The 72089-nt window shown below is 37.8% G+C and overlaps 6 protein-coding genes and 2 long non-coding RNA genes across 10 annotated transcripts in view; 3 read left to right on the top strand and 5 right to left on the bottom strand.

Moving 5' to 3' along the window:
• The window catches only part of LOC139820097 (SIN3-HDAC complex-associated factor), a 22246-nt gene extending 21513 nt beyond the window's left edge, over positions 1–733 (bottom strand). The window contains exon 1 of one of the 2 annotated variants that reach the window (XM_071790073.1): positions 644–733. The gene's annotated coding sequence lies outside the window, so the exon portion shown is untranslated. The remainder of the gene's footprint in view (positions 1–643) is intronic. The other variant, XM_071790074.1, reaches the window with a different exon arrangement.
• Positions 734–5933: 5200 nt separating this feature from the next.
• Positions 5934–8139, bottom strand: LOC139820002 (uncharacterized). The gene is made up of 2 exons (XR_011733868.1): positions 6596–8139; positions 5934–6457 (listed from the first exon to the last, which is right to left on the bottom strand). It is a non-coding gene; the product is annotated as an uncharacterized lncRNA (long non-coding RNA).
• A 7167-nt stretch (positions 8140–15306) lies between these two features.
• On the bottom strand, positions 15307–17187 carry LOC139820528 (BRISC and BRCA1-A complex member 2-like). Its single transcript, XM_071790897.1, is given in 6 exon segments — positions 15307–15783; positions 15865–16245; positions 16378–16499; positions 16502–16624; positions 16627–16677; positions 16769–17187. Coding segments are annotated over 6 exon segments (1137 nt in total). The 5' UTR covers positions 16854–17187; the 3' UTR covers positions 15307–15408.
• Positions 17188–17529: 342 nt separating this feature from the next.
• LOC139820529 (uncharacterized) lies at positions 17530–20314 on the bottom strand. The gene is made up of 2 exons (XR_011733993.1): positions 19414–20314; positions 17530–17719 (listed from the first exon to the last, which is right to left on the bottom strand). It is a non-coding gene; the product is annotated as an uncharacterized lncRNA (long non-coding RNA).
• A 2662-nt stretch (positions 20315–22976) lies between these two features.
• Positions 22977–32964, top strand: Mtpbeta (mitochondrial trifunctional protein beta subunit). The gene is made up of 7 exons (XM_071789653.1): positions 22977–23137; positions 23446–23614; positions 23759–24134; positions 30853–31027; positions 31820–32100; positions 32295–32600; positions 32735–32964. Exons 1-7 carry the CDS (start codon positions 23083–23085, stop codon positions 32774–32776), a joined length of 1404 nt encoding a protein of 467 aa, XP_071645754.1. The 5' UTR covers positions 22977–23082; the 3' UTR covers positions 32777–32964.
• Ski6 (exosome complex component Ski6) lies at positions 32637–34655 on the bottom strand. 2 transcript variants are annotated; one of them, XM_071789654.1, is made up of 4 exons: positions 34522–34655; positions 34000–34163; positions 33434–33727; positions 32637–33350 (listed from the first exon to the last, which is right to left on the bottom strand). In XM_071789654.1, exons 1-4 carry the CDS (start codon positions 34640–34642, stop codon positions 32997–32999), a joined length of 933 nt encoding a protein of 310 aa, XP_071645755.1. In that variant the 5' UTR covers positions 34643–34655; the 3' UTR covers positions 32637–32996. The 2 variants fall into 2 exon arrangements, with proteins under 2 accessions (XP_071645755.1, XP_071645756.1); XM_071789655.1 differs by lacking the exon at positions 34522–34655 and adding an exon at positions 34370–34396.
• Positions 34656–38739: 4084 nt separating this feature from the next.
• Mus81 (mus81 structure-specific endonuclease subunit) lies at positions 38740–54316 on the top strand. The gene is made up of 11 exons (XM_071789656.1): positions 38740–40007; positions 41038–41251; positions 41342–41554; positions 41629–41739; positions 41801–42002; positions 43860–44121; positions 45631–45747; positions 51970–52060; positions 52197–52333; positions 52445–52577; positions 52661–54316. The coding sequence occupies exons 1-11, from the start codon at positions 39487–39489 to the stop codon at positions 52706–52708; spliced, it is 2049 nt and encodes a 682-aa protein (XP_071645757.1). The 5' UTR covers positions 38740–39486; the 3' UTR covers positions 52709–54316.
• Positions 54317–64640: 10324 nt separating this feature from the next.
• On the top strand, positions 64641–67871 carry LOC139820328 (uncharacterized). Its single transcript, XM_071790494.1, has 6 exons — positions 64641–64879; positions 65616–65672; positions 65993–66548; positions 66674–66994; positions 67295–67496; positions 67600–67871. The coding sequence occupies exons 1-6, from the start codon at positions 64641–64643 to the stop codon at positions 67869–67871; spliced, it is 1647 nt and encodes a 548-aa protein (XP_071646595.1).
• Positions 67872–72089: the final 4218 nt, after the last annotated feature.

The raw sequence follows: 72089 nt of genomic DNA, 5'->3' as shown, positions 1-72089 counted from the left end.
AGGAAAAGTAGATTTAGGAAAGGTACGGTCGAAGAGCGGTTCAAGTGAACAGCTGCGAAACTGCCATGACGAGAGCTCAGCCGTATGATAACGGCGGCAGTGACGGCGGCGCGCGCCATGACAGGTGATACCTGCGACGCTTAATGCGCGGCACGGCGTACATACAACATGACGTACGATTATATACCAAGCAACCGTAAAATCGGATATCCACGTGCGAGTCGTACACCAGACATCACGCGACACAATGAACGTGACAGTACCGTAGAAAAATCGACGCGACAGTCAGCGTAAGCGAGAGAAAGCTACGTTGCAGTGACCGCGAGAGAAAATACGGGAGACAGTTCATCTGCAGCGAACTTTGCATGATATGAGAAACGTAGTGTGCGCCGCCGTCGTAGAGCCGCGGCGATAGCGGCATATGAAGTCGCCGCGATCAGACAAGTAACACGAAGGCGGCTGCAGCGGTGGTCGCCGTCACGAACATATTTGCCAGTCGGCGCGGCGCGTATTGACATATGACACTTCTACGATCGATGACAATTTCACGCAATGCGTCACCGCGACCGTATATACTACATATACGCTGCAATTCCATAAACTTTCCCTTAATAAAACGGCGCGATGATGTATAAGCACTTACCTCAAGGCGTGAGACAGGTGACGGCAGCCGGACACTTTTGAGACGGTTTCGCTATGCGCACGCTCTTCGCGCTGCACACGTACGTAGTGCTGCCAATGAAGCGCGGGGAAAAAACTGATAGTTCCTACACACGGGACGCAGCAAGTGGGGCAAACCCAAGAAGACTAGAGACCACCTCTATGAAGAGCTCTGGTAAATTAGCCGGTCAACTTCGACTTTATTAATTTTCATATTTTTTATCGTTTGTTGGTCGTTTGTTGGTGATTGTTGGCTTAATTACAACGTTTGTTGGTTCTTAATTTTTTTTAAATTTAAAAAGAAAAATTAGCATTAAGTTAGCCGGAAAAATTTTATTTTTAATTTCAAAAAAGCCTAATCGATGCGTAATCGTTTGCTGATGATTGTTGGTCTAATTTTAGCGTTTGTTGGTTTATTATTAGTCTTAAAAACGAAAAAAAACTAAAAATTATCTCACATTAAAGTAATCGAAGATTGGTTTATTTGCCTACGACTTAAGCTTTATTTCTATCAATTTAAGGCTAACATCTATAAAACTGCCATATGAATACGGGCCTTAACATCGGCAGAAAATCGCAAAAAGATAAAGAAACATGGTGGTTCGTGGGAAGCACACACACACACACACACACACACACACACAACGGGGGGGTGCGAGGGGGGAGCCTTCGGCCCCCCCTTCCCCTGCACCCACCCCGCCGGTAGGCTGCGTGGACCTCGCTTTACAACATAAAGTACATGCTAAGTTGTAAAACAAAATTATAAGTACATGCATGGGGGAGGGTGCAGGGGAGAAAAGCCTTTCTGTTCACGTGCGTTCACGCATGTAAGTCCCCTTGCACCCCTTCATGCATGTGCTTTATAATTTCGTTTTACAAACTTAGCATGTACTTTATGTTGTAAAGCGAGGTCCACGCAGCCTACCGGCGGGGTGGGTGCGGGGGAGGGTGGGGCCGAAGGCCACCCCTCGCACCCTCCCGTTGTGTGTGTGTGTGTGTGTGTGTGTGTGTGTGTGTGTGTGTGTGTGTGTGTGGTGTGTGTGTGGGTGTGCTTCCCACGCGAACCACCATGTTTCTTTATCTTTTCGCGATTTTCTGCCGATGTTAAGGCCCATATTCATATGGCAGTTTTATAGATGTTAGCCTTAAATTGATAGAAATAAACCTTAAGTCGTAGGCAAATAAACCAATCTTCGATTACTTTAATATGAGATAATTTTTAGTTTTTAAGACTAATAATAAACCAACAAACGCTAAAATTAGACCAACAATCATCAGCAAACGATTACGCATCGATTAGGCTTTTTTTTAATTAAAAATAAAATTTTTCCGGCTAACTTAATGCTAATTTTTCTTTTTAAATTTAAAAAAAAATTAAAAACCAACAAACGTTGTAATTAGGCCAACAATCACCAACAAACGACCAACAAACGATAAAAAAATATGAAAATTAATAAAGTCGAAGTTGACCGGCTAAGTTACCGGAGCTGCTTCTCTATGAAGTTGGCCGGACAACTTCAACGTATTGAACTTTCATTAATTGGAATCGATTGGTGGTCGTTTGGTGGTCTTTGGTAGTCTAGTCCGATCGTTTGGTGGTTAGTCGTTTTCCTGTAAAATAAAAATAAAATTTCCGGTGTGAAGTTAGCCGGACAATTTTTATTTTTCAACCAATTTAACTTTTTTATAGCTCATTCGACGCGGAATCGTTTGGTGGTCACGAATATCACCGGTAAAACGTTTGGTGGTCAACCGTTTTCCCAGAAAATAGAAAAAACCGTATGCGCATAATGCCGTATTCGGAACAATTGTATTTATCACCCAAATTGACTTTGATAGGGCTCAATCGACGCGGAATCGTTTGGTGGTCACGAATATCGTCATTAAAACGTTTGGTGGTCAATGGTTTTCCTAAGAAATAGAAAAAACCGTACTCTCTCACGCCATTGGTCGCATGACTCCGTGACGTTAGCTCGGTAATTTGATGAATAAACATTAATTATCAATCAAATTGACTTCCATACGGCTCAATCGACGCGGAATCGTTTGGTGGTCACGAATATAATCAGTAAAACGTTTGGTGGTCAACCGTTTTCCCAGAAAAAAGGAAAAACTGTATGCTCACGCCATTGGTCGTATGACTCTGTGCTATTAGTCAGAAAAATTGTATTTGGCACCCAAATTGACTTTGATAGGGCTCAATCGACGCGGAATCGTTTGGTGGTCACGAATATTGTCATTAAAACGTTTGGTGGTCAACCGTTTTCCTAAGAAATAGAAAAAACCGTACTCTCACGCCATTGGTCGCATGCCTCCGTGACGTTAGCTCGGTAATTTGATGAATGAACATTATTTATCAATCAAATTGACTTCCATACGGCTCAATCGACGCGGAATCGTTTGGTGGTCACGAATATAATCAGTAAAACGTTTGGTGGTCAACCGTTTTCCCAGAAAAAAGGAAAAACCGTATGCTCACGCCATATTGGTCGTATGACTCTGTGCTATTAGTCAGAAAAATTGTATTTGTCACCCAAATTGACTTTGATAGGGCTCAATCGACGCGGAATCGTTTGGTGGTCACGAATATTGTCATTAAAACGTTTGGTGGTCAATGGTTTTCCTAAGAAATAGGTAAAACCGTACTCTCACGCCATTGGTCGCATGACTCCGTGACGTTGGCTCGGTAATTTGATGAATGAACATTATTTATCAATCAAATTGACTTCCATACGGCTCAATCGACGCGGAATCGTTTGGTGGTCACGAATATAATCAGTAAAACGTTTGGTGGTCAACCGTTTTCCCAGAAAAAAGGAAAAACCGTATGCTCACGCCATATTGGTCGTATGACTCTGTGGCTATTAGTCAGAAAAATTGTATTTGGCACCCAAATTGACTTTGATAGGGCTCAATCGATGCGGAATCGTTTGGTGGTCACGAATATTGTCATTAAAACGTTTGGTGGTCAACCGTTTTCCTAAGAAATAGATAAAACCGTACTCTCACGCCATTGGTCGCATGACTCCGTGACGTTAGCTCGGTAATTTGATGGATAAACATTATTTATCAATCAAATTGACTTTGATAGGGCTCAATCGACGCGGAATCGTTTGGTGGTCACGAATATTGTCATTAAAACGTTTGGTGGTCAATCGTTTTCTTAAGAAATAGTCAGAAACGTCACGGAGTCATGCGACCAATGGCGTGAGAGTACGGTTTTTCTATTTCTTAAGAAAACGGTTGACCACCAAACGTTTTAATGACAATATTCGTGACCACCAAACGATTCCGCGTCGATTGAGCCCTATCAAAGTCAATTTGGGTGCCAAATACAATTTTTCTGACTAATAGCACAGAGTCATACGACCAATGGCGTGAGCATACGGTTTTTCCTTTTTTCTGGGAAAACGGTTGACCACCAAACGTTTTACTGATTATATTCGTGACCACCAAACGATTCCGCGTCGATTGAGCCGTATGGAAGTCAATTTGATTGATAAATAATGTTTATCCATCAAATTACCGAGCTAACGTCACGGAGTCATGCGACCAATGGCGTGAGAGAGTACGGTTTTTTCTATTTCTTAGGAAAACGATTGACCACCAAACGTTTTAATGACGATATTCGTGACCACCAAACGATTCCGCGTCGATTGAGCCCTATCAAAGTCAATTTGGGTGATAAATACAATTGTTCCGAATACGGCATTATGCGCATACGGTTTTTTCTATTTTCTGGGAAAACGGTTGACCACCAAACGTTTTACCGGTGATATTCGTGACCACCAAACGATTCCGCGTCGAATGAGCTATAAAAAAGTTAAATTGGTTGAAAAATAAAAATTGTCCGGCTAACTTCACACCGGAAATTTTATTTTTATTTTACAGGAAAACGACTAACCACCAAACGATCGGACTAGACTACCAAAGACCACCAAAACGACCACCAATCGATTCCAATTAATGAAAGTTCAATACGTTGAAGTTGTCCGGCCAACTTCATAGAGGTCTAGAGACCAGGGTAGCGATCATGTAACTTTTTCCCTAGAGCGGAAACGTGAAAAGTGAAAAATTTCATGTAAACTATTTCTTTCTATTGGTATTGAATAGAAAGAAATAAACTTTTCACTTTTCACGTTCCGTCCTAGGGGAAAAGATACATGATCGATCCCCAGGAGACCGAACTCCAGTGGTGGGGGTGAGTCAAAATGTGGTCCGGCGCTGTTCGCAGTATGGTCGCCGGCCAATTCATGAACTACGCTACGTGCTGGATAAGTTCGAATCTTTACGTCGTTTGTTCTCTAGTCTTCTTGTTTGTTGCAAACCGTTTAAAACAAAGTGAAATCATGTCTAAAGTGTGTTGCATTGTGAATTGTGAGAGTAAATGTCCCAATTTGAATTCGAATAAAAGGACGCTATTTGGATTTCCGAAGGTAAGTGTATTTGATTGAAATAAAAATGAATAACAATCATTTTCTCAAGAACATACAATCAGTTTGATTTTTTCACTTTTCAGGATTCTCATGAAAATCAAATCTGGATAAATAAGATTTCTCCGTTTTTGAGTAAGGGAAACGCTACTCGAAAATATTTACGTATTTGCGATAAACATTTCAAGGACAACGATGTTGAGCGGACTTTTCGAACTGTCTTGAAAGATGGAACAATAAACGAAATACCACGTGAAAAATTTAAATTGAATCAAGGTAGTGTACCATGTATTTTCGATGTACATCAAGATAATTTGAAGAAGAGTCCATGGATGCAGGAGACGAAAGTTTATGTGTAAGTTGAAAATCGTTATAAATTATGCTTTGAAAATATATTTGAGATATTCTCTACAAAAACTCACCAACGGCTATTTAAAGTTCCCGTCGGACGCTTTATTCAATCTCTTGATCGCTATTGAAAGAGCAATTCTCAAGACAATTGGTGCCGAGGAGCTGAATTGTTATTCTTTCCAGCGCATAGCAGAGATATCCTCCTCGAGAGTTTCCCGTTCATTGGATGTCAAGAACATAAGGGAGCGTTGACAAAACGGGTGATTCATTATTATACATTAAGCAGAGCACATATTCTCAGTAAAACTTACAATAAAATATATGATGAGAAGAAAATGGAGATGCAAAAACATCGAAAACAATCGAAACTTGGTGGAAAATCTGCAAAAAAATAAAAACGAGTGTTCGATAAAAAAAGACTGAATAAAAGTTATGTTATTAAAGTTATAATATATATTTAAAGTTATGTAAAATATAAGGAGATAAATATAAAGGAAAAACCATAATTTTATTTAAAAAAAATTACATTGCATTTTACACATCCAATATCAATAAACATTTTTATGTACAATTTAGCTGTTCCGAGGAAGCTATTATCAATTTCATTACAAAAATTTATATGCTTTGAAAACCAAGAGTTTATCAATACAATTCAAACTTTCAACAATATCTCTCACTGATTCTGGCTCAGGTATTAGCCACTTTATATGGTTTTGTTTAAAATATATCTCTCCGTTCATGTTCGAATCAATGATCATATTTAATTTTATAGTATAATCATTCTCTGCTTTAGCAAATATTATGCGGTGATCTTGCACAACAAATCCCCAACTTTCATGTGGCAACTGAATGAGTTTTGCATTCTTTCGTAGATATTGAAATAGACAATTTTTGCATGTCTTTGCAATCCTGTAGTCGCCGTGTATTTCGCAACCTGCTTTTACGAATCTTTCCTCAATTTCTTCTCGATATTCGCCCATGGTTGCATCAATTACTTTTCCAGACTCAGTGCCCTATGCAAAAAAATTCAATTGATTATATTTCACAACACAGAATATCGTATTTTTTTTTATCACTTGTTTTATCCAAAAAAAGTTTCCTATGTGAACTTCGTCGTTCCTAAGTATCATATATTATTTATTAATACTTACGACATCAAAATTAAATTCAGTGTTTACATCTGCCAAGATGCCAAGCTGATGTTCTTGGTTATGTTGCACGAAGCTCTTGCACCATCTTGCACCGGAAATCCAGCACGCCGTAGTTCATGAATTGGCCGGCGACCATACTGCGAACAGCGCCGGACCACATTTTGACTCACCCCCACCACTGAAATTTTAAGGAGTTCGGTCTCCTGGTCTCTAGTCTTCTTGGGCAAACCACAATGGCCTAGGGGTCAATCATGAATCTTTTCCCCTAGGGTGGAAACGTGAAAAATGAAAAATCTCTCTTTTTATTGACGTTAAATAGAAAGAGATAGTCATATAAAACTTTTTACTTTCCACGTTCCACATTAATACATGATTGATCCCCTAGTTTACACCTGATACGCGTATTAAATAGTAAATAACTAGTAAATAAATCTGATTATTGGCTGATCAGTTTAAATATACTATTTGATACGCGTATCAAGAGATCGGTGTAAACTAGGCCAATGGGCGCGTTCAGCAGAGGAGGCTACCTCATAGAAGTTAGCCGGACAACTTCGACTTATGACATTTTTTTTTACGAATCGATTGTTAGTCGTTTGTTATTGATTGTTAGACTAATTAGAACGTTTGTTAGTTAATAGTTTTTACGTAATCACGAAAATAATTTTTAGTGTTAATTTAGCCGATAAATATAGAATTCTTTACAATTTTCGGTTCAAACCGGGGTCAATCGATGCGGAATCGTTTGTTAGTTCCGAATATACTAATTAAAACGTTTGTTAGATCACGGTTTCGCTTAAAAAAGCAAAAAATTGTATATCGATCGTTTAGCTGCCGGAGAGTGGGGGTGAGATGTAGAATATGTGGTGGTTTCGGAACGCATTTGTCCGACGACATGTAGCGACACTAGGCTTGTTCGCGTTGCTTGAAATCCCCAAACATTTTTGCACTTGAAATGAGATAAATATATATTCGGCCGTTGGAGAGAGAGAAAGAAAAGATGCTGAGTGCAAAAACTGCAAGCAACGCGAACAGACCCACTGAACATGCCTTGCGGCCACATGCGCATGCTCAGTGGCCGCACGCGCATGCAAAAGTGCGCGAATTTGAAACGTATGTATACTTATAATGCATATCACTTATTGTTAGCTTTCACTGATGAATAATTGAATATATCTATAATATATCAAAGTACATGCGTGGACGGAAGGGTTTTGCTCTTCTGCACCCCCCTTCATGCATGTACTTTATAATTTCGCTTTACAACTTAGCATACACACACTAGACGTGGATCAACATCGTGGAATCCACGTGGACATTCGAGTGGACAATCCGCTCAAGAACGGTACTGTAGTCCACGTGGATGAGATCATCGATTTGACGTGAAATTCACGTGTTTCACTGAATAATTATTCACCCGACATAAAAAAAAATTATTTATTTCGAAATTTTATTATTTTTTAACTAAATTTGTTTCGATGCAGTCTATGATTATAAATATTTTTTCGTATTTGAAAAACACACTTACCTTGATGGGATTTGAACTCGGGACCTCTGCATCGTGAGCCAACTGCCTTAATTACGTGGTAGACTACTTCTTAATTTGATGTAAACGTTATATATAGTTTACATATGTCATAGGCTACGGTCAACGTGATGCTACAAATGCTTCGAAGCATTCCTCTTCTCTTTTCTTTCAATGAAGAAAGAAGGAGAAGAAGAACGCTCCAAAGCATTTGTAGCGTCACGTTGACCGTAGCCATAATCAGCGCAAATATATAATTTTTCAAAAATCATCTTAAGAAACAAATTTAGTTTAAAAAGAGTAATAAAATTTTGAATTGGATATATGATATAATATTTCTTAATGTCGGGTGAATGTCAGAAACCAGTGCCGGCTCATTATGAAATTTTGTGTTCGTAAATATATTTATGAAAAAAGTATATTTATAAAGTTAAAACATTCTTATCAAATCCTTACAAGGACCTCACTAGACAAAAATAAGGAAACCTTTCGTTAATGAAACTTTAGAAATAATGCAGAAACATAAATTGCTGATGCACCGACTAGGGCTAAAATGTGTCAATCGACATGGCAATTGCATACAAAATCTTATTCAATACAAGTTCATTCCACCTGCAGTATACAAAGTATAATTTCAGCATCAAATTATAATTCACTATTGATTATCCATTAAAAGTTATGACATTGCCATATAAACGCAGTATAATAATACTTTCATTGATTAATTATAATCTTTAATAGAAATTACGTGGATGTAGATTTATCCACAAACTATCCACATGGATGCAACGTTCTTTTTTCATCACTAATCGAAGTCTTTTATTTTCGAAATGTCGATAAAAATTCCCTGTACATATCTCTTAATAGATATATCCACAGAGAATCTACATTGATATTTCGAGGATAAAAGACTTCGATGTAGTGATGAAAAAAGAACGTTGCATCTATGTGGATAGTTTGTGGATAAATCTGCATCCATGTAGTCCACGTAAATTACGTGGATTCGACGTGGATGTGTCGTGACTGTTTTTATCGGGTTATAAGATACCTTTTTGAAATTAATATGCTACCTGGGTTTTGCTAGCAAAGCTTGTGTACATGACTTGACACCAAATTGACGCCAAATATCGAGCAAAACAGGGCAGCAAAAGTTCAACGGCAAATTTGCGCCATATTATGAACAAGGCTTGCCAACAAAAGCTCGACAGCAAATTTGTGCCAAATTGCGAGCAAACCTTGACGAAAGAACTTGACGCCAAATTGACACCAAATACCGAGCAAAGCTTGCCAGCAATCTAATAGCAAATTGTTGAAAAAATGCTATCAAAGTTTGTTGACAAAACCCGACGCCAAATTGATATCAAATATCAAACAAGATTTGAGAACAATACTTAACAGCAAATTGGCACCAAATACAGAGCAAATCTTGATGACACAGGTTGACGCCAAATTGCAGCAAGCTTTGTTACGTAGCCATTAATAAATACTAAAATATATTTTTTAAGGGAAAATTAAAAGCATTAAATTATAAAAAAACATACCTATAATTTTTTATTGATTTACAATTTTATTGATTTATTGATAAATTATTTTATACATATGTTAAAAGAAATCTTTACATTTATAAAACATTATAAGACATTTATAAAATCTAACGGTGGCAATAAAATAATTAATTATATATTAATTACAGTAAATGTTATACAATGTGAATTTATAAATTTATAAAATATCTTTATGGGAAATTTTTTTCCTCATCGTTCTTTTGGTTCTCATTGTTCTTATCACTATTCTCACAATTTTCAGAGTTATCATCGTTGTTATCTGAATGAGCCTCGTTTGCCGGTGTGTCTGTTAATGTTAAATATATCTCTATAATTATCGTTATTCTCGAAATCAAAGTGTTCAGAGTAGAGGAAACCGGGGCTAACTCGACACTATTTTTTTAAAAGCAATTTTTAATATTTAATTAAAATTTTTAGGCAAATTCAATGATATATATTTAAAGAGTGTTCCTTCAGGTACAAAATTGATTCAGAAAGTTTTGCTGTACGTCGCTTTGTTTTGCCGCTAGGAAAAAAAAGTGACGCAAAGACAAATTTTCGAATTAAAAAATGCCGGGGTAAACTCGACACCCCGCAGGGGCAAACTCAACACTTTGTCTAATCGACACAATTTGATCTGGAACTTATTTTTTACTGTCTGAAAATAAAAATACTAATTGTTTATTGTGTACTTAAAAAGTACAAAAATTCGGAATAAAGTAGCTAGAACAATTATTTAAAATAATGAGATAAAAAATTGTTGAACTTTCAATTATCTTCATTTAAACTCATGTCTGAAAAACAATTAATGCAGGTAACCTCGCGATTGGACGTGCGCATACATTTGTCATGAGCCATACGGCTGCATGACAAGCATCGTTTGTTACTGGGAGCCAACGAAACGGCGCGGCGTGGTGTTGACTTTGCCCCGGATGTCGTTTTCACTTTTGTCACTTTAAAAACATGAAAATTTTGAAAATATCCAAAAACAATTATCGGATTCATATAGAGCATCAAATTTCCCATAAAAATCACTTACATATAAGTTTGCAAGAGTAAAGCTCGATGAAAGAGTAGAAATTTTCGAGAGATCAGAAAAATTACTTTTCACCATCAAAAACGCTTATGTCGCGCTAAAAATTACACCATAACTTAGAATGTCATCAAATCCCGTTGATAATGCCAGCACATAAAGACGCATTTACAGTAGGAAAAACAAGTTTCTGCGATAGATTTAAATTAGCAAAAAGTCTAGTGTCAATTTTGCCCCGATGTCGAGTTAGCCCCGGTCTCCCCTACTCAAAATGATGAGAATTATTAGAAAATTCAGAATGGTGAAAAAGTTCAGAATGATGAAAAAGTTAAGAATAATGAGAAAGTTCAGATTCTTCTTGATTATGAAGAAAATTTGGTATTACGGAATTTTGGCTTTTTTAACGGAAACATGTGCTTGCTGAATATACGATTGATCGAATTCAATTAAAGAATCTGTTGAATTGAGTTTTTCTACAACTTCAACATTCATTTTCTGCCTTTTAACTTTCTTAGAAAGCTTATGAAACGATGTTTTTTGGCATGTTCTAAAATAAACTGCAAATAAATTTAAATGTTATGTTTACATAAAATACATATATTTCGAAATATATACTATCTTTACTCTTTAAAAACATTTATTTTTTCAGATTTTCTACTGCACAATCACTATAACAAATGTGTTAATGGAAAAAAATATTAACTAAATTAAAAAAACTAACAGTACAAAATAAACTATAGGATAGAAGGCTGGCTGATTTTCGAGTTATAAAAAGGTCATCAACTTAAAGAGTGAGAACAAGTGTTCATAGGCAAATGGCTCCATTTTTTTCGCATTTGATTTTGGTCATAAAATAGGTACCAAACGAAAGGTCTCGTCAATCTGATTACAGATATGTCAGTCTCAGAGCGTACCTATTTACCGTTCCAGAGATATCGGGCTCCAAAAATTCCAAAACCGGCGACCAGTAGCGCAGAAACCACGAAAGCTATCGGTCTCCTCAAAAGACAATAAAGATTATTCTCTCTGACCCGAGTCCCGAGTCGTATATCCTACCCCGAGATTGACATTACCGAGAACGTTCATAACAGGCATCATCTATTGGTTTTGGAATTTTTGGAGTTCGATATCTCTGGAACGGTAAATAGGTATGTACACTCTGAGACTGACATATCCGTAATCAGATTGACGAGACCTTTTGTTTGGTACCTACTTCATGACCAAAATCGAATGCGAAAAAAATGGGGCCGATCTTGTTTTCACTCTTTAAAAACAAAATCTCGTTTAATTAAACAAATTTTAAATACAATTAACGTTTTACGTTTCGACTTTATATACTTACAATTAGTCTTCTTCAGAAACCTGATACATAAGAGATAATACATAAAAAAATAATTAAAAAATAAAAAAAAATAAAATTGCTATAGATAAAAAGAATAAAAAATAAAGCCGCATACTTTGGACTGACTTGTCAGAAACGTAGCTAAGATCTACACTATGACATAGTATAGACCTTAGCCACAATTAATGTATATACGAGTTGTCAAAAATAAAATAAAATAAGTCAAGTAATAAAATTGTTACTATTATCTATACTGTTGTTATTATTATCAAACAATATTATTTATTATTTGACAGTGTAAAATTGTAATGCATATATTAAAATTACATTAGGGCTAGAATATAAACCAGAGCCACAAGTATGAGAGCAATTCCAAGATCTCAAGACGAGAATTAACCAAATCTTACAGGACGGAATTAAGGAGTCTGGATTACTGATTGAAATTAAAGTAAGAAAAGAAAAGAAAAGAAAAGAGAGGGGGGCCTCTGCATTTGTCTACGAGATCAATTCTAGGACTAAAATATAAACCAAAGTCACAAGAATGAGATCAATTCCAAGATCTCAAGACGAGAATTAACCTTACAGCGCCCCTTGTACTACTACGATCAATGTCGATCTTCCAATATGGCGTCCCAAATGAGAATATCGGAAGAGCCCTGCTCGCTGGACCGGACTCCTTGCCTCAATCCTCCCTCTCGGACGCAAGCTGCCGCAGCTCTTTTTTTCCTGGCGGTGAGCTCTCCTTGGGAAGTCGAATCTCGCTCGGTTGGTCTCCAAAATACGTGCCGCTTAGCTCAATCAGTTACGAAAGAAAGAAAACGTACTCTTCTCGTCCGAAGAAACGCAGCAAGAGCGGCCATGACACTGAACGAGAGCGAGGAAGGAGGTGGGGGCGCTTTGAAAGTGGCGACTCATGCGTCGCGCCATCTGAATGAAACGATCGGGCGTTTGCAAAATGCGAAGGAATTCGAGCGCGTCAATTTGTTCTTAAGTTTTGTTACCAAAATTTGCTCAATATTTGGGGCTCTATTCTTGAATCGTTTTCATGAAACTTGCATGCGAAATTCAATGCTTTTCAAATAGAAAATCGCATACGAAAATCATTAAGGCAGGCTCGAAAATACGGTCCTTGGTATCAATTTGGTGTTAGGTTTAGTCAACAAACTTTAACAGCAATTTGGTGCCAATTTGTTATCAAGTAGTTGCTAAGGTTTGCTCGGTATTTGGCGTCAATTTGTTCTCAAGCTTTGTCACCAAAATTTGCTCAATGTTTGGCATTAATTTGGCGTTAGGTTTTGTCAACTAATTTTAGCGGCAATTTGATGCCAATTTGTTATCAGGTACTACTAAGCTTTGCTCGATATTTGGTATCAATTTGGCGTCAATTGTGTACGCATGTTTTGCTACGTATTTGCTAGCAGTTTGTCGACAACATTTGATAAAACAAATTTTAATGCAAATTTGTACCATTTCTGAAACCAAAATTTGTAGCAAGTATTTGGCATTATTTGTTTGAACAGACTTGGCTATCTGGGTATATTCATCATTGAAAACTAACAATAAGTGATATGCATTATATAAGTATCATACGTTTCAAATTTGCGCACTTTTTCATGCGCGTGCGGCCACTGAGCATGCGCATGTGGCCGCAGGGCATGTTCAGTGGCCTATAGTTTACACCGATCTCTTGATACTCGTATCACTTTAGTTATGCCCGTATCAGCCTACGGATTTGGATTGAGATTGGATTGAAATTTGACCAATTAGAGCAAAGTTTACTAAACTTGAGGTCAGTTTTCTCTGTTCTGATTGATTAATTTTTACCGGACCGTGACTTGACCGATAGTGATGCTAATGCTAAGACTCCATAGACGCGGAAACGCCGTGCGGTAGAGTGCGTTGACCAATCAGAAGGCTGCCGCAAGTCGCCTGCGGCAAAATCAAAATTTGTGATTGGTCAACGCACTCTACCGCACGACGTTTCCGCGTCTATGGAGTCTTAGCATTGGCCTAGTTTACACCGATCATTTGATACGCGTATTAAATAGTGAATAACTAGTAAATAAGTCTGATTATTGGCTGATCAGTTCAAATATACTATTTGATACGCGTATCAAGAGATCGGTGTAAACTAGGTCATAAAGATAAAATTTCATGGGCAGAGAAAAGCAGCAGCAGATTGTACTGATTGGCTACAAAATAGAGAAGTTTTAGAAACTCGAGAACTTTATGTAAAAATTGCAGGAGCCATGAGCAGAAAGCAAAAGCCATATGCGCATGCGCTATGGTATCCGTAGAGCTCTAACAGATACCATAGCGCATGCGCATATGGCTTCTGCATTCTGCTTATGGCTCCTGCAATTTTATGTGCTTCCACATTTAAGGTACATAAAATTACATAAAATTGCAGGAGCCATGAGCAAAACGCAGAAGCCATATGCGCATGCGCTATGGTATCTGCCTGTATTCTGCATGGCTGTGGCTTCTGAATTTTCAATCTACATAGGCTGCGTTCGGGAAGCGCGCTATTAGCGCTATTGCATCATTCTATCTTTATCGCTCATCAGGTGTAAAACAAGGATAAAATAAGCAAATAGCACTAATAGCGTCTTCCCGAACGCACCTATATAAACTATGCTTATGTATTTTTATGTAGATTGAAAATTCAGAAACCATGGGCAGAATGCAGATACCATAGCGCATGCGCATATGGCTTCTGCATTCGTGCTCATGGCTCCTGCAATTTTATGTGCTTCCACCTTTAGATTTGGGTTTTAAGCTGCATATGTGGGTCTATGGCGTCCGAGTCAAAGTGATATCTGCTCGAAACTGTAAAACTTGCAAGCCTGTCAGAAAATATTAAATAAACGAAGTTTATCAAAATGACTATAAAATCGTCAACTACAATATAGACAGATGTTTCATGAATTTTTTTAGATTTTTTAAAATACTTTAAAAATATAGCTTTGACATTTTAATTATTGAATGAATAATTCGACACGACCCGTTGAGAAATGTTAATAACGTCTATTATATTGTATTTCAACTTCATTCGGCTAATAAAATTCTTGGATTATATATATTATTCATAGACTTACTTTTACTTTAAATTTATTAAATAATGTTAATAACATTATATTTTTTCAAAAACGTTTGTAGAATTATTTATTATACAAATCTGTTTATTAACTCTATTAATTTCGTAAAAAGATTTTCTGGACCGAGAAACAAATTGATTCGACTTAAAAAAAATAACGCAAAAATATATTAGTGTTTATTACATTGGAACCAAATAGTTTTTATTTTAATTGCAACTATTAAATATACATTCTCTGTAATAAAATATAACTTTTTCTTCAGAATAAATTATTAAAAACGATTATTTCTGACAGAGTTCGCTTGAAACTTTTGAACAGCACTTTCTATTATGTATGTTAATAATTTGTCAACCATCAGCATTATTGACCATCTAGGACTGTATGGTACATCATCCAATACTTCTTTATACAAAGTACCCTGTGATGTCATATGATACACCGATTGCAATGTAATTTGCGGTTTCTCTTTCGGAAATATTGATGAAAGATTGAAATGTATAAGAAAATGGAAGTCTCGGTATTCCAACAATATAGTAATCCAATTAAACTGTATAGCATCATATTCCAGTATGCTGCCACGCTGTAATACAATTAGAATCGCAATAAATTCTTTTCTGCTATCAAAACATTGAACTACACTGCTTATCTGCAACAGAAAGTATGTAGGTATAAATATCTTTTGCCAATTAGATAATCTTATAAAATGTGAGTATAAGAAATTATATACTTTCTCTTCCATGAATTTTATCACTTCAGGAACATAATCCATTAGATATTTGTTGGGCGGTAATGGTGGAATACGCAAAGATTCTGACCCACCAAAAATATCTTCCAAAGTCTTGGATAAATAAAGTTGCGGCAAAATACGATTCCAATCTGGGCCATAAAATGTAACCAGAAGCATCGCCTCGTTATTCTGTGATTTATTGATACGCGGAGGCAATCGAGAATAATCCATAGATATGCGAATTAAAAATCTTGCTTCTATGGGCTTCGATCCTAGTGGTAACATCATTACTTCTATATCTTCTTTACATATTTCTGTTTCACCAACAAGTGTGCTGTATTCAAACTGCAATCGATCTCCTTGTTTTCCAAGTAACAGTATCTGGAAATGAATTAAATAATTATAATTAAATACAAACTTTTATAAAAATATAAAGAATGTATTATACATCAAATTTAAGATGTAAATGATAAATATACATCCATGAGCTATATAATGACAGTTACCACTTACCTGATGTTCTTTGTAATATACTAACAATTCGATTAGCACATTCAGCAGTGCATCGATATCATTAGGATTCCATTTAACAAGACTAGGCACCCAAGTAGATAAAATATCAATGTCAGGGTCCTTAAAAAATTCTGATCGTTGAATATGAAGTCTGGGCCCATTTCTGGACATTGTGAATCAAAGAATACATTCCATGCGAGATGTTCTCCAGCATAAGGAATTGACAACTTGAAACAATCATTTTGTTCTTGTTGCAACTTGATGACACCGAATCCAATTTTATCAAACCATAACAAATGCCTTAAGAAAATGCAATATATCCACAATAAAAAAATAATTTTTAATTATCAAATATAGATAAAATAAAGAATTAACAATAAACAAGTCTTACCTAATCTCCTAGTTTGTAAGACACGCTTCAAAAGCGGCTCTATGTATGAGTCTATGGTACTCAATAGAGGATGTTGATTTAGCATCTTATTGTCAAAGTTGGAACACTTGGAACTATAATCGCATAATCAAGATGAGTGAGAGAGAGATCAATATTTTTCACCACTTTACATCAATTTTTAAAATTAAGCAGCTTTTATCTGGCAGTATTCTGTATATGGTTAGAAACGGATATCTTGTCACATATCATCCCTTTTCGAAGAACTGACATTTAACTTCTGTAGTTTGATATTTCTCGAATGCTGTATAACAATGTTCCAGTCAATGACTATATACTGAAAACAGATAAATAAAGCGTGAAATGTAATATCTTTCCAATGATTCCAATAATGCTTATATATACATATGATACATATGTATATATAATCAGAGAGAAGCCTGAAAGAGGCCACGGGCGCGATTTCGCTGTAACTTTATTTTGAAGCGCCTCTATGTCCACAAAATGTGGACATTGAACTACGTGGCCAATGTCTATAAATATGTAGGTAATGTCCACGATTTTGTGGTGCTCTTCCGTGCTATGTCTACGACCTCGTGGTAACATAATCCTCGAGGATCCTCGAGGATCAACGATTAAATATAGAATAGATACGGCCAGTTTCACCGTCTTTCGATTCACGAGGCGAATAGACACGATTAGGAATAAGAATAGGAATAGGAATAGGAATAAGAATAGGAATTGTAAAAAATATTTTACATATATTACATCTATATTACTTTTTATTTTTTAATTATAAAAAATGACATTAATGCCCCTACCCCTACCTCTACCTCTGCCTCTACCTCTGACCCCACCCCTACCTCTTCCCCTGGCTGTTCCTCTTCCTCTTCCTCTTCCTCTTCCAAGTGTAGCCGCAAGGGCCGCATGTATAATGTTTTGTAAATCTCGTGTCTGAAACAGAAAATTTAAAAAACATGTTAATACATGCAAAATAAAAAAGTAAGGTAATTATTTACAAAAAGACCCCACCTGCCAATGACCTTGACCTTGACATATGTTGTCAAGGTCACCCTCCTGAGTGACCTTCAGAAGTTTTTAGCCGGCGGTCGTTATTCGTTAAAAAGTTATTAACAAAAAAGTTTCGAAAATATAGCAGCTATTTTGAGTATTGGAAAGCATAAATAACTAATATATATGTCGAAATAGTTCACGCATACACTTTTCACGCAAACCGAGGTTCACGCACACCCCCCCCTGCTTTCGGGGGAGGTGCGGTAGCCCCGAAATAGTTCACGCATACACTTTCCACGCGAACCGAGGTTCACGCACACCCCCCCCCCTGCTTTCGGGGGAGGTGCGGTAGCCCCGAAATAGTTCACGCATACACTTTTCACGCGAACCGAGGTTCACGCACACCCCCCCTGCTTTCGGGCCGGCCCGAAGCAGGGGGGGGGTGTGCGTGAACCTCGGTTCGCGTGGAAAGTGTATGCGTGAACTTTTCATGCGTGGAAAGTTAATATGCGAGATGCCACATAGGTTAGTTGACGCGCTTTAAAAGTATTTAAGTGTTTAAAGCGCGTCAACTAACCTATATATGCACTTATATATACTATATTTTCCAAACTTTTTTTGTTAATAACTTTTTAACGAATAGCGAGCGATGGCTAAAACCTTCTGAAGGTCACTCGGGGTCATGACCTTGACAACATATATCAAGGTCATTGAAATCGGTGAGGTCGCCAAACTTTTTTTGTTAATAACTTTTTAACGAATAACGACCGCCGGCTAAAAACTTCTGAAGGTCACTCAGGAGGGTGACCTTGACAACATATGTCAAGGTCAAGGTCATTGGCAGGTGGGGTCTTTTTGTAAATAATTACCAAAAGTAATAATAACTAATTAATTATAAAAATAATTATAACAATAATCTATATATCTATACTGTTAAATCGGGTTATTTCTATTTCCGGATACTCGAATATCTAACTTCATGGATATTATAAAAAAATCGGTTATCCGGAAATAGAAATAACCCGATTTAACAGTATAGATATATAGATTATTGTTATAATTATTTTTATAATTAATTAGTTATTATTACTTCTTTATTTTGCATGTATTAACATGTTTTTTAAATTTTCTGTTTCAGACACGAGATTTACAAAACATTATACATGCGGCCCTTGCGGCTACACTTGGAAGAGGAAGAGGAAGAGGAAGAGGAACAGCCAGGGGAAGAGGTAGGGGTGGGGTCAGAGGTAGAGGCAGAGGTAGAGGTAGGGGTAGGGGCATTAATGTCATTTTTTATAATTAAAAAATAAAAAGTAATATAGATGTAATATATGTAAAATATTTTTTACAATTCCTATTCTTATTCCTATTCCTATTCTTATTCCTAATCGTGTCTATTCGCCTCGTGAATCGAAAGACGGTGAAACTGGCCGTATCTATTCTATATTTAATCGTTGATCCTCGAGGATCCTCGAGGATTATGTTACCACGAGGTCGTAGACATAGCACGGAAGAGCACCACAAAATCGTGGACATTACCTACATATTTATAGACATTGGCCACGTAGTTCAATGTCCACATTTTGTGGACATAGAGGCGCTTCAAAGGTATTTATTTAGAATAGCTACTGCACCTCAAATATCGATGAAATTAGGCTTAATCGATTCGTTTTTGCATAAAACGAAAGAATCTGGCAGAAAAATGCGGCGGTCTGCCCTGCGAAGCGAGATATTTAGCGTTAAAGTTGACGACTCTCAGGTTATGAAACCTGTCATACCGACGAGATGTAGCGACTGTGGTAGCGACATGAACATGCCCCGCGGCCACATGCGCATGCTCTGTCAGCTCTGTGGCCACATGCGCATGCTCCGTGTCCGCACGCGCATGCAAAAGTGCGCGAATTTGAAACGTATGCATACTTATAATGCATAAATATAAATATGTACTTTTTATATACGAACTATTCTCTGCTTTAACAAATTATTTGTTAAATAATTTGTTAAAGCAGAGAATAGTTGGTATATGGAAAGTACATATTTATATTTACAATGAATAGTTGGTATATAAATATGTACTTTTCATATACCAACTATTCTCTGCTTTAACAAACTATTTGTTAAATAATTTGTTAAAGCAGAGAATAGTTGGGGTATGAAAAGTACATATTTATATGTACAATGAATAGTTGGTATATAAATATGTACTTTTCATATACCAACTATTCTCTGCTTTAACAAATTATTTCTGCTACAGATATTATGCGTCGAAGTTAACGAAACAGAAATAATTTGTTAAAGCAGAGAATAGTTGGTATATGAAAAGTACATATTTATATACCAACTATTCATTGTACATATAAATATGTACTTTTCATACCCCAACTATTCTCTGCTTTAACAAATTATTTAACAATAAGTATGCATACGTTTCAAATTCGCGCACTTTTGCATGCGCGTGCGGACACGGAGCATGCGCATGTGGCCACAGAGCTGACAGAGCATGCGCATGTGGCCGCGGGGCATGTTCATGTCGCTACCACAGTCGCTACATCTCGTCGGTATGACAGGTTTTATAACCTGAGAGTCGTCAACTTTAACGTTAAATATCTCGCTTCGTTGGGCAGACCGCCGCATTTTTCTGCCAGATTCTTTCGTTTTATGCAAAAACGAATCGATTAAGCCTAATTTCATCGATATTTGAGGTGCAGTAGCTATTCTAAATAAATACCAGAAAAACTTTAAGGCTCAGTCACAATGAGAGGAATAAGGAATAAGATAAAGGAATTAGAAATAAGGCATGTTGCATCTCACTTTAATGTACGTGTACTGAAGTGAGATGCGACATTCTTTTATTCCTTATTCCTTTATCTTATTCCTTATTTCTCTCATTGTGACTGAGCCCTTAGGCTTTCGCGAATTGCCATAGGCAGTAGAGTTCCTATAAATTGGACACCCCATTAACGATTCGTGATTGGTTCTTTGATCCGCCATATATTTCAGCCAAGAAGAGCAGAAGATATAAAAACATTTTTATAAGGATAAGTATATATACTATAAATAAGAGATTCAACTATACATTACATTATATTTATTTATTAAATAAGGTTAGATAAAATTAATGTAGAAATATGTAATATATATTGAAATTAATGTTTGAATTATCTAATTTTTTCTTGTAATTTTAATAGCAATGTAAAACTTAACCTAACCTTTGTTTATGCAGTTAAACTTTTAATACAATTACAGTTGTTATTAATATAAGTATAAAATGCCTGGCTGCGCAGCACCCAACTGCTATAATTCATTAGAAAAAAATTCAAAATGTGTACTTTTCCACTAAAAGTCGACCCAAAAAGGTGTGCAGTTTGGGTTAAAAATACGAAACGGAAAAATTGGATATCAAACAAACATTCGATGCTTATGTCAAGTAATTATTAAAATGGAATTCTTTATAATCTATTTACATTATATAATAATAATTATATTCAATTTTTAATTAAAGGTTCACTTTGCACCAGAATCTTGGAAACAAAACCGTAGCACATATTAGTTTCATATACGTTTTTTTGAACATATGTACTAGTTTCTGAACCGTAAACTAGCTGCCGTAAAGCGTCGTCTACAATGGCAGCAGGAGTATACAGTAAGACGTAAGCAGTAAATAATAAGTTATTGACTAATGGGATTTTTGCAATTTAAGAATAATCGACTATGGTTGGTCAATAGCTTACTGCTTACGTCTTACTGTATACTCCTGCTGCCATTGTAGACGACGCTTAAGCAGGGCACACACACTTTTCGTAGAACGTAACTGTAAGGTTTCGACCAATCGCGTTGCTCGATTCGGCCGTCTGTAACCTTAGAAGTAAGAATTGAGCAACGCGATTGGTCGAAACCTTACTGTTACGTTCTACGAAAAGTGTGTGTGCCCTGCCTTAAAGAACCATTAAGCTGGCCACACACACTTTTTCGTAACAGTAACAGTAGGATTTCGACCAATCGTGTTACTCGATTCGGGAACGTACGGCCGTACGTTTTCGAATCGAGCAACGCGATTGGTCGAAATCCTACTGTTACTGTTACGAAAAAGTGTGTGTCCGGGGCCTTAATGCGGGGTCTACAAATGCGAGTCGTGGGTCGTGGGTCGTGAGTCGTAGGAAATGGACCAATCACAATCGAATTTGAGGAGAATAATCGACTGTGATTGGTCAATTCTTACGACTCACGACTTTACGACTTGTATTGTAGACCTAACATCGAGCCTAGCATAGAAACGTTTGAACAAAAATGTTTTTAAAACCATGATTTAAGAAACGTATTTTTTACGTTTCTACAGTTAACAAAAATATCTATTTGTTAAATTTTTTCTTTCAAAATTATAATTTGCTTTATCTCTCTCTCTCTCTCTCTCTCTCTCTCTCTCTCTCTCTCTCTCTCTTTCTACTACTCCCAGCCAGAGAGTGAACATATTAAGGTGCCTTTTCATGCTGACGCTCGACGCTCGATTTGGGCGTCAAACTTGATCACGTGATAGGTCACGTGATAGTCTTTTTAATTCCAGCGTCAAATGCATAGAGATATAAGAATAGAGTGCGCGAGCGAGCTGAAAAAGCGATATAGGAATAGAAAGAGAAAGCTGCGCAGAATAGAAAGAGAAAGCTGCGCATGGGCCCCTTCTGTCTTTGTTTTGCATGCACGCGTAGACAAAGACAGAAAGGGCCTATATGCAGCGTTCTTTTTCTATTCCTATATCGCAGCCTCTTACGTGCTAGCATATGACTCGCGCACTCTATTCTTATATCTCTATGGTCAAATGGCAAAAGCTCAACTGTGTTCAGCTTTGACGCTTGACGCTCGTTTCAGTCAATTGCTTGTTTTGACGCTCGCATATCTGATGCTATTTCGCCTTCTTATCGATGAAGTTGGTCACGTGACCAGTTTTGACGCCCAAATCAAGCGTCGAGCGTCAGCATGAAAAGGCACCTTTAGGCTTGTTCGCGTTGCTTGAAATCCCCAAACATTTTTGCACTTGAAATGAGATAAATATATATTCGGCCGTTGGAAAGAGAGAAAGCGAAGATGCTGAGTGCAAAAAGTGCAAGCAACGCGAACAGACTCACTGGTTATACTGTGGTAATAGTGCAAACGCTCGGTCACGGTCGGTCTAGAGTCTAGATACACTATGTTTATGGCACTTCGTAGTTGACGTAGTTGCTGTTTTTCTAAAGAGGTGCTTGGTCCTTTGGTGACACATCAAACGTAATACTTGGAAAAAAAGAAATATCAATATCGTATCTCGCACAATGTTTCCTCTTTTGAAAAATTGTCTCATGGCGAGACAGGGAATTGTCAATTATGGTACGGAGAGTAATTTTCTTTTACAGTCAATTAAATATTAAATTGAAATTGTAAAGTGCAGATTTGCTGGTACAAAGTCCATGAGTGTCTACTAGGAATAGTGTATTTATACTCAACTTGATTTTTTTATTTTTGTAACACCTAATTGTGTACAATTATTTGTCATTTGTATATTGTACACTTTCACAGTCAATATAATATTTATAATATAGATCTGGTAAATTTTTAATAATATATGCTTGCATTTCGTAGTATTTGCTTTATCTCATTTATTATAGTATAAATATCTTGTTTTATTATTTTTGCAGAAACTTTTACTCGTTTTTCTGGAATTTCCATGAATAAGGCTTATTCTACAAAAAGTGACAATACCTCCAAAAATATTGTATTCATTGACGGAGTACGGACTCCATTTTTACAATCTGGAACTTACTATAAGAATCTTCTGGCTTATGATCTTGCAAGACATTCGCTAGTGTAAGTCAACCTTACTTTGATATGTCAACGTAAATAATCACAAAAGTAACTCTATAAATATTACTTACAAAATGGTTCTAGGGTCATTCTATGTATTTTCATTGCAAATGTTATTTGTAAAAGTAAGTTATTTTCTATTTCTAGGAGCTTGCAAAAAAAAATTGGGTTTCCTAAGGAAATAGTCGATTATATTGTCTATGGCACAGTGATGCAAGAAGTGCGAACTTCCAATATTGGGAGAGAGGCCGCTTTGGCCGCGGGATATAACGAACACACTCCTGCGCATACAGTAACGATGGCATGCATTAGCAGTAATCAGGCTATTACTACTGGTATGGGTTTAATCGCATGCGGTGTTTACGACGCTGTTGTGGCAGGAGGAGTAGAATTTATGTCAGATATTCCAATTCGACATAGTCGATCCATGAGGTCTCTAATGCTGCAAGCCAATAAGGCAAAAACTCTGCCAAACAAATTAGCTCTCTTGGCCAGTATCAGACCAAGTCATTTCATACCAGATGTAAGTTTACATAATCTTTCTACATCAATTTTTTAAAAGAAAATATATGAGAAAATTACATTTAATATATACATTAAATATATACATGTTTGTACAGGGTGTTTCCTAAGTAAGTACAAAAAATTGAAGGAAATATTCTTTGGTTTATTTTAGAAAGAAAAGGTTCTTTGAACATATGTCTTAAACTGCTTCGTTTTTAAAATAGTAAAAAAATTTTAGATGTACTTCTGGTACATCTAAAAATGTTTTATCGGTACAGGTATATGGTTTTTGATACCATACGTACGCACATCAAATTTGAATAAAATATCTAAGCGTTTTCCAGATTTTCGTAATTTTTATATTCTTTTTCTCAACTTTGACACCCGTATTTTGAAAACGGAGTAGTTTAGGATGTTTATAGGACCTTTTCTTCTTAAAATAAATTAAGGAATATCCCTTTCAAGTTGTGTACTTACTTAGGAAACACCTTGTATACAGGGTGGGCCATTTTAATCAATCCATTGGAATAGTTCATAGCCTTTATGTTTGAGACAAAAGTTGCATGGTTTGAAAGGGATTATATGATGAAAAGGTTTTCCTTTGACGAGATGTCCCCAGGGATATCAGGCTGATTTTCACATATAAGGTACCTCATGACCAACACTAAATTACCATTCATACCAGCTTCTAGAACAACGTGGTCCCGGAGTTATGACGTCAAATTAAAAAATCAAAAAGTTTTTTCTCCGGAACGGGAAAAGCTAGGACCTTGAAAAAAATATGGGTAGTAGAATACCTTAGGAGGGTTCAAACAAGTATGCATGGTTTAATTCGAGGGTTTAATTTGATTTCGACATCTATAGGGTGTAAAAAAAAAAAATTTAATTTTCAAAACAAGATTTTTTTAACACCCTGTAGAGATACCACCATCATATTTTACATGCAACATCATTACTTACACATGTATAATATATATTTTACTCGAGATAATCGTAGCGGTACAATATGGTTAAAAACAAAAAATAAAAAATATCCCTTCTTTTACACTTGAGTTACAATAAGTTAGGTCCTTTGATTTTTCTTTTTGATTTAATTTTACTATTTTTTGTTTTAATTTAGATTTTACGGTACTTTTAAAATTGTAAGTGGCACTTTCTTCAAAAAAAAAAATATTTTTGGTTTTTTTTTATGTTTTTAACCATGTACCGCCACGATCATCTTGAGTAAAATATAAATCCAAACATCCAACCTAAGTGGTAGTAGCTTTATTTCTTTTTAAGGGGGTTGTCTGGTCAAGAGGCTGTTTTTTTGGGGGGAATTTTTTGTAAGGAATCATAAGAATACACTTTGTTGAAACTTTTACATCATATTTATTGATATTTGAAGAGTATTTAGAAATTTTTCCAAGTTGATATATGGCCAAGAATCTGCTGTAGAACCCCGACGACAGCTGTGTAAAAAAAAAACGGTACCCACGATTCCGGATCTCCAGTTCATCCTAAAAAAAAAAATCTTAATCTGTGGATGTGTGGCTATCGTGTGAACTAGAACCAAATAAAAATATTGAAATTTCAATTTTTGCCAACGTTTTGAAAAAAAGTTTCATTATGAACCCCCTTAACAAAATTATTATATCAGAAAATTGTGTCACCTAACTGAACCCAAGTGATATGTATTTTTCAAAAAATGTATGAAATCTTTAAATTGCGCCAGTTACATAGGTATGTATTACCATAAAAATAACTTTTGCACTTTTAAAATATTAAGGGGAGGTTACCGTTCAGAGGCCCAAAAAATGCCTCAATTTCAGGAATTTTTTTTGATATAAAATAAGTACATTTAGAAAAAAATTTTCGCGGCTTTTATTTGTACACAAATGAAGATTAATTTAGAATTTTTTCGGAAGAAAATAATTAAAAATGGCGGCTCCAGCTCTCAGTCCACACGGCGTGGTTCTATGTGCGCGGGGCATTCCACAGCCTTGCCAGCTGATCGGAAACAAAAAACCAAAAAAATTATTAAAATAGATTAAATTTGGGGGGCCTTATCGTTTTCCGATTTTTAAAAAACCCTCTTATAACAAAATGGTGGCCGTTTGAAAAAAAAAAACCTCTTTTTTCCCTGTTTTTTTTTGCTTCAACGTTCAAAAAAAATTATTTGCAACCAATTTTTTGAAAAAAAAAAAACGCTTCCTGAAGGCCCCCTAAATTAAATTTCCTTTCTTTTGCACCGTCATTTATTAAAATCGGTTCATCCGTTGAAGCTGTAGAGCGCCCCGCGCGCCGAAAAATGCTGTTTCGAGAAAAACGCGTTTAAAGTTTTACGTAGTAAAAAATTAAGCAAAAAAAAAATTTGATTTTTTTAACGGTAACCTCCCCTTAAGCCTAAGTGGTACGTATCTTTGTTGTATTCCCATTTAAGGAATCTTCTTATTTCAACCCAAGTGATAGTAGCTTTAATTCTCCTTAGAAGAATAATATCATAACATTGTGTTACCTTACTCAACTCAAGTAATATATAAAAATTAATATAAAATTAAACATTTATTTAAAAGAAATAAAAATTAAAAATACAAAATTAAAAAAATGTTTAAAGTTTTAATTTAAAAAACTTGGCGCTTAACCTTCGGAGAACACCTATTTTTTCATTCACGGAGAACACTGGGTCAATCTGACCCTACACACACTTTGATCGTCTACCATTTTAAATTGACGAGTGCGATCAGCTTGAAAAAATTTCCAGATGTACTTGGAACATTGTTAAATCAATTGATATAAATAAAAAATGCCGTTGGAATTATTTACATATTTAAAAAAATTAAAAAAAAAAAAAAAAACTTTTTTTTGAAAAAAGACGTAATTTACAAAAAAATTGTATTTTTTATTTTTTTATTTTTAATATTTCTGGCTACAACTTTACGTGTATATTCTTAAAATGTAGTAAAAACTCGAGGTAAGGGTCAAATTGACCCTGGGTGTTCTCCGGGAGTTAAATATCTGAAAGGAATAAATAATTAATTAAAAATATGATATTAATAATTATAATGTAAATGTAGAAATACTTTAACACATTACTTTAAAGTATTTGATTTATAGAAATTGTTTTATTAATATACTATTTTATTTAACAGCGCCAAGTTTTTTAAATTAAAACATTAAATTTTTTAAATTTTGTATTTTTAATTCTTATTTCTTTTAAATAAATGTTTAATTTTGTATTAATTTTTATATATCATTTGGGTTGAATAAGGTAACACAATTTTATGATATTATTCTTCTAAGGAGAATTAAAGCTACTTTAAATGGGAATACAAAGATACGTACCACTTGGGTTTAATATTTTAAAAGTGCAAAAGTTATTTTTGTGGTAATACATACCTATGTAATTGGCGCAATTTAAAGATTTCATCCATTTTTTGAAAAATACATGTCATTTGGGTTTAGTTGGTGACGCAATTTCCTGATATAATAATTTTATTTAAAAAAATAAAGCTACTACCACTTAGGTTGGATTTTTGGACATTTTACTCAAGATGATCGTGGCGGTACATGGTTAAAAACATAAAAGAAAACCAAAAATATTCTTTTTTTGAAGAAAGTAAGTGCCACTCACAATTTTAAAAGTACCGTAAAATCTAAATTAAATAAAAAAATAGTAAAATTAAATCAAAAAGAAAAATCAAAGGACCTAACTCATTGTAACTCAAGTGTAAAAGAAGGGATATTTTTGATTTTTTGTGTTTTTAACCATGTTTTTAACCATCACAGTCGATTATTCTTCTCGCGCTTGAAGAATAATCGAGTGTGATTGGTCTATTTTCTTACGATTAAAACTAAAACTTTGTTACGTGCAATGGCCTTTAAGGGGATCCTGATCCGTATGATTTACCGACATTATCGTTTTTCGATGGATCTTTTAATTGGCTTTACAGAATTGCAAGTTTTTGGTCTAGAATTAAAGTACGCACAAAAATCTAGGGTAGAAAACGCGATTTTATATCAAAAACACCAAAAAATTAAAAATATTACTTATTTGGGCACATACGCAGCTGTCACCTGACGACAATATTTGCTTAAAACAAAAATTCTGCAGTTTATACATACATACATAATTTTTATCATCTGCCCTTGGGAAAACATGTAGGAAATCCTATATAGTGGCAGTAGTTACCGACATTTCTTAATTAAAAGAAATCTTTGAATTGGCTTTACATAATTGCAAAATTCTTGTACAGAATTAAGTACGCACAAAAATCTAGTGCAAGACACACGATTTCATATCAGAAATGAAAAAAAAATTAAAAATTTGGGCATATACAGCTGTCACCTGACGACAATATTTGCTTAAACAAAAATACTGCTGTTTATATATACAAAATGATACCCAATTGGACTAGGGACAACATGTAGGAACAATATCATGCAAATAGAACTAAGATTCAAAACCTAGAAAAAAATATTTTCACTAACGCAGTTTTATTAATGCAAAGGCACATGCAGGTTGATAGGATAAGTAGTATTGCGTGTAGCGAGAGATGGCGCAGCAATCGAACAAGGACAGATGCCTCTCGTTAGACAAGGACAGATATAGATATATAACATAGAAAACAGGATTAGAAATGTTGAGATTATCGACATCGAGGAAGTTCGGCCTTTACTATAGGATCCCCTTAAGGTATCCTCTAATATCCACATTTTTTTCAAGGTCCTAGCTTTTCCCGTTTCGGAGAAAAAAAAACTTTTTGATTTTTTAATTTGACGTTATAGCTCCGGAACCATGTTGTTCTAGAAGCTGGAATGAATGGTAATTTAATGTTGGGTCATAAGATACCTTATGTGTGAAAATCAACCTGATATTGCTGGGGGCATCTCGCCATTGGAAAACCCTTTGGACTTGACTTTGAGTGACCTTTTCAAAGCCAGGTCAATGTGATCGATGTTTTCTTAAACAGAACTCTCCATTTTTTATTGCATATTCTTGTAGCCCTTATCGAGACGTTTAAAAAACAATATAATAAAGCTCTTTTTCGTTAAGAATTTTCTGAATATATATATATATATATATATATATATATATATATATATATGTTACGGGCAAAGTCAGCATGGTGTGCAGTGTCGGCATTGCCCGGGCAATGTCAGCATTGCACAACGCGACTGGGCAAAGTAGTTTATTAGCGGACATTGCCCGGTTTGATGTGGGCAAAGTTAACACTGCCCATCCAGCGATGGCAATGTCAGCAACGATTATCACATTGCGGATTTTGCTCGGTTCCAAGTGGGCAATGTCGACAATGCTAAATCTCCGTGGGCTAAGCTGCGCTAAATAAGGGTAATTCTTCAGTTTAGCTACCTCAGCACAGAAATCGATGCAATTAGGCTTAATCGACGCATTTTTGCATGAAACGAACGAATCTGGCAGAAAAAAGTGTCGCTCTGCCCCGCGACGCGAGATATTAATCGTCAAAGTTGAACCGACGACATGTAGCAACATTGAACGTGCCCTGCGGCCATATGCGCATGCTCAGTGGTCGCACGCGCATGTAAAACTGCGCCAATTTTAAATGAATCAATCGTGCAGAATAATCAAGCATCTCGATTCAAGCAGTTAGGTCTCACGCTGTTAGTTTCATTAGTTTAATTATGCGTGGGAAGCACACACACACACACACACACGGGGGGTGCGAGGGGGGACCCTTCGGCCCCCCCTCCCCCGCACCCACCCCCGTCGGTAGGCAGCGTGGACCTCGCTTTACAACATAAAGTACATGCTAAGTTGTAAAACGAAATTATAAAGTACATGCATGGGGGAGAGTGCAGGGAAGAAAAGCCTTTCTGTTCATGTGCGCTCACGCATGTAAAGGCCTTCACACATAAAATCGCGTAAGAACGTAAAACGTAAGCGTAAGAAAATCGACCAATCCCAATCAAGTATTGTGCTGTCCGTAACCACAGTAGGGGGAAATACTTGATTGGGATTGATCGATTTTCTTACGCCTACGTTTTACGTCCTTACGACATTTTATGTGTGAAGGCCTTAAGCCCCCTTGCACCCCTCCATGCATGTGCTTTATAATTTCGCTTTACAACTTAGCATGTACTTTATGTTGTAAATGTAAAGCGAGGTCCACGCTGCCTACCGACGGGGTGGGTGCGAGGGAGGGGGGGGCCAAAGGCCAAAGGCCCCCCCCCCGTGTGTGTGTGTGTGCTTCCCACGCATAATTAAACTAATGAAACTCCCAGCGTGAGACCTAACTGCTTGAATCGAGATGCTTGGTTATTCTGCACGATGTAACTGTTTAATGATTTTCGTTAAAGCAGGGCACACACACGTGTGTATGCCCTGCTTTAACGAAAATCACAACTTAAGCCTAATTGCATCGATTTCTGTGCTGAGGTAGCTAAACTGAAGAATTACCATACATTTAGCGCAGCTTAACCCACGGAGATTTAGCATTGTCGACATTGCCCACTTTGAACCGAGCAAAGTCCGCAATGTGATAATCGTTGCTGACATTGCCATCGCTGGATGGGCAGTGTTAACTTTGCCCACATCAAACCGGGCAATGTCCGCTAATAAACTACTTTGCCCAGTCGCGTTGTGCAATGCTGACATTGCCCGGGCAATGCCGACACTGCACACCATGCTGACTTTGCCCGTAACATATATATATATATATATATATATATATATATACACATATATATATATACTACAAGAATTTACGTCTGCTTAGCTACCAGCTGTGGCAGAGTTTTCAAGTGGTGAAACTATGGGACATAGCGGGGACCGTTTAGCGGCAGCATTTGGTGTGACACGCAAGGAACAAGACGATTATGCGTTGCGTTCTCATACTCTAGCCGCACGAGCGCAGCAACGAGGATTGTTATCGGACGTAGCGCCTTATAAAGGTACATTAGATATAATATTTCAACATGTAATTCATGTATTATCGACTTAAGGGGGTATTTTCGTTTGAAAGGTTGTAAAAAATGGTAATGGTATTATTCAGAAATTTTTTGTAGGGAAACGGAAAAAGCGAATAACGTTTAACTTTGCGTGTTCTTTTAGCCTTATTTTAAGAATATATTTTTATTTTCTAAATAACAAAAATGCTCTTTTTTTCTATGTTATATCCTGATCATTAGGTGATGTAAATAATGGACGGTGTAAGAGCCTTCCCACAAGACTCTCGTATGGTACCGTAGCGTAATGTAACGTAGATCAACGCACAAGAAACGTATAATCAATACGTTTTTTGTGCGTTGACCCATGTTACGTTACTGCATACAAGAGTCTTGTGCGGAGGCTCTAAATGATTTTAGCTATTCCAGGTATCTGAAACGCGAAAACCAAAAATTTTCTTATTCAGGAGGATAGTCACACTTTTCCTGAATAAGAAAAATTTTGATTTTTTAGATACCTAGAATAGCTAGAATTATTTACACTGTCCATCATTTACATCCCCTAGTGACTAGGATATAACATAGAAAAAATAAGCATTTTTGTTACTTAAAAAATAAAAATATATTGTTAAAATAAGGGTAAAAAAACATGCTAAGTTTAACATTATTAGCTTTTTTCGTTTCGTTAGAAGAAATTCCTGAAAAATACTTTTTTTACGACCTTTCAAATCAGAATATTCCCTTAATCAATATTTAACATTGCACATTTATGTCTCGCTTTACTTTTCTGCATTGCAGTTCCAAACGTTGAAAATGTTGTCGATAAAGACAACGGTATTCGTGTATCTACAGAAGAACAATTGGCAAAGTTGAAACCTGCGTTTGTTAAGCCTTATGGAACGGTCACTGCGGCCAACGCCTCTTTCTTGACCGACGGTGCATCGGCAGCGTTAATAATGAGCGAGGAGAGAGCTCTCAAACTTGGTTTGAAACCCAAGGCATACCTGCGTAATTTCACGTATGTGTCTCAAGATCCAGTTGATCAACTGCTTCTGGGACCGTCATACGCAATACCGAAGGTATACAATTCCTATCATTACTTGTTATGAAACTAAAATATATAAAGGCTGCATTCTGATATTAACTGTCAACAACTGTCAGTACTGAAAATCTATAGTATACGTGAAATATAGAAAAATATAGATTTTCAGTACTGACAGTGAATATCGGAGTGCAGCTAAAAAATAAGACTTATATAAATAATCGCTTGCAGATTCTCGATAAAGCAAAATTAACCTTGAAAGATATAGGAGTATGGGAGATACACGAAGCGTTTGCCGGACAGATCTGCGCTAATTTGAAAGCAATGGATTCTGATTTGTTCGCACAGAAGTATTTAAAGAGAAGTTCAAAGGTCGGAATACCAGATCTGAACAAGTGGAATGCTTGGGGAGGATCCTTGTCGATTGGGCATCCATTTGCTGCCACTGGAGTACGATTGGCGACGCACACTGCTAATCGACTTATTAAAGAGGACCAACAATTTGGACTTATTGCGGCCTGTGCTGCTGGTGGCCAAGTAAAATAAACATTATATTATTACACATAACGCAAATAGCTTTTATAATATCTAATGATCTTTATTTCAAATATTATAAATTATATAATTATAAGTTTTCTTCTTAGATTTATAATTTTGATTTTTTTAAATAGGGAGTTGGAATGATCATGGAAAGATATCCTGGCGCAATATAATCCCGTTTTTTCGAGGAGTACATGCATCTGATATCTCCAAATAAAACGGACTGTTATTTAACAGAAATAATATACAAAGTAATATTTTTCTACTTATGAGAAACATTTGGAATTGTGATTTTTTTAAAGAAACCAACTTTTCTATTAGATTGTTTATGTACAGTTACCATTAAATTGTATAAAATCTCTTACTGAGTTCTGTGAAATTGTTTCCTTTTTGCTAGTCGAGTGAATTATGCAGAAAAGAAGGCAATAGATTCGCAGTTAGATGATGCCTCACACCACGATCCAATATGTTCTTTACGTCCTGGCAACCTTGTAACGCACGTTGTTTGAGCGCTTCCAAACGTGACAAATGTAATCTCTGTCCTGCCCCATGTGCTATTACTATCAAGCCATTCCCATCCACTTCAATCTCATTATTCGTTCCTGGTAACGCGACAACGGACAAAGTAACTCCTGGCGAACACTCCTCTACAAAGTTTGCGTCTAGTACTCCTGTTGCTAATGTTTTATCTTCGTCTTCTGTTGATAGCTTGTTGACGAGAGTTACGGTACAGCCAATGGCATAGTTCTATAATCAAAAATTTATTTTGTATATAACAATATGACGTTTATACTCCGCAAAAGGTTAAAATTGCATCTTTAGATGTCAACCTTGATTGGAATTCCGGCGTCGATCAACGCAAGCGTTGCAGCATTCACAGATGCGCAATAGTCACTGCCGTCAACCTGTAGAACCTCTACAAAGACATCAATCTGAGAGCGCGGATACAGCTCCAAGTGTATTATGGCCTCCATTGCGTGACGCAATTGCACCGATCTTTCTTGTGACTTCCAATCTCCTCTGGGTCTTCGCTTCCGTTCGCCGGAGGTAAAGCTAAACACGGCCATGCTGTATTGACAATTTATGATAGCTTTTGTGCTGCTCCTTGATGCACTGCTTCTTGGCTAAATTGTGTAAGAATAGTACAAAAATATACGGTACAACCCAAGATAATTAGAATAAAAATATTCAGTCTACAAAAATATGCTTTGAAGCAAAGAAATAAAATGATCACAAGAAGATGAAAAAAATAGCAGATAAGAAAAGCTTGTTACATTAGTGTACTTCCTCTGAAAGCTCTTTGCATTCATAACTTTACTCATCCGAGATATCATACATATAAATCATTAATTCGCTTCTCAAAAATAATTATAGACGTTTTACAAATAAATCGCACCTGATGAGGACCATACACCGTGGCTAAAACTTTCGTGTTGCCATGCTCGATGTACGCACTGCCGTCGGCCTGCCCAAATACTCCCATTCGCATACGGATTTGCCTCAATTCCAACGCTCGTCTGCCGTCGACGCGTAGTCCGCCCTGATCAGGCTCCATTGTACCTTACCAATTGATTAAAATCATGATCAATCATGATCTTTTAATACTACTACTACGTTTACGTGAGCGTTACTTCTGTAGTAACTTACGATAATTCACTCGTTTACGCGGAGTAAATTATCGTAAGTTACTACAAAATCCCGTTTATGCGAAGGAATTATCGTAAGTTACTACGGAAGTAACGCTCGCGTAAACGTAGTATACGTACTGTAAATTTTAGGTTAAAATTCTTTCCATTTTTCCGTAAAATATCATCCATGGGGAACCCAGTCATATAAAAGCGGAGCGAAATGAAAAGAGAAGTGGGAAGAGTTAAATATACATATTATCGTCTTTTAAAGAAACGTTCTGATTAGTTACCCCTCACTGTGCTTGCTTTCCGTTCCGCTTCTTTCTCTACGTAGGAGTTAGGACTGCACCAAGGAGTGATTTTGCTGTTTAGAACCATTTTTGGGCCGTAACGAAAAATTTCTAAATTCATCGATTTAGCTTCCCTATTATGTGGAAAGTTTCATAATAATAAGAACACCTATTGTATATTTAACCGCAAGGAATAATTTCTTCAAAAATTTATTTTTTTGCATCTCTTATATAAAAGAATGTCTGTTGGGTTATTTAATATTATAAAATAAAGATACTTTATATTCTGACTGTACTTATAATTCTTTAAACAATATTGTAATAATTAGCGCCAACTAAAAATTTCTCAAACGGGATTTTGTAGTAATAACTTTTATACTACGACGTTTACGCGAGCGTTACTTCTGTAGTAACTTACGATAATTACTCGTTTACGCAGAGTAAATTATCGTAAGTTACTACAAAATCCCGTTTACGCGAAGGAATTAACGTAAAGTTACTACAGAAGTAACGCTCGCGTAAACGTAGTAATAGGTGGTCTTATTATGAAACTTTCCACATAAGGAAGCTAAATCGATGAATTTAGAAATTCTCCATTACGGCCCAAAAATGGTTCTAAATAGCGAAATCACCCCTTATACGTAGAGCGGCTTTTTGCTTTTCTCGATATATCTCAAAAAGTATTTGAGATATCAAAAAATATTTCAAATAAAAGTTTTATGGTAAAAACATCTCTATTTAACCACATTAATATAATTTAAAAAAAATTTTTTTTTCTAATTTCTAATAAAAATTTTATTAAAAAATTTTTTTTTTTTTAATATTAATGTTGTTAAATAGAGGAGATTTTACTATAAAACTTTTATATAAAACATTTTTTGATATCTCAAATATTTTTCGAGATACTATATCGAAAAAAGTAAAAGTCGCTCTACTTATGAAGGGTAGTTTCACCCCTTAAAATCGTTTTTGGGCAGCAACAAAAAATTTCTAAATTCATCTTTTTACCCCCCCCCCCCTACATGTGTGGAAAGTTTCATTAAGGGCCACTTCGACCAAGCTCTGACCTAATTACACCGATCTCTTGATACGCATATCAAATAAGTATATTTGAGCTGATCAGCCAATAATAATCAAACTAATTTACTATTACTACGTTACGCGAGCGTTACTTCTGTAGTAACTTACGATAATGCCCGATCTACAATAGCTGTAGTAAGCTGTAGTAAGCCTCAAGCCGTAAGAAATTGACCAATTACAGGCGGATGTGAGGAAAATAATCGACTGTGATTGGTCAATTTCTTACATCTTGAGGCTTACTACAGCTATTGTAGATCGGGCATAATTCCTTCGCGTAAACGGGATTTTGTAGTAACTTACGATAATTTACTCCGCGTAAACGAGTGAATTATCATCGTAAGTTACTACAGAAGTAACGCTCGCGTAAACGTAGTATATAGTATTTATAACTACGTTTACGCGAGCGTTACTTTTGTAATAACTTACGATATATCACTCGTTTAAGGACGTTCTCTCGTCCTTATACTAGAGAAAATCGATTTTCTTAGGATTTTCTTGAAACTGTGAATATACGTTAATTTAGGTGTGCTTTATGCGTGGTATAAATTTCAGTACCTCTTCCGGGATAAAAAATAAAGATACTGAGCCTCAAAGTTTCAAAAAAAAAAGTTAAAATTTAATTTTTTTTAGTTTTGGCATTTTTTCCTTATAGAACTCGATGAGAGGAGCAACTTTAGTCCTCTTGGCCAACCTCGTATCTCTTACCGTTTGGCCTGGCAAACCTTTTCATTAGTAAAAGTTGAAACTTTGAGGCTCAGTATCTTGATTTTTTATACCGGAAGAGGTACTGAAATTTATACCACGCATAAAGCACACCTAAATTAACATATATTTACAGTTTCAAGAAAATCCTAAGAAAATCGATTTTCTCTAGTATAAGGACGAGAGAACGTCCTTAAGCGGAGTAAATTATCGCAATTAAGTTACTACAAAATCCCGTTTACGCGAAGGAGTTATCGTAAGTTACTACAGAAGTAAAGCTCGCGTAAACGTAGTAATAGTTGTTTACTATTTAATACGCGTATCAATTAAGTGATCGGTGTAAACTAGGCCTTCTGATTAACTTATACTACGTTTACGCGAGCGTTACTTCTGTAGTAACTTACGATAATTCCTTCACGTAAACGGGATTTTGTAGTAACTTACAATAATTTACTCCGCATAAACGAGTAAATTATCGTAAGTTACTACAGAAGTAACGCTCGCGTAAACGTAGTATTAATCGTTGATTAGTCCATTGGAAACCAATCGCATTTGCTAATCTGCTTAATGAGAAAATGCGATTGGTCATTTCCAATGGACTAATCAACGATTAATACTACGTTTACGCTAGCGTTACTTTTGTAGTAATTACTTACGATAATTCACTCGTTTAAGGCCTTCACACATAAAATCGCGTAAGAACGTAAAACGTAAGCGTAAGAAAATCGACCAATCCCAATCAAGTATTGCGCTGTCCGTAACTCCAGTAGAGGAAAATACTTGATTGGGATTGATCGATTTTCTTACGCTTACGTTTTACGTTCTTACGCGATTTTATGTGTGAAGGCCTTTACGCGGAGTAAATTATTGTAAGTTACTACAAAATCCCGTTTACGCGAAGGAATTATCGTAAGTTACTACAGAAGTAAACGCTCGCGTAAACGTTTCCGCGTAAACGAGTGAATTAAGTAACGCTCGCGTAAACGTAGTATATGAATACTAGAGTTCCTATAATAAGAGTTAGGACAAACCGCCGCCATGTACGGCCAAATGTTATAGCTTTAGGTTTGTTCGCGTTGCTTAAATCCTTAAACATTTTTGCACTTGAAATGAGATAAATATATATTCGGCCGTTGGAGAGAGAGAAAGCGAAGATGCTGAGTGCAAAAAGTGCAAGCAACGCGAATGGAGTGTTTGTCTCATACTATGGATACTATGTTTACGCGAGCGTTACTTTTGTAGTAACTTACGATATATCACTCGTTTACGCGGAGTAAGGCGGGGAGCACACACTTCTGCACAACGCATAATGCGTAAGCATAAGAAAATTGATTGGTCCATACACATGTGCATAAGGAAATAGACCAATCAATTTTCTTATGCTTATGCATTATGCGTTATGCAGAAGTGTGTGCTCCCCGCTTAAAGGTCTATCCAGACAAACTTGCATAGGTGCATAACCATATGCATAAAGAAACGGATTGGTCTATTTCCTTATGCACATGTATATGGACCAATCAATTCTCTTATGCTTAATTATGTTTATGCGCTATGCAAGTTTGTCTGGATTGAGCTTAAATTATCGCCAGTTACTACAAAATCCCGTTTACGCGAAGGAAAATCCTGTTTACGCAAAGGAGTTATCGTAAGTTACTACAGAAGTAAAGCTCGCGTAAATGCATAATACGTAAGCATAAGAAAACTGATTGGTCTATTTCCTTATGCACATGTGTATGTATGGACCAATCAATTTTCTTATGCTTACGCATTATGCGTTGTGCAGAAGTGTGTGTCCGGGCCCTTACCCTAAGGGTCGGCAGGAGACCCAGGCAAACTCAGGTACACTCAGGTGCACTTTATGCACTAAGTGCACGTTAAACTGCACTTTACTCCGTTTTTTATTTATTATAAATTTTTAAGAGCAAAAATGCAAAATCGGGCTCTGTAGCTGACTGCATTATTATATAAAGAGTATATAAAAAAAATTCACAAATCTATGAAACTTATTTTATGAGAAATCCTGTTATTACGAATTATGCTGGGTCTACAATGCGAGTTGTGACCAATCACAGTCGATTATTCTCCTCAAATTCGATTGTGATTGGTCAATTCTTACGACTCACGACTTTACGATTCGCATTGTAGACCTAGCATAATTCGTAATAACAGGATTTCTCATAAAATAAATTACATAGATTTGTGAATTTTTTTTTATATACTCTTTATATAATAATGCAGTCAGCTACAGAGCCCAATTTCGCATTTTTGCTCTTAAAAATTTATAATAAATAAAATACGGACTCGTAGCGAGTCGCAGCTAAGCCAACCCGACAGAGGTCTCCACCGTGTCTCCTGCCGACCCTTAAGACGGTCTTAAATAACTTATGAATACCGGCCTTATTAAAACCGTCGTACACAAATTGATGTAAAGTAAGTGACGAAATCTTCAATATTCTTTATTGTACTATTTGGTAAAATATGTATTGGGTATTTTATCAGTCAAAATATTTGACAACAATGTGCAAAAATGAAACGCTCAGACCGAATAATGTTCGCCACACTCTTTGAGGTTAGGAGCTCGCGTTGTTGGTAAAGGCCATTGCACGTAACAAAGTTTCAGTTTTAATCGTAAGGCCGTAAGAAAATAGACCAATCACACTCGATTATTCTTCGATCGCGAGGAGAATAATCGACTGTTACTACGTTTACGCGAGCGTTAGAGCCACCGCACAAAACTCTCGTATGGTCACGTAGCGTAACGTAACACATGAGTCAACGCACAAGAAACGTATCGGTTAGAGCCTCCGCATAAGCTCTCGCATGGTAACGTAACGTAGATCAACGCACAAAAAACGTATAACGCCGTAACGGCCGTAACCAATACGTTCTTGTGCGTTGGCTCACGTTATGTTACGCTACGTGACCATACGAGATGAGTCTTGTGCGGTGGCTCTTACTTCTGTAGTAACTTACGATATATCACTCGTTTACGCGGAGTAAATTATCGTAAGTTACTACAAAATCCCGTTTACGCGAAGGAATTATCGTAAGTTACTACAGAAGTAACGCTCGCGTGAACGTAGTAAATTTTCTTATGGCCTTACGATTATGGCTAAATCTGTTACGTGCAATGGCAATTAAGATACGAGATTTATGAGGTATGTTTGATTCACGTATTGAAGAATGAAGAGAATAAAAATCGTACCGGACAGACCGAATTACCTGTTCGAGAGCTGGTTGGAGGAATGGAGGAACGAAGCAGTGCTTCGAAACTCAGAGCTGCAAAAGCACTTTACGAAGGCTTTGGACTCGTTGAGACGGTATCCGTTACCGTTGGAGTCCGGTAAGGAGTGCATAATCTTGCAGCACTTCGGCACGAAGTTGTGCTCGATGTTGGATAAAAAGCTAGAAGAGTATAGAAGACAGGAATTTACTAAAGCAGTTGATGCTTGCTTCTCTCAAACTAGCAGTAATGACGATCGTACAGTCGTATCAAGAGAGAAACCTGTAGAAAAATGCAAAATAGTTGAAGTACAGGAAAAAAGTTCAGCGGTAGCTAAACAGGCTAAAAATACTAAAAAGAACGCGTCGAAAAGATTGGCAAATGCAAATGAAATTGCATCGCGAGAAGCTGATAGACAAATTTCCTTGGAACCTAGCACTTTTGATATTGTATTATTGGTGGATACCCAAGAAACTTGTGGGTGAGTATTTATTTACGGTCGCGAGACTTATACTACGTTTACGCGAGCGTTACTTCTGTAGTAACTTACGATAATTCCTTCGCGTAAACGGGATTTTGTAGTAACTTACGATAATTTACTCCGCGTAAACGGGTGCATTATCATAAGTTACTACAGAAGTAACGCTCGCGTAAACGTAGTATTATACTGTCCTAGTTTACACCGATCTCTTGATACGCGTATCAAATAGTATATTTGAACTGATCAGCCAATAATCAGACTTATTTACTAGTTATTTACTACTTAATACGCGTATCAAGTGATCGATGTAAACTAGGCCACTTACTACGTTTACGCGAGCGTTACTTCTGTAGTAACTTATGATATAATTTCCTTCGCGTAAACGGGATTTTGTAGTAACTTACGATAATTTACTCCGCGTAAACGAGTGATATATCGTAAGTTACTACAGAAGTAACGCTCGCGTAAACGTAGTAACTGTTAACTATAAAAAGCTTTTTAGCTATTACTACGTTTACGCGAGCGTTACTTCTGTAGTAACTTACGATATATCATTTGTTTACGCGGAGTAAATTATCGTAAGTTACTACAAAATCCCGTTTACGCGAAGGAAAATCTCGTTTACGCGAAGGAATTATCGTAAGTTACTACAAAAGTAACGCTCGCGTAAACGTAGTATATTACTACGTTTACGCGAGCGTTATATACTTCTGTAGTAACTTATGATAATTCACCCGTTTACGCGGAGTAAATTATCGTAAGTTACTACAAAATCCCGTTTACGCGAAGGAATTATCGTAAGTTACTAAAGAAGTAACGTTCGCGTAAACGTAGTATATTACTACGTTTACGCGAGCGTTACTTCTGTAGTAACTTACGATATATCACTCGTTTACGCGGAGTAAATTATCGTAAATTACTACAAAATCCCGTTTACGCGAAGGAAAATCCCGTTTACGCGAAGGAATTATCGTAAGTTACTACAGAAGTAACGCTCGCGTAAACGTAGTATATGTCGGATATATTTCAGTGGAAAAACAAAGCCTCAGCACGATGTCACACTTGTGGAATTGACACGACTTGGTGTATTGTTTGAAGTACGTCGTTTGAAAGTTGGTGATTTTGCGTGGATAGCCAGGTGTCGAAAAACTAATGATGAATTGGTTATGCCTTACATAATAGAAAGGAAGCGAATGGATGATTTAAGTGCAAGCATTGTGGATGGAAGGTTTCATGAACAAAAGGTAATATGGGGTGTAATTACCTTTCGATACATCCTTGAGGGGGGTTCTGCGTATTTAATTATCTACATATTCTTTGTTTCTGTATTTCAGTTTCGTTTGAAGCAGTCTGGTATTAAGAATTTGATGTATATAGTAGAGAATATTGATAAGAATTCCCGATTTTCAATACCGCTTTCATCTCTATTGCAAGCCTCTGTAAATTGTCTGGTACAAGACAGCTTTACTGTAAAATATACGAGGAGTCATAAAGATTCTATGTCACACTTGTCATGTATAACAAATCTTTTAATCAAAATTTACAAGGTAAGAAACATTACATAGTTGCGTGCATGAGTGTTTATTAATAGCTCTTACAATAAATGACAATTTTACTTTAGAATAAAAAACTTGTTGGATGTAAGAAAAATCATCTTACACAGACAGATCATTTAGGTAATATATACCTGATGGAGTTCAAAGAATTCAATAAAGCATCCTCTAAACAGAGGGTATGTATCAGGAGTTTTTATGTAACGAAAAATACTTCGGTTCATCGACATTTCCTTTCAGACGTTTCGAGTAGGCGAGATGTTTATTCGTCAGTTGTTACAATTGAAAGGCATGTCCGTCGACAAAGCCATGGCGATTGTAGAATGTTATACCTCACCGCAAATTTTGATCACAGCCTTAGAAAATTCTGGTAAGAATGGCGAGCAATTGTTGGCAAACATTCAGGTCGGTGACAAAAAACGACGGCTCGGGCCCGCCATCAGTAAGGCCATTTATCAGCTTTACACGATGAACGAGTTGAATTGACTAATATAAATGTACAATTTATATATGTACCTCTTTCCTGATACACGTTCAACCTACTATCGATCGGTTCAACCTACTATATATATATTTCTAAATAATTGGTAGAAAAGATATCATTAATTTTTTTTAATAAAAAACTTAAAAAATTATCGTAATAAACAATTGTAGTTTGCATCAAGTATTTTTCAGATACTCATTTTTTTTTTCAAATAAGTAAGGTATTACCTGACCATTGTCTTTACACATTGTGACTCACCACATACTATTCTCTATAAAAAAAATGACTCACTCGTACCATTGTAACGTTGCTTGAGAAATGAAGAGAAAAAGAAATTTTGAATGAAAAAAAAGCATCTGGAAAATTGCGGGAAGTTACCTCGAAGCGAAAATTTGTTATAATGTTCGCTTAATCATTTTCGGAGAAAGATAGAAATCGCACTTTATCAATTTTTCGTGGCTCGTCTGTGCCTTTCTCATGGATATAACGCTTGAAGGGACGGATCGATTCGCAACTTAATATAATTGATACGAAAAGTATGAATACGCATTCAGCGTAAAAAGGCAATTTGCGACACTTTTTTTCTCTTTGCTAAGGAAAGTGAACGAATTTTCTTGCGTAAGATAATAGCAGGGGGACGATTATAGCGTGTTTCTCCGCGTGTATCTCAGATATTTTCTCAGTTGTCTTCGAATCCCCGGAATAGATGGAGTTTTCTGTGGATCAGCAATATAGACTGAATCGTCTGGTGTTGTCCATATACGGTTTATGGCCTTACCATAACCGAATGATGAACGCTTGGATTATGCGGGTATTCACAATTTTGTTTTTGATTTGGGCTACAATCACTCAGGTATCTTAGTAAATCTGCCGAAGTAAATTTTTTTGAGCTTATTTCCGCTTCTAATTATTTTACGTATATTTGTTATGTATTATAAAATATTTAAGTTTTGAGAGATATAAAAATGTTTCTCGGTAATATTTCAAAAACCGATATTTAAAATCAACTTTTAAATAAAATTTTGATCAAAATTACGGATGAGTATTTATTTATGCACCTCACAATACTCAACTTACAATTAGATCAGTATGCGAATCAGAAATAGATTTTTTTTTGATGAATTTGCAAGACAAAGGATAATTTCGTGTAATGAAAGATGTTTTTCTAGGTAATTAAGATCTGCACGTCAGAATTAACAGCAGATTTTATACTTGATTGTCTACCTATTATCATTCCTAATGTTGGTGCAATAGTACAATTTTTGAATCGTATAATAATCAACGACAAAGTAAGAGACATACGAATAATATTTTCTATCCATAGAAAATTTCTGTAACTTATTTAATTTCTATTTGATCAAAATATGTAATATTGAAAAAATTATAATTTAATTTTGCGTTACAATAATTTGCGAGTGGAATGAGTGTTTAATTTGCAGCTGAGGAATTTATTCGATCAAATTAAAATCGATTGGGACAACGCGAGATCTCAGAATGAGATTGAAATTATGCAAACAAATGCCACACTCGCAAGAATAACAACAAAATGGTTTTTGCGTAAGTATATCTCGGTTTCATTATTGCAAATTAGAAACATTTGCATTTTAAATCTATCTATTTAGTGGTTATATTTATTAGTACTTAATATTTTATTATAAAGCATTCGATATTTTATTGCAAAGTTTTCTCTCGATGTCGTGCACATCATTTGTCGCTTCGGGAGACGACCGTTGACTCTATATCTATACGACAGACTCTATACCTATATAACAGGCACATAACTTGATTGATTTTAATTAATTTTATGTCTTCCAGTTTATATGTTTGTAGGCATAACGGTATACATGCTTAGCACATTCATCCCTCAAATTCTTGATGTATTCCTACCGCTAAATGAGTCACGTTCACGCGAGCATCCGTTTCACGCCGAATTCTTCCTCGATGATGAAAAAGATTTTTACATTATCCGTATCACAATGTATTTCGGTATCGTGTTCGTATTGGGAGTAATTCTTGCCAACGGGTCCATATTCGTCATTTACATGCAACACATCAGTGGAATGTTTACCATACTGGGGTATATATTGCTTCTATACATACAATTTTAGCATCTTATTTATAACGTGATTCTTAATATATCTTTACTCAACATTCAATATATAATTTATATCTTAATTATATATATATATATATATATATATATATATATATATATGTGTGTGTGTGTGTGTGTGTGTGTGTGTGTGTGTGTGTGTGTGTGTGTGTGTGTGTGTGTGTGTGTGTGTGTGTGTGTGTGTGTGTGTGTGTGTGTGTGTGTGTGTGTGTGTGTGTTTATGTATATATATATCATGTATGTATATATATTATATATATATGTAGGTCTAGAGGTATGTTCCGGGACTGTTTACGTTTTTTGAAATGTACAGTCCTGGAATATAACGCATATATATGTAATCAGATTCAAAAAATTGTCCCGAAACGTGCCGTAGGACATGAATTTTTTCCAGGACAGTCCTGGAAACTGCCAAATGTCCTGGAATATACCGATGTAAAAAAATAAAAGTCCCGGAACATACTTCTAGACATATATATATATATATATATACATATATACATATACATATATGTAATCATTTACCCTGTAGTATGATGATATGGAACAATCAAAATCATAGTGCATTTGGCGAAAAATCTCATATAGGTGGTATGGTTTACTCACAGACGATATAATATTATATATAATATAATTGTGAATATATATAATATAAAATATATACAAGGTGGAGCACCCCTAACTTTTACACACCTCGAAAAACTTATAAATTATAAGTTGTACGAAAAATTGTTATATTTGCCACTGGCTTATTCATTTTACTACATTTATCTAAGATATCAAGTTTCCAACTTCTTATTACTTTTTGTTTCCTTGAATATCTCGTTATCTATTAGGTTTAGGCCAATCAATGATACATTTGAACGCAAAATTAAACATATCTTAATTCTAATAGTTAAGCATACCTTCTAATAGTGGCACAAAAAATATTCCATTTAACATTCCATTTAAAACAACAAAGTTGACCTTGAACTTTTTTAAACTCTTTCACTTAAAAAAAAATGTATACACTATGTAATGACCCCTTCGAAGTGATGCAACTTTTGTATATAACAATTTTTTGTACAACTTATAATTTACAAGTTTTTCGAGGTGTGTAAGTTAGATGCTCCACTCTGTATATATATATATATATATATATATATATAAAATCAATATTTATATAATAATAATTTATGATGCTTAGCTTCAGGCTTTGTTTTTTTTATCATAAGAAATATCTATGTACGCTTGTGTATTTATTTTTTTATTCATTAAATAACCGAGAAGATGTTTAGCATGACAATGACTAAACTAGTTCACGTCGCGTCAGAAAAAAAAACGTGTGGCAATGCACGTTTTAAAAGTATGTTACCGTTGTGTTTAAAATGGATCTTATAAAATATGAATTCGTCCGCCCACTCGCTTGCATTGAATCCTCGATTCGGATCTATACCGAGAATGTACTGTCTTGCTTCGCGCGCATTTATACAGACACCGTGCGGAACAATCATTCAGCGACAACGAACAGTTACCCAAAAGTCGATTCATCCGTGGGAAACATTACGGAAACGTTGCTCTCTTTGTTCAGGATCACCGCAGCATTTTACAGTTAGTAATCATTTGACGACATTTACATGCTTGTCAATTCCGGTACGTACAGGGTAAACAAGTAGAGATGGAATCAAGTTCAATATATATATTTAATGTAGAATATATTTAAAAATCTGAGTAAAATTCAATAATTAAATTTTATTTTTTATAGAATTCGAGTAATATTTATGAAAAATAATATTCCATACATTGTATTTGCGAAGTAATCGCTCTTGATTAGTTTCGAATTTTAGAATAAATACCAGCAGAATTCGAAATGTACTTTATAAGTAGTTTCTATTGTAAAGAATCGAATTTTTTACAAATAGTACTCGAACTCTAAGTACTCTAAGTACTCTAAGAATGAACATTAATTTAAAGAAAAATTAAGTCAAAGGACCCTAGAAATTAAAAATAAAATTGAAAAGGCTGTGAGAGACGCTATCAGACGCGGTTTACTGTGCGTAGTATGAAATTAATTTAAAGAATATAATATGTAAACCCATATAGCATGAAATATTCCATGAATGTTCTATAAATATTCTTTAGAATATTCATGAATTTTCTATGAATGATCTATAAATGTGCAAAGAACGTGTAATGTCCCGTTTTGAATGTCCTTAGAAATTTCTGTAAATATTCTCGAATAATCTACAAATCTTTTATAAATATTTCCCCATAATCCATAATTTTTTTATATATGCAAAATATATTTATAGAACATTTATAGATTATTTTAAGAACATTAAAAATGGATATCGCATATTCTGTATACATTTAATATTCACCCGACATAAAAAAAATTATTTAAAACACACTTACCTTCGTGGGATTCGAACTCGGGATCTCGGGACCTCTGCATCGTGAGCCAACTGCCTTACGTGGTAGACTACTTCTTAATTTGATGTAAGCGTTATATATAGTCTACATATGTCATAACCAGCGCAAATATATAATTTTTTAAAAATCATCTTAAGAAACAAATTCAGTTGAAAAAGAGTAATCAAATTTTGAATTAGATATATGGTATAATATTTCTCAATGTCGGGTGAATGCTTGAAATATGCGTAATATATTGTAGATACTTCAAGAAAATCACGAAATATTCTATAAATATTGCAGAAAAATTTCTAAAAAGTTTTTATTATATATATAATGCTTTCCAGAATATTTATATAATGTTCCAAAATATTCTTTAAATATTCCTAGAATAATTATAATGTTTTTAATATTTTTCCTAAAATGTTTATAGATTATTTTATAAATATTCTACTAATATGTAAAAAATATTCTATTAATATTCTGATCGAATATTTCATGTTTATTGCAATGTTCACAGATTATTATTGAAATATAGCAATTCTAGAAAAGTTTTTCAGAATATTCATAGCACATGCTATAAATGTTTAAAAATATTAACAAAATGTTCCGTAAATATTCCAAATATTCTATATTTGTTACAATATTTATAGAACATTCTATACATTTTTTAAATGTACTATATTTATTAAAATATTTGCAGAATATTCTATGCATATTCCGAATAGACAAAATTTCATGGAATATTTATAGAACTTCTACAGAATATTCTGAATGACTCGTGGAATATTAAAATATTTATAGATTGTTTATAGCACATTTCTTGCATATTCCATGCTGTATGGGAAGATTTTAAGTAACTTTGATTCTATATTTTTATTTTTATTATATTTAATTTCAACGATTGATAAAAATATTTGTAATTATCAAAAAATAATATATTAAAATAATTATCGCTTTGTACAAATGTTTTGATTTGAAGGAACGTAAAATTTCTAGTAAAAGATTCGAACATATTTGATCGAGTCCACTTGGAAGTAATACTCTTGTTTTTCAAGGTATTTATGAATTTGTTTTGTCGAGTGAAAGTATTGCTTTTATTTTTCAAAGTAATTATAGAGAGTTCCTCTAACAGCAATAATATCCTGTATATCTATAGAATATACTAAGAATGTACTTAAGGGGTAACGCCACTCTAGCGCCCGGAAAAACAGCCTAATTTTGACAATTTTTTTATGGAAATATAGTGAATGGAATATAAAATCTGTTTAAAGGCCTTTATTGTACATACTTTAAAGTGTGTTCAAAATTTTTTCAATTTTTTTTTTACAAAATGGCGGCGCCAGAGCTCAGCAAAAGAAGTCTCTTCTCACGGATAGTGTTCTGCGGCCGGAAAGATTTCTCCTCCAATTTTTGACCTGGAACAAAAAACCAAAAATTTTTGAGTTTTATATAAGACTAGCATGTCCCGCCGGGCTTTGCCCCGGAGAACATGTGTATTAAGACATGCAAATAGTCTCTCTCTTTCTTCCTCCCCCTCCCCCTCCCTTCCTCCCCCTTCCCCTCCCTGGATATCTTTCTAGATTAATTTTTTTTTACGTGGTAAGGAAAAACTTGTGACGTGACATTTGTCGCGTCCGCCGCCCAGACGGTAGCTCGGCCGAGGGGAAGGTCCGGGATGGCGCCTCGACTCGAATCGAGGAAGGGCTACCCACGTTAACTAACCTTTTCTAGCTAAATTTCGTAGGGATGACGGGTGGCGCCGGAGCGTGGGATCACGACCAAATGTAACGACGATAGTCGCGACGAGGGAGGAACTGGCGCTCGGAGGACGCACGGCGGAGTGGTCGGCCGACGGGCGGGCCACTGGGACCTGCCGCTGGAAAAGCGCCGAAAATGTCTCGCACAGCGTACCACGGCCCCGCCGCAGCATGAGCACGGGTGCACCACCGCGATGCAGCGCGGGTGGACGACCCGCACACTTCGCCCGACGGCGCCCCGAGGGCCGAGCGGCGCCCGCGCCGCCACGGCCTGGCCAGCCGGGCGGGAAACCGCGAGGGGCCCGTGCACAACCAGCAGCCAAATCAAACGGGCCGCGGGAAAATGGCGGAAATCGTCTGCAGCGTCGCGAACAGGGCGACACACTCAACCAATCGGCGGGGCGGAAGAACCGCGAGCTTGAGGGCGCAAGTGCGGGGGCCCGGCGTGGTCCCACCGAACCGACCGCTCCTCACTGTCGATTGCTGTCGATCTAGCCGCGAACGAGGAGCCACCCCTGGAGGAGCGCCCCGACGCCGCCGGGCAGCAGCGAACAGCCTAATTGTAAGATCTCCACTCCGGTGCTGCCTACTAATTGAGGGCTCGATCTCGGTCGCGACCCGGCGCCAGTAAATGCGTATATCGAATAGATTGCCGTGTGAATCAGCCTGATTACGTATCGTATTTAGATACCGGCTCCCGCCGTTGCGGATGCTGGGAAGATTGTCGCGGCTGTTTGTCGGGATCGCGGGCGCGTGGCCGGCCGAGATCGTAGCCAGAAACATATCTGAAAGCCCTACTCGAAAGCTTGCGTATGATCGGCAGTCAATTCGCGGTTATCGTCGTGCGTGTCTTGTGAATCGTGGACGGAGGCGTGCCGCGGGCGGCACGCTCCGGTGTATATTAGTGTGTCGTGTAATAGCGTTTTGCGTAATCGTGGTGCGTAACGTAGCGAGGTGTCCTTCGCGCCGAGGAGGACCGTATTGTCGCAGAACGGGGGAGTAATGTTCGCGCAATCGCGTCCCGGGGCGTGAGGCACCGGTCTTGCGTTCGTGTAATTGCGTATTGCGGTCGTGTAACTGCGTTGTGTGCGGGAGTCCCGTGTGCGTGTCGGGAGGGACCGCGCCGGGCACCTTGTGGCGCATCGCGAGCCTCGCGGATATTTTGCGTCGCGTGCGCGGGCAAATATCGTCTGCTCGAAAGGGAATTTCGCGAGCGCGCCATTATCTGGCGTTGCATATCTTGGATCTTTCGGGGCTATTCGCGGGAGGCCCGCGTCTAGCCATTTTGGGACCATTTGCGAGACGTCGCGGATGGTCATTTCGGGACTACCGACTGGGAACGATTTGGCAGTTGGGAAGTCGTTTCGCGAGCGCGTCATTATCTGGCGTTGCCTATCTTGTGTCGTGCGTGTGCGAATCGTGTATGTCGAGCGTGTGAGAATTGTTATGTCGAGTGTATGAGAATCGCCGTGCGTTCGGGATCCGGGGATTAAGGCGTGGGCGGATTGGCGTTATCGCGGGGTCGCGCTTAGAATCGAGATTGCGGGGCTCGCTTGAGAGCTTCGCTCGCGGAGGGAGCCTCGCGGGCGTGAACATCACGCACTTCGCGCGTGCTGTAACGGCCGATCCGAGTACCGCGGTGGTACCGGCCATTTGAGCGAGATCCGGCCTTGGTTTCCCGATACGATTTGTTCGTTTACTGAATGAAATATATCTAATTAATATTGTTTATCGTCGGGCTTTATTTTTGTGTGTTGCTTGCGTCACGCTCCTTCTCCACCTTCATCCTTTTCACGCGGAGCTACGCCCTGAGCTTGGCGAGACTAAGGAGGAGAACGCTATCGAGACGTGGTGCGCGTCTATAATCGCACCTGGCGCCCAATCGAATGGTATCGCCCAAGACCTCAGATACGGGAATTACGGTAAGAGAAGTGACTTCGTTATCCCCTTGGAGCTATCGTCCGGTGGTCCGCGGATTAATTTGCAGCCGCGCCCCCTCGGCCAGCGAGACCGAGGGAAATCGGGTTGCAAACTATACAGCCTATATCACTCCCTGGGAAATTCTACCCCTACTTCATATACAATACTTTCAAAATCTGTCCAGCCGTTTTTGAGTTATAAATGGTGTAACCAACCCAACTTTGTTTTATATATAAGATTGCCCTTTTCAAAAAAATCGGTAACAAAAAATAGTACATTTTATAGCACTTCTCGGAAAATTCTACCACTACTTCATGTATAATTCTTTGAGATTCAATCAATTATTTCCCAAAAAATTGGAAAAATTAAAAAAACCGGTTTTTAAAAGATTGGTAACAAAAAATTATATACTTTATAGCACTCCCCGGGAAATTCAACCCCTACTTTATGTACAATTCTTTGAGATTCGGTCATTCCGAACCGGTTTCCAAAAAGATCGGTAACAAAAAATAGTACACTTTATAGCACTCCCCGGGAAATTATACTCTTTCTTCATGTATAATTTTTTGAGATTCAATCAATTATTTCCCTAAAAATTGGAAAAATTAAAAAAACCGGTTTTTAAAAAGATCGGTAACAAAAACTGTACACATCATGGCACTCCCCGTAAAATTCTACCACTACTTCTTTAAGATTCGGTCAATAAATTCCCGAAAAATTGAAAAAATTTTCGTACCGGCATCCAAAAAGATCGGTAACAAAAAATTATACACTTTATAGCACTCCCCGGAAAATTCTACCCCTGTTTGATCTACAATTCTTTGAGATTCAGTCAATTATTTCCCGAAAAATTAGACAAATTAGAAAAACCGGTTTCCAGAAAATGGGTAACAAAAAACTATACACATAGTGGCACTCCCCGGAAAATTCTACCCCTATTTCATATACTTTTGGTAAAAATTCGGTTCAGGGGTTTGGGCTGGGCGTTGATGAGTGAGTCAGTGAGTGAGTCAGTGAGTCAGGACATCTTCCTTATATATATAGATTAGCTCGGGAAATACGTACCTTTAAACAGATTTTGTATTCCATTCGCTATATTCCGATAAAAAATTGTCAAAATTAGGCTGTTTCTCCGGGCGCTAGAGTGGCGTTACCCCTTAATATACTGAGAACATCTTCATAATATCTTATACTTTACGATATCCTCTGAACATTCTCAGAATTTTGCTGTCAGGGTCGAAACTACACCAACATATCCGAACCTATTTGTAATACCATATACCCCTAACCCATTTTAATTCTATTCGAAACCTGGCCTTTGGGCGACCTTACAATACTACTATTACCCTCCCTACCCCTTCCAGTGCCTTCCCTCCGGCCCTTCCCCCTGGTCCGCTTCGTCCTCGTCCGGTCCATCAGTAGTTTTTCCTCCATCCTCTCCGCGATCTCGTCCTCTGCCGACCTCCTTGTCCTCCCACTTTCTTCCTCTCTACAGAGCGTTATTGAATTTATATTTTATTTTGTTCACTTATTACAAAATAATAATTGTTTAGTTTTAGTAATTTCCCGATTTACCCTGTATATACGATGAATGCAGCATATATACATTTTCGGTCGCAAACATAGAATGACGAATTGTTTCTTCCAGGTACGTTCTATTACCGAATAAATATATGACACCGCAAGTAATCTTTCTTATCGAGATTGAGATATAATTCGCAAATATTTTTTGCAATCTAAGGTTTGTGGATATCATTCAATCGTGTTACGGTTTGAGCCTCTTCATCGAATTTTTAAGTTTAATGGTCCTGATAGGCCTCACATTGGTACAAGTGAGTGTTCCACATTGAATATCTGAATTAATTAACGTATCACTGTTGAGTGAAATTAATAAATGGAATTAAGTCGTGATGAGATCACGTTGCAATAAAAATTAAATAACAATATATAGCACAGCCATTGCTTTAGGTTATTAAATTCTCCGGCACGTCGGACCGATCAGTTAGATCTGCAGCTTACATTAGTGGACAATTGATTTATATGTTTATATACAGTTATATGGGTCAGCAATTAATTGACAAGAGCACACAATTGTCCATGAAGATGTGAGTGTCAGCACATATATCGCAAATCGCATACACATGTACATTAATGGATAATTTTTTTTGGGAGATAAGTACTACTTCGTTGAAAATTTGACATATGTAAACTTTTAGATATAACGCAAGATGGTACAGGATATCCATATGGAAGCAAAAAATGATGCTATATATTATGTTGAAATGTATTAATACAATTACCATTAACGCGTATAACATCTATATTCTAAGCTTAGAAAGTTTTTCGACGGTAAGCGAAAATGAATACCAATAATAAACTGAAATCATGAAATTCTTCCTCTCCACGATAACGAGGCGAATTCTTGTTTCAAGATCGTACAATCGGCCGTGTCGGTTTGTATGCTGCTGAGACGCGTGTGAAGCACTGTTTATAAGCAAGTTGAAAAATAGTGTTCTTGTGTGTAGTCAGTATGAAATTATTGTACAATACATTTTTCCTATGTCTTGAGTTTAAAGTATCGGTTTCCACCCTATACCTGCATATTATGGCCGGCCGCACATATGCGAAGATAATTGCCAACATGCAAGAGCTAACCTTCTTCCTTATTTGTATTGCAACGTGTATTCCTTCGGTCTTGCTACTCGCGGAAGCACGTCACGATAGTCAGTCGAGGTGCGATTCCCGCACCACCCCATATAGCACATAATATTATTCGAATGTTCTGTACTCGTATTGTAAATATACGTACCGTATAGAATATACTTCGAAGATTTCTGTAACATCTTTAGTAATATATAATAATATATTAATAATATATATATAATAATATATATAATAATATATTACTAAAGATGTTACAGAAATCTTCGAAGTATATTCTATACGGTACGTATATTTACAGTACGAGTACAGAACATTCGAATGATGAGAATTTATGAGAAATATCTCATAAATTGAATCCTGAGAATTTATGAGAAATATCTCATAAATTCTCAGGACGTACTTGCAATATCTCACAGTAGTATATTATTTTTTGTAAATTCTCGTATACTACTCAGAATATAGAGTGAGTCATTTTAATCGACGCAGGCAAATATTTCGCAAAATATGAAAGATATGGAAAAATATTTCGGACAAAAGTTGTATGATCTAAAGGAGGACACATAATTTCGACGTGAGTCATGTTACAGATGTCATTTTCAAGAAATTTTAAAGGCAACTAATTTCTTAAATTAAACTTGATTTTTTCCTTGAAATAAAAGTTGTAGATCTCGTCGAGGTTTTCAAAACACTATAATAAAGCTCTCTTTTGTTAATAATTTCTTGAGATATTTAAAATTTTATAATATTTTTAATATAAAATATGAATATAAATATCTCGTAAAGTATTCACTTTTTGATGACTTTACCTTCACACTTTTATACGTAGAATAATGAAAGGAATCGATTGTTGTAAAAAATACAAAAAAAATATTTAAAAAAATTTGATTGCATTTTATAGACGCATTTAATTTTGCAAAATTGCAAATGTATAAATAATTTTAATATATTATTATTCGGGTAAAAGTGCACAATACCGGACCCAGCCCCAATGACCTTGCCTTTGACATATGTTGTCAAAGTCATCCTCCTGAGTAACCTTCAGAAGGTTTTAGCCATCGCTTGTTGTTTGTTAAAAAGTTATGAAAAAATGTAACTAAAAAATATAACAATTTATGTCAGTGCTAAAGGAAGTAATTTACTGATATGTGTGTGACAGTACACATGTGGGCGGGGGAGGGGCTACCGCTCCTCTCCCGCAAGCAGGAGTGGGTGGATCCTCCCGTGTGATCTGGGGATGGTGGATCTCGTTCTCGTTTGGCTGCCCGCGAGCTCCGCTAATAATCGCCTCCGTCGGTCGATTCCTCGTCTCTGCCCTCCCTGCTTACTCCAATTTTCCGGATCCTCCGCATTCCGACGGGAACGTCCTGGTTTAGTCTCGGCAAGGTGCCAATTATAATACAAAAAAAAAAAAAAAAAAAAAAGAAGGGCTCAGAAAGCGGAAACGCAACGCAATTATGCCTCTGGAGATTTCGCAATCGCCTGATCGCCTGCGCCTCCCTGGACTTATGGTATAAATACAAGGGTATGTTCTTGCGCATATTTCCAAAACCAGCCAATCAATGACTTGTCCAATCTTACGTCACACTGAGCGGCACATTTAAGCAGCGAATCTGTTATAGTCATTTATAAAAGCATTTTGAGAGCACAATATATGAATACAAAATAATGTTCATTATTTATGTGAGAGAAAATTCTCTTTTATAAATAAATAAGTATATATGGACGAAATATATAAATATAAAACGTACGTGACATACGGATAAACGCTCATCTGTTTCCTGAATTTGTCTCTCGTAGTAGATGTTTGTTTAAAATGTAAGGAAATTCGCGGAGAGATTGTGTATCAGTCGACATCTGTGGTAGTAGTTGATGTATTAGCGGTGGTGCGATGAAGCTGTCACAGATGGCGGCGGTAGTACCGTTACCCTTTTTCTGCTAGATTATGTATTATTGCGCGCGCAGCGCAGACCGCGTTGCGTCACCGTGGTTGCGTCCCAGAGACTGATCACGCCGCGGCGGAGTGATACTGCGCATGCGTAAGCGTACCGGTACGTGCGTGCAGCTCGCCGAGCGGGCATTCGTTGTTTGTCCGTCGTCTCTGAAAGTAGTGTTTGATTATTGCTTCCTTTCGAGAAGATTCGTTACTTGAGTTGAAAATAGATACGTAATTGTAGTTGTTACGATATTCGAGTCATTATATACAAGAACCGCGAATTGTCAATATTGTCGAGCGAGGCTGTTGCGGTGTTAAGAAGACCGACACCAGAATCCCCACGTTCCGAGCTACGTGAAAGGAAGGACGAGTATCGCCATTGCGACGTCATTGCAAGGACAAGGGAAGCTGCCGCCATTACAGCTTCGGGTTATCGCGCGAAGGGAGAGAGCAGCCATTACAACCCAGAAAGAGGACATCATTGCGATCTACATGAGGAACGATCAAGTTTGTTATCTCTGTTACAGTCAAAGCCCGAAACGCAGGCATTCCTAGGATTGACTAGTCAATCCTGGGGAACGACCAAGCGTCTTAGTCAAAGCCCGAAATAAATTTTGCGTTTCGGCTTTTGACTAGTCAATCCTAGGAATAACTAATACGGCTAATCAAAGCTAGAAGCTAAAGAAAAATTACTTCGGACTTTGACTAGTCAATCCTAGGTGTGGCTTAATTCGGACTGTGTGACTGTTAACAAATAAAATCAAGATTTTTTTTACTAAATTAAGTTCTTATTGTTATTAATGCCCCGCGACGCGAGATATTAAACGTTAAAGTTGACAGGTATCAGGTTATGATTCCTGTTATACCGACGAGCTGTAGCGACTACGGCGACTACTGGCGACTACGAACATGCCCTGTGCGCATGCTCAGTGGCCGCACGCGCATGCAAAACTGCGCCAATTTTAAATAAATCAATCGTGCAGAATGACCAAGCATCTCGATTCAAGCAGTTAAGGTCTCACGCTGGGAGTTTCATTAGTTTAATTATGCGTGGGAAGCACACACACACACGGGGGGGTGCAAGGAGGGGCCTTCGGCCCTTCCCTCCCCCGCACCCACTTCGTCGGTAGGCAGCGTGGACCTCGCTTTACAACATAAAGTACATGCTAAGTTGTAAAGCGAAATTATAAAGCACATGCATGGAGGGGTGCAAGGGGGCTTAAGGTGGAAGCACATAAAATTGCAGGAGCCATAAGCAGAAGGCAGAAGCCATATGCGCATGCGCTATGGTATTTATAGAGCTCTACAGATACCATAGCGCATTTGCATATGGCTTCTGCCTTCTGCTTATGGCTCCTGCAATTTTATGTGCTTCCACCTTTACATGCGTGAGCGCACGTGAACAGGAAGGCTTTTCTCCCCTGCTCCCCTTATGCATGTACTTTATAATTTCGTTTTACAACTTAGCATGTACTTTATGTTGTAAAGCGAGGTCCACGCTGCCTACCGACGGGGTGGGTGCGGGGGAGGGGGGGGCCGAAGGCCCTCCCCCTCGCACCCCCCCGTGTGTGTGTGTGTGCTTCCCACGCATAATTAAACTAATGAAACTCTCAGCGTGAGACCTAACTGCTTGAATCGAGATGCTTGGTTATTCTGTACGATTGATTCATTTAAAATTTGCGCAGTTTTGCATGCGCGTGAGGCCACTGAACATGCGTATGTGGCCACAGGGCATGTTCGTAGTCGCCAGTAGTCGCTACAGCTCGTCGGTATGACAGGAATCATAACCTGATTCCTGTCAACTTTAACGTTTAATATCTCGCGTCGCGGGGCATTAATAACAATAAGAACTTAATTTAGTATAAAAAAAATCTTGATTTTATTTGTTAATAGTCACACAGTCCAAATTAAGCCACACCTAGGATTGACTGGTCAAAGTCCAAAGTGATTTTTCTTTAGTTTATAACTTTGACCAGCCGTATTAGTTATTTCTAGGATTGACTAGTCAAATGCCGAAGTGATTTTTCTTTAGTTTCTAACTTTAACCAGCCGTATTAGTTATTTCTAGGATTGACTAGTTAAAAGCCGAAACGCAAAACTTATTTCGGGCTTTGACCAAGACGCTTGGTCGTTCCTCAGGATTGACTAGTCAATCCTAGGAATGCCTGCGTTTCGGGCTTTGACTATAACATCTCCATCCAGCCAAGCGCTTCTATCGGAAGCATATCAACCGTAAAAGTAAATCGAGATTTCTGATCAAACCAAAGAACACCACGGAGATTAGGCTAGATATCGTCTAGTGGCAGAAATATTAAATATCGTTTACTTACAATATCGTTCTTGATTTCAGAGATCACGAGTCAGAGAGAAAGATAGAAGTCAGTATCGCTGACACGCGTTATCTTTGAATAAACTAAGCTCAGTATAATTCCTTCTCGTTAATAGTTTTATGGTTGCAACCCGCGTGACTAATCATTTATCATTCTGAAAATAACGGAATATTACATTGTCAAGATAGATTACCGAAAGAGAAACGTGATTCGGATATTTATTTGAATATAGCGTTATACTTGCGTTTATTGTAGTTCAATCTCGTCGATATTAACATAACGTTATTAAGATAAAGCGTATTATCTGCACATGTTCAATTATTACTTAATTAGATTATCTATTCCTCTCTAACTGAGTTTGAGTATAAATCGCTATATTACTTATTGGATAACTTACTTTATTGCATGATTTAATGTGTCAATGAATATTGAAAAGTGCGTTATATTCGATTTGTAGAAACAAGTAGCACAGGCTGTTTTAGCGTTATCCTTTATCTCTTTAGAAAATAGTTATTGTTCTTTCGTTTATGTATTGTATAACTTATATTCTCTACTTACTTCATCTGGAAGGATTATTTCCTGATTACTAGTTTATTGACGCATTATTTCATTTATGATAATTACTTGCATATTGACTGATATTTATATATACTTTGAACTTTGTATGAAGTGTTTAACATGAATGATCCTTTCTCAGAGATAAGCATATTTGATATCTATTTTCCTCAGAAGACTTTTATCATTTAATACATTATTACAATATTGAATTCTTAACACGAAAGTATTATTCTCTAATGATTATTCTTTTTTTTTGTATTTTATGCAGCTTATTATTTTGTACAAAACCTTATTATGCCACTTATGTACCGATTATGAGATAATCTTAATATGAAATAAGAGTTAAATTAAAATACACAATCTCTTTGCATACGATTTAACGAGTAGAGTGTAGTTTCCTATTCAATAAATCTAGAGGCCAGGCTCCTGCGCGAGCTTGTTCTTAACATGTTAGAAACGTTATTGTTATTTGACGAATTTTATATAATTATTTTCTGTGGGTTTGTCTAAATATATAATATTATAGAAAATATTATTATTATTAAGAAAAAAAGACGGTGGTCTTTGTGTGTGGTCTAGTGTGGTCTAGTGGTAGAGCGCCAGACTTGTAATCTGAGGAACCAGGTTCGAGTCTACTAGAGCCATGAAGCATGGAATGTTTTTCCGATAGCTGCGCTCCTCCGTGCAAGATAGGCTCTTGTGCGGAGAAAACTGGGCTCCGTCTTTCGGAAAGAGATGTTAAGCCGTTGGTCCAAATGGTTAAAGTGAGAGGAAAAGGATAGTGTTGGTAGTAGATTGCGAACCCTGCGGGGATATGCAATAAATTACGAATTTTACAGGAAAAATTAAGAAAAAAAGAATGGTGTGCATTGAATGAAAGTCAACGCAACGTACGGAAAAATTTCACACAAAACGAGATTTTAATTTCCAGTCATTTATTATTAAAATTCTGCGAATTATTAGTTTTAATCAAAACTGGTCGGAAAACGATTGGAAAAGAATTGTCAGCTGAGACGCAAAACAAAAATATATTGTGGCGTACGACATAAAGAACTATGCAGAGGAAAGATGCAGATAAAAGATAAAATAACAACAAATGCAGATATTTAATATACAGGTTTTTTATTAGTGAATTTTGACATCTTTTTGTCTGTGATTTGCGATTGCATTCGCTCGGTTTATTTCGCGCAGCCTAATATATGTCCTAGTCCTAATGAGGCATAGTATAATGCCTCTCTCAGTATTTTAATTTTCAATTGTGGTTCTATTATTTTTGCTAAGTTTTGAAATATAAGGTTTTCTTTATTCAAACTGGATCCGTGATATTTAGCAAACTCAATATTCATTATATGAGCACATATTAATTTGTCACTCGGATACATACATTTTTTCCTCGCGAAATAACTTGCAGCCAATCTTGATCACCCGTTGTTTCCAATTGGCGCGTTTCAATACCTAATGTTTTATCTTTGCTTTTAAATCTAAATGTACGTATCCGGCTATATATTTTAAACCCTCTTCTTCGATAGCCTAGCTAATATTAAAATCTTCTAATTTCTGTAATAACTGTTCTTCCTCATAACTTGGAATAATTGTGCACGGATCCAGCGCAGAAGCTTCACATGCTTCATCAAAACGTACCTCTTCTTCTTCATAACTAGTTATCGTAGTAACTTAATTGTTCGTCAACATAGGACGCAAGCGTATCCGTTAACACAGACTCTTTGACATCACAGCTAAGAGGAGATACAAAGATCTGATGATATATGAGGTGCGGTCCCAATAATGAAGGCCAGAATGACAATGAAAATTACAAGCTCTTCTTTAATGTGTTACCTCTTACAATGCAGCGGATAAAGAGAGAATCTCAATGAGAGTATCGATTTGAATATCGAACAGAATATCGAATTGAGTATCGAAAGAAAAAACAAATATGGCGCTCATCTCAAAAGTAAGGGTGCATCTCCATGGAGAAAGAAATAGCGGAACGGGATAAAAACGGATTTCCTTTAATTGGCTAATATCCCATTTTGAGAGCTTCTTCCTGGAGATTAGCCAATCAGAGCAATTCCGTTTTGGTTCCGTTCCGCTATTTCTCTCTCCATGGGGATGCAGTCTTATAAAAGAATAAACTTAAACCATGTAGTATATAGACTTTAGTAATGTCTGATTACTTTTCAATGTGTATAACTAACAAGATCGATTCGTTTGTTTTGCTTCCTTGAACATTACATTTATTTGACAATACAATACTAGAATGTTTGCCCAATATATAACGCTTTAATCGGTACTTGAAATCTAATGGTGTTAGATGATAGTACGCACACCCAATTAAACGTATAAACGAAAAAAAAAAAATTTCTAACAGATCTTGATTAAGACGGTATAAGTTATCAAATACGTAATAGGAAAATCGTACCATATTGCTCTTGTAAGTACGATAGCAGTTGTAAAGAGGTTACTGAGTATAATATCTTTTTGAAAGGGCAGCAAAGTTATATGCTTTCCTATCCTAGTTTCCTTGATGTACATTTCAAGTTAAACACATCGAACCGGTTATTACATAGTCTGATAACATACGCAGTTTCTTGCCATGAAAAGTTCGAAAGGTAACCTTTATGACCGCACCATTCTATTGCAGATGCTGTTGTGTTTGATAACACTTGCGCAGCAGGAAGAACTTTCTGTCTCTCGGAACCTTGTACTTGTACATGATACATAGTGATTTTATAGCTCGTTTTTAAATCTTCTGCATTAATAGAAAGCAATTTAAGCAATATTTCCTTAACCATAGTTTTACCATTCCAAATGGTCCAGCAAATGATTCCTCAATAGCTTGAGAAGATGCGGTGCATCTGCGAAAACAAATACTTTTAAACTATCGCATGCAGGATGTTGAAAATAGGACTTTTTGGGGTACATGCCTATTTCTAATTGTGACCATAGTTTAAGATTGCCCGGGCCCATATCACTAGTAATTGCAACGACTGTATAACCTGCATCACGCAATTGTGATATAATATTATTGATGAGAGTTCTTGGATTTATTGCTTCGTCGTACTGGTAATAAACAGGTTGTTTCCAAGAGGCAAAAAAGCTTCTTACCATCACACACTGACAAGTTTTATGTGGACCGATAACTTTTTCTACTTTACGATCTATTGCAACTTTCATGTTTATGGAAATCTCGTCAAACGTTAACACAACCAATCTTTCAATATCTGGTATGCATTTTCGTTTTGCAATCATGCAATAAAGTACGGAGGATAATATACCAGGCTCGACATTGACTGTACTTGCCCACCTTCTTAGTATTGAAAGGCCTGGAAGTGGCATTTGCAAAATATTCTTCATATAACGATATGCCTTTGGGCTGACACATCGCAAGGATATAACGCGTGCAATATCTTTAGAAGACCACGTTATTTTCCACAATGAAGGATTCAATATGATCCGTATTTGTCCTGGACTAAACATTTTTCCCAATAACTCGGTCATTTTTTTTCCATGAGTTCTTTATCGTTTTTTGGTTTTGTTTGTGTTTTGTCTATTGTCTTCTTCACTGCGGCTACCTGGGCTTCTAGACGACGTCTGAAAGCATAAAACTATATAGTGCTACTTTTAAAACTACACCCAGCAAACCAGAACCATATTTATGTATTATTAATATAATAACGATATGTGTTGGCGAATTATTGCTTTCCGGTCGTAACTCCGGATCGCCAATTGGCGTAAGATGCCGGGTCAACCCCGACAGGGATTCGAGGTGCAATTAGAAGACGGACACTTGATTGTCAGATTCACAAAGTCTTTAATGAGTGAGCGGTATTTTACAGTTTGCATGAACGCACTCGTAGCGTGTGAGCGCGACACTTGGCGCGCACGTGATCAGCGGATGGCGTGGCGCACAGATTACCCGCGACTTGAATATGTTCGGCCGATCGCGGAGGCGATGGCAAGTCGGCAGCGCACGTTTAGATTGCGCTGTTTTAAACGCACTGAAGGCGTTACACTAAAGTAGCACTTGTTCGTAGCGCAGAGCGCAAAACGTGTCTCCGTGTTTCGAAGCAATCGAGACGATCGCACGTAAAATACAATGGCGAGGCGCGGCGCGACTTATACGCGGTGTTCTTCCCTCGCGGCAGCGAGGGAGGATTGCTGCGGACGCACGAACGGCGCGAGACAATAAGCGATGCTCTTGGTGAGCTTTCAGTCCGTGTGCACTACGGGTTGTAAGGCCGCGTGGAACGGACGAACGATTTACGGATGCACCGCGGTGTACTACCTCGTGAACCGGAGTAATTGTAACTGTCGAGAACGGAGCTCTCGCGGCCCTTCGCGGGCCCGTTTCGGGAGCCGTCGGTTTGCACGACGCGTATCGACCAATCATTCGCGTTTCCGGGATCATGCGATTCCGGCATGACGGATCGATACGCGTCGGGAGAAGTCCTGTGGTCAGGGTGTACGCGGGGAGCGGCGCGAAATCCCTTCGTTCGGAGGGCGACTGACGGATGGCGTCACTTGTACGCTATTAATTCGCGATCGCACTTAACCCCTTCGTTGGCATTGACGCAAAAGTGCGTCAAATTTTTCCGTGCCCTGTGTGGCATTGACGCAAAAGTGCGTCAACCTTTTTTCCCTATAACTTGCTTCGATTTGGCATCCAAGTCTTACACGGGGGTTTTTTTTGGGGTCGCTGATTACGAATCTGAATTCAAAATTTGCAAATTCAAAATGGCGGATCCAAAATGGCGGATAAAAATGCAAAAAATTACTTAATTGGGATGAAATTTGACATTTTGAATTTTCGAATTTTAAGTTCAGATTCGTAATCAGGGGCCCTCAAAAACCCCAGGGTACAAATTTTCAGGATAAAAAATTTTCCTGCCATTTTTGGCACTTTTTGTCGAATTCTCTTTGCCAACGAAGGGGTTAATTGACAGAAAATTACGGAACAATATGTAATGTCAGCACATTTATGTGGTTTGTTATGTAACTGTTAGTTGTTACATAACATATATATGTAACACGGATCAGTTACATAAACGTCTATATGGTTGAGCTAACATTACATATCGATGTTATATTACTGACACATATACGGTTCTTGTTTGCTGGGTATACTTTGTGCTTGCTGGGAACAGTAATTTATAACTTACATTTGTGACAACATGATAGCTTCTGTATTGGACGATGTTGGTGTCTGTTCTTCTGTACTGGACGATGCTGGTGTTAGAGCTAGCGCTGGAGCATTATGTGGCGATTCGAATATCGCGCGGTGATATACCGATCGCGCGCGATTTTACCAGCGACACGAGACGAGCGCGTACCAGGAAGAGGCGCAGAGAGCTCGGACCGGTAACACTCCCGAGAGCGCACCTAGAACGGTTAAGAACAGCGAGCGTAACGGACACAATTGACAAGCGCGGACAGTTTTGTACAGGTTACATTCGTCAGTAAAGGCGAAGATCAAGCCAGTGACGAGTTTTCTTTGCCCCTACGTAACTCCTCCATTCGAAACGTGTCGGGTGGAACATTATGGTTCTTTGAGCCGGATAGCGATCTGGATACGGCAGTACGAGCATACGAACGAGAGTTGGTCGAAATGATCCCAGCTAGCACACGCCCGCGGAAAGCGTGCATCCATTGCGGAAGGAACGGCGAGGCGAAGCAGGGGCTTCTCTGTGTAGCACAGACGACGGAACATATTCGCGCTCTTTGCGACGGAGAGCTGAGGTGGTATAGTTTTAGTTTACGCATTTATATAAAAGTAGGGTTATTTCGCTTTTGTTTGCTTAGAGTCCGAGAGCCACGCGCGACGAGAGCAGAGAAAGCAGCGTAGCCATTTTGTTCATCGTTGCCGAGTTTCTACGTTGAACTTCGAGATCTTCGAGGCCTGAAAGAACAAATTGAGATGCCTGAAGGTTTGGAGGCGTTAAGGCGTCAGCGCGGAACGTGCAAGTCGCGTCTCACGCATTTTGAAGTGTTCATAACCGGGTTTCGCGAAAGTGGCGAGCCGATAGAGGCTTTAAAAGCAAAAATCGAATTTGTTCAAAATTCATGGGCTTAGTTTGATAGAGTACAATCGCAAATCGAAACGTTAGATGAGGATGATGCGGAGCGTCCGGTAATCGAGGATCGATACTGTCTCCTTCTTGGTCGTGCTCGCGCCCTCGTAAATACATTAGCACGCCCAGCAGGGGCAAATCGCGAGCATGCTGACAATGGCAATGCAAATCACGGTATCAAGGTCAAGCTGCCAACTATGAACCTTCCCGTGTTCGACGGAAATCCGGAAAAGTGGTTAGAGTTTCGAGACAGCTTCCACGGGCTCATAGATGTTAATCGCGATTTAACGAATATTCAGCGTATGTATTATCTTAAATCATCTCTGAAAGGCCGAGCCGCAGAAGTTATTCAGTCTTTAGAGTCCTCCGCGGAGAATTACCCGATCGCTTGGAATCTCCTAACGAAAAGATTTGAGGATAAACGCGCTATCGCCAACAGGCATTTACAATTATTGTTGGATGTTCCAGTCATGCAAAAGGAATCGGGAATCCAATTGAGACAAACTCTCGACGGTATTCTTCGTCATATTCGTGCATTAGAATCACTCCGGGCGAATACCTGGGATACAGTTATTAATCATTTAATGATCGTGAAGTTTGATTTCGCTACTCGCCGTGAGTGGAAATTCCACATAAAGGACAAGGAAGATATCACGGTTGCCAGCTTGACTGAATTTTTCGAGGAGAGATGCTCCATAATCGAGCCTGAAGCAACTAAGTTATAGTTTCGGGAAAACCACAGGGAAACAAATCAATATCGCAGCAAAAGAAAGTCGACGGTTCAACCGCCTTCGCGAGCACGAGCAAGGAAAATCGATCAATGCGTAAATGTACATTTTGCGACGAGAAATCACACTCAATGTACGCGTGCAATAAGTTCAATGAGTTAACCGTTCCTCAGAGAATAACCGCAGTAAACGAGAGAAAACTCTGCCGCAATTGTTTGCGTCCGAATTACTTCGCGCAAGATTGGCAATTGTCTGCATGTAAGAATTGCAGCGCCAAGCATAACACGTTGTTACATCCGAGCGACCATACCGACAAGGTGGCAAGTTCAGAAATCGCGAATACGAGTAGCGTTAGCGCTGGTAACACAAGGCAACATGATTCGAGCGTTAATTGTAATAGCGTCAGTTTCCCGGTGCAATCTAGAGTGTTGTTGTCTACGGCACGTGTATGGATTCACGATGCTGCAGGTAACCAGCATGAATGTCGGGTATTGCTGGATTCGGCATCGCAATCCAACTTTCTAACGAAAAGAATATTGTGATCTATTGCAACTTACAACACACAAATATAATTGTTCAGTAGGAGGACTAGCCTCATCGATTAATCTCACGGAATGCGTGTCTACGGTGATTCAATCTCGACACACCGCGTATCGAGCCAAAGTTCAATTCCTAATAGTTAAGCAAAATCGAACCGCGATTACCGCTCTCAAGGATTGCTGTAAATCAGTTGCGAATTCCCCCGAATATCAAGCTTGCCGACGAGAAATTCTACATTTCCCAAAGAGTCGATGCTACCCAGATAGCAAAATGTGTTCGTTCTGAGTACATATTGTACTCACGTTTGTTAAAAACATGATGGCAAGAATAGACACAGATACGGGCTCATATGTTGCTCAGAATGCAGACATGTTATGAAATCTATAAAAGTTTACAAAATAGTGACATAATGAACACATAAATATTCAATGAAATACTGCATATTATGTGCATATAAAGCTCAAAAAATGACAATTTTAAATATTTCATGCTTAATAAAATTATTTAAAAACATGTAAATAAATAAGTAAGACGTATCCAACAATTTATTAAAAATTGCTTCGCAGACCTCTGCACTATGTGATACCAGAGGTATCACAAGCTGATCTGCAGCAAAGAACATTGTAATTAGGCTTCTCACAAGCTCGCCTCTTATACTAGCGCGTGATAATTTTTGATTACGAGAAAGTGACGCGTGGTATAGCCGCGTCGCGGCTGCGTGCGGTACTAGCGCTCGCGGTAATTGTTGTAAAATTATTTCCACCAGGGTCAGCATGTGATTATCATGAGTTGGCTAAGTAACGTCAATATCTGAGCTCATATATTTCCTCATATACATGTTAACTTGTACTCATGATGTGTATCATCACAATATGATCACAAGACATACATCACATTTTGATCAATATTAGAAGATCATGACGTGATGAAATCTGATCATCAGGCATTGCTATCTGGGTATATTAGGCGCGAGCGTGTTTTGGGAACTGTTATGCATCGGGCAAATTAAGCTTGGCAAATCCCTACCGATCTTACAGAAGACGCATCTGGGATGGGCCGTGTCGGGAGACGTTGCGTTGAGCGATCCACCAAGTTTGTCTATTTGTTGCTTTTCATCGGAGGCTAAGATTTGTAATCAAATCGAGAAATTTTGGAAGATCGAGGAGGTCGATCATAAAACCGCTATATCGAGCAACGACGAGGCTTGCGAGCGTCATTTCATGGAGACTCATTGGCAGGACGATACCGGTCGTTTCACCGTGAGCCTTCCTTTCCAAGGTGATCCCAGCGAATTGGGAGAATCACGCAGCTATGCCTTGAAGTTATTTCACAAGCTAGAACGAAGGTTAGAGAAGAACGCGAAGCTTCGAGAGGACTACGTGAATTTCATGAGCGAATGCGCCGAGCTCAATTACATGTCTGTACTTAAGTCTGAGCAAGAGGAGCCTGTTGCGATTTATTACATTTCCATTATCATCCGTTCATTACCCATGAAGGGGGTAACCTTCGCGTGGTGTTCAATGCTTCGGCGAAAACATCCTCAGGAAAATCATTAAACGACATTCTTCGAGTGGGTCCTACTATTCAACAAACGTTATTCGCAATCGTATTGCGTTTTTGACAGCACCTGTACGTCATAACGGCTGATATTATCAAGATGTATTGCCAAGTAAACCTCCAGGAGGAACAAAGACGTCTACAACGCATTCTGTGGAGGCTTAGCATCGACGGGCCCATTCTGGATCATCTACTTCTCACGATAATTTATGGCAACGCAGCAGCTGCGTTTCTGGACATACGGTCGCTACATCAAGCCGCCTACAACGCACGTAAATCTTACCCGGCTGCAAGCCAAATCATCATTCGAGACTTCTACGTTGATGATCTGCTGACCAGTCGCGATGATCTCGATGAGCTGCGAGCGCTCAAGGAGGAGCTCATATTGGTATTGAGAGCCGCATGTTTCGAATTATCAAAATGGAAATCCAACGAGCCAACTTTGGTTGGACTCAGGAAGGCGCTGAAGATTTTACGATGATTGCCGAAGAAGACCAGGAGGCAAAAACTCGGCCTAGGATGGACGCCAATCAAAGACACGTTCCAATATCGTGTTACCGCGCACAACACGAATTCTCGCGTAACGATACGCATAGTGCTGTCGACCGTATCCCAAATATTCGATCCCCTGGGACTTGTCGGTCCAGCTATCATCAAGGCTAAGATTCTACTACAAAAATTGTGACAGCTCAATTTGGAGTGGGATGAATCGTTGCCCATCGACCTGCACACGGAATGGACCACGTACGTCCAGAAATTAAATGCCATCAACGACATCTCCGTACCTCGAGTGATCATCTGCAAGGATCCGGTTCGCATAGAGCTCCACGGTTTCTCGGATGCTTTGGAGAGCGTGTATATACCTACGCTCAGTGGATGCCACGGGAAAGGTTACTATTCAATTGCTGTGTGCGAAGTCCAGAGTTGCCCCGCTAAAAACGCTATGTATTGCGCGTCTCGAGTTATTAGCAGCACTCTTACTCCTGAAATTAGCGGATTCAGTGACTCAAGCGCTTACGATACCGCTTCCTGACCGATATTATTGGTGTGATTCGACCATAGTTTTGGCATGGATTCATGGCGAGCCTCACATCAGGAAGGCCTTTGTGGCGAATCGTCTAACCGAGATTCATCAATTAACTTCACTGGAGCAATGGAGACACGTCAGATCTGAAGACAACCCCGCAGATGTGATCTCGCGCGGAATCAGACCTAGTCAGTTAAAGGAATTGCGCCTTTGGTGGCATGGACCCCAATGGCTATAGCATCCCGAGGAGCACATTAACATGCCTACTCCGAAGCCAAGCGGCGAGGTCCCCGAAACCAAGAAATCTACCGTATTAGCTACTCAAGTCATCGAGGCGCATAGTATCCTCGAGAAGTTTTCATCATTGTCAAAGCTTAAACGGGTTGTCGCTTATTGTTTGCGATGGAAGGAGCGTCCAGAACCGTCGCAGACGCAGCAAATCAGGCCGCTCACAGTGTATGAGCTCGACCGAGCGATGACAGCCATTCTCCGCATGGTACAAGTGGACCGTTTTAGTCGAGAAGTGTTCGATCTACAGACCAAGCAGAGAGTCAAGCATGATAGCGCTCTCATTACACTGCACCCATTCTTGGATAGTGAGAGCCTTATTCGAGTTGGTGGACGTCTGCGCAGCGCCCCGGTGAACGGTGAATATCCCCCGGTAAAAATGATTCCAACAAAAAAAACCCACTCTTAAGATCCCGAAAAATATGTTCCCCGAATAAAATAATTCCAACAACAAAAAAATTCCACTCTAAAGATCCCGAAAAATATGTTCCCCAGTTAAAATAATCCCTACAACACATAAATCCCCCTCTAAAGATCCCGAAAAATATGTTCCCCGAATAAAATAATTCCAACAACTGTAAATAATTCGGTCACATTCTGCCTTTAAAGGTAAAGCCAGTGACATTCTATGTTAAGAATAGATTCGTTCGCCGAAATAGCCGAATATTTCCCGGTAACTGAAGGGCAGAAAAACAGAGGTCTATTGTTGCCGATAATGACTCGCTTCTTTGTCTCGGAGACTCGGTGCGCGAGGCATACACAAAACGAATTACTCGAGACGTCGACAGCTGATTGGATCAGCCGAATTTTCGGTTCGTTACCGGGGGTCCGGGGGAATCGAGAAAATTCTGAAGTCGTGGAAATAAAACCCCGGACCTTCGCGTGCGAGCCCGCTAACGACGAAAGTTTCTCGGAGGACGCGGATCTAAACACAGAGCCACTCGCTTATTCGTTGCTCGCGATTATCGTGTCCTGTGTGCGCTATTGACTATCGCTTGTCGCATATTTCATCGAGTGCCCTAAATTTGCGAGATCGTCTGTTAACAATGACGCTGTATTTTGTGACAAACCAGAAAGGCGGCGACAATCTTGTTCATCGTGGATACATATATGTACTTCATCGCGAGGGTGCTGGAAAATTCATATGGCGATGTGTTTTACATAAAACCGGCAAATGCCGTGGACGCTGCTATACATCCACCAAAAACAAAACAGGTATGTCAGTATTGCTGTGTGCAACATTGAGTGACTGATTTTGTTATTGATGATATAAATTTATAGGTAGAGTAACTGAAGAATTTGATTATTCTCACGCGCCGGATCCCGCAAAAGTTGAGGTAATAAAGATAATGGCCAAACTGCGAAAGAAAGCTAAACAACTCAAGAGCCGACAGGAGTCATTGTTGCTGCAGCCACCGCTGATGTGTCTGTGGCAGCTAGTGGACAGCTCCCAAGCCGAAGAGAGCTCAGCTATACGGTTCGCCGCATTCGTCATGTCAAGCAAAACGTACCAACAAATCCCTCCACTATTGATGAGTTTGTAGTGGCCGATGGTTACCGAAACACGTGGAAGAACGAAGTATTTTTGAGATGTGACTGCAGCATTACAACAAAAAAAAACCGACCGAATATTGATTTTTACAACAGAACGGAATTTGAATGCATTATGCACGTGTGATGTGTGGTATGCCGATGGTACATTTCGCGTTGTTCCTAACATATTTCATCAAATGTACACTATACATGGGGCTGTTGGAGGAGAGGTGCTGCCGCTTGTATTTGTGCTGACAACCGGTAAGAGCGAGAGAGTCTACATCAAAATGCTGAAAGAATTGCAGTCAATGGAGCCACGTTTACAACCGGTGACAGTGATGGTTGACTTCGAACGCGCGTTTATCAAAGCGATGACTAAAGTGTTTTGTGGCGTTAATGTTAAAGGTTGTTTTTTCCACATGTCACAGTGTATTTGGAAGCACATTCAACACTTCGGACTGCAACCAGCATATGCTCGTAGTGGTGACTACGCGTTGAACCTCAGGATGCTGAGTGCACTCGCATTTGTACCCCCGGACGACGTCGAAGCTGCATACGAAGCATTAATCGCATCACCATTTTACTCTGATTACGCTGGCGAATGGGAAATGTTGCTCTCTTATTTTGAAACAACTTGGATCGGCAGTATTAACCGACGTAAAGTAAGAAGTGGTTTTCCGTAGCCCTGTGGAACCATTACGAAACTACTCTAGAAAGTGGAGATCGTACCAACAACGTCGTCGAAGGTTGGCACAACGCCTTCAACAATCGTGCCCAAGCAGCTCATGTTACGCCATGGAAATTTATTGATTTAATGCGTGATGAGCAAGCTATGACTGAATTAAAGCTTGAACAGATACTTCGAGGCGACGTTGGACCAAAGAAAACCAGAAAATATCGAGATCGTAATAGGCGGTTGCTTAATGTCGTGGGCACTTATGGTAAAGGCGACGTTGTTGAATATCTGCGTGGTGTTGCCCATAACTTAGCCTATTAGGACTATTAGGACTATTAATTGTTCGGTGCAATGTACCTGATTATATGTAACTTTGTTTCTTGTTATTATATTTAAATATTGATATCTCGAAAGCTGCATTGTAGCGCAGTGTGGTTTGCGGAACTCTTCTACTAGATTATTTATTGTAATGATCATTAATTGTGCGGTGCAAGCTAGCTGATTATATGTAACTTCGTTTCTTGCTATTATATTTAAATATTGATATCTCGAAAGCTGCATTGTAGCGCAGTGTGGTTTGCGGAACTCTTCTACTAGATTATTTGTAATGATCATTAATTGTGCGGTGCAAGCTAGCTGATTATATGTAACTCGAAAGCTGTAACATAAATAATATAATATAATGATACACATATACCTTGATATCTAATTTCAACTAATTTTTTCCAGGAACTTGTTGCATGTGGGACATATATGCATGGGATGATGTCGATTCGGGGATCTTTTGCATCTGGGATATTTATGCACGGGATCTTTTGCATCTGGGATATTTATGCACGGGATGTTGTTGATTTGGGGATCTTTTTGGTGGGATCTTTTTTGTGGGATTTTTTGGTTCGGGTGATTTTTTCAGGGATCTTATCAATGCCAACCCAGCGCCCCGGTATCCTATTCACGTCGATACCCCGTCGTTTTACCGTCCAATCATCCTGTTACCACTCTTATCATTCGCGATGCACATTATAAGTCGCTGCACGCAGGTGCACAAGCGTTGTTGTCGATTTTACAAGAGTCCTTTTGGATCCTATCCGCCGGTTCGTAAGGTTCTCTACAAATGTATTGTTTGCTTCCGGTCACGACCCGTCTCCGCTCGACATGTAATGGGGGATTTGCCAGAAAGTCGCGTAACTCACAAGCGTGTATTCTTCAACGTCGGGATAGATTACGGAGGCCCATTTAGCATTAAACTTAGTCGCAATAAAACATGTAAAGCGTATTTATGCTTATTCGTTTTTTTTTAATTGTGTTTATTTTTAATTTTATATATCATCATATACATAGTGTCATCATATACATAGTGTCTCACGCGAGTTTCACGCTGCCTACCGGCGGAGGTGAATGCGGGAGGGGGGCCGAAGATGTTATGCATACACACACACACACACACACACACACACACACACGGGGAGGGGGGGAGGTGCGAGGGGGGCCTTTGGCCCCCTCCCCCGCACCCACCCCGCCGGTAGGCAGCGTGGAACTCGCTTTACAACTTAAGGGTCCATATACCTCAGTAGGTCTAAAAAATAGGTGATTTTTGTGAATTTTTTGTGGAGAAAGTGAACAAAATAAATCATTCAATATTTTTGGATTATATTTATGATACTTTTAAGTAGTTATACAAATTTTTTCAGCCCATTTAAATAATTTGGCGAAGCGAGATACTGGGCAACGCGCGGAATAGGTTGTTCCATGGCGGAAGTCCTCCAGGTCGTAAAATGTGTCTGAAACATTGAATCAATCGATTTTCCTGTTCAGTACAAGTGTCTCTATAGAGTAGACTAAAAAAAATTATTTTGAATAAAAATTCATAAAATAGCGGCAGTTCAAAAAGAAAAATTAATTTTCACTATAAATTTTTGATACTTTTTTGCTTATAAAAAATTAAATATTGCATATATC

Source organism: Temnothorax longispinosus, chromosome 10, assembly GCF_030848805.1.
Source record: "Temnothorax longispinosus isolate EJ_2023e chromosome 10, Tlon_JGU_v1, whole genome shotgun sequence".
In the NCBI taxonomy this organism is placed as follows: domain Eukaryota; kingdom Metazoa; phylum Arthropoda; class Insecta; order Hymenoptera; family Formicidae; genus Temnothorax; species Temnothorax longispinosus.
The sequence above is the reverse complement of the archived record's forward strand: the minus strand, read 5'-3'. Positions and strand labels throughout refer to the sequence as shown.

Excerpts from the sequence above, each read along its gene's own strand:
- Mtpbeta (XM_071789653.1), top strand. The coding sequence starts at position 23,083 with ATGTTTCCTCTTTTGAAAAATTGTCTCATGGCGAGACAGGGAATTGTC. Across the intron at positions 23,615-23,758 it reads CTTGCAAGACATTCGCTAGT|GAGCTTGCAAAAAAAAATTG; the intron begins GTAAGTCAACCT and ends TTCTATTTCTAG. Across the intron at positions 32,601-32,734 it reads CCTGTGCTGCTGGTGGCCAA|GGAGTTGGAATGATCATGGA; the intron begins GTAAAATAAACA and ends TTTTTTAAATAG.
- Ski6 (XM_071789654.1), bottom strand. The coding sequence starts at position 34,642 with ATGAATTTAGAAATTTTTCGTTACGGCCCAAAAATGGTTCTAAACAGC. Across the intron at positions 34,164-34,521 it reads GAAAGCAAGCACAGTGAGGG|GTACAATGGAGCCTGATCAG; the intron begins GTAACTAATCAG and ends TCAATTGGTAAG. Across the intron at positions 33,351-33,433 it reads ACGCCGGAATTCCAATCAAG|AACTATGCCATTGGCTGTAC; the intron begins GTTGACATCTAA and ends TTTTGATTATAG.
- Mus81 (XM_071789656.1), top strand. The coding sequence starts at position 39,487 with ATGAAGAGAATAAAAATCGTACCGGACAGACCGAATTACCTGTTCGAG. Across the intron at positions 41,740-41,800 it reads AAGCATCCTCTAAACAGAGG|ACGTTTCGAGTAGGCGAGAT; the intron begins GTATGTATCAGG and ends ATTTCCTTTCAG. Across the intron at positions 44,122-45,630 it reads GGAATGTTTACCATACTGGG|ACACCGTGCGGAACAATCAT; the intron begins GTATATATTGCT and ends GCATTTATACAG.
- LOC139820328 (XM_071790494.1), top strand. The coding sequence starts at position 64,641 with ATGTACGCGTGCAATAAGTTCAATGAGTTAACCGTTCCTCAGAGAATA. Across the intron at positions 65,673-65,992 it reads GATCTGCAGCAAAGAACATT|GCATTGCTATCTGGGTATAT; the intron begins GTAATTAGGCTT and ends TCTGATCATCAG. Across the intron at positions 66,995-67,294 it reads TCAAGGAGGAGCTCATATTG|CTCAATTTGGAGTGGGATGA; the intron begins GTATTGAGAGCC and ends AAATTGTGACAG.